The sequence below is a fragment of the Cygnus atratus genome, chromosome 34, assembly GCF_013377495.2.
Source record: "Cygnus atratus isolate AKBS03 ecotype Queensland, Australia chromosome 34, CAtr_DNAZoo_HiC_assembly, whole genome shotgun sequence".
Lineage (NCBI taxonomy): Eukaryota > Metazoa > Chordata > Aves > Anseriformes > Anatidae > Cygnus > Cygnus atratus.
In genome coordinates, this window is record NC_066395.1 from 493,860 (window position 1) to 561,283 (window position 67,424).

Below are 67,424 nucleotides of genomic sequence, written 5' to 3' on the forward strand. Positions count from 1 at the left end.
CTCATCAGCTGAGATCAGGTCTCAGACAAAGAAGAGGCTGTAGCTGCATTTACTTTGCTTAAATATGCTGAGAGCCTGGCGATAGCTTCTGCCGAGAGGCAAAAGCCCTCTCTCAGCAGAAGGGATGAGGAACACGGCCTTCATCCTGTTAGCCTGATCGCACAGTGATACCCAGGCACAAAGCTGCCAGGCTGTCACCATGACTGTGGCAGGGTGCCGCCCTGTCCAGCAACAAGCAGCATTTCAGGAGCATCCAGCCCTATTGCTTCTTGTGCAACTGAATGGCCGCCTTCCTGAGCCTGTCGGGCTTCTCGTGCATTCGACACCGCAAAGAAAAGGGAAGACAAGGCGGTGAGGCACAGGGAGCGAGCAAAGACAGGGGCGGGCAGGGGCGCCCCGGGCACACAGGCCAGGTCCCCCCCTCAGGCCCCGAGACGCCCCCAGCCCGCCCAGGACCCCTAAGATGGCGGCGCCCGCCCTGCCTGGTCAGGCGGCTGCACGGTTGCCATGGCAGCGAGCCCCAGCCAGCCGGCAGGGGGTGGGGCTCCCTTTGCCTGGCGGCTCTGGCAGCCAATCGGAGCCCAGGCTGAGGAGAGGCGAGCCCTGAGGGAGGAGCGGGAGGGAGGAGGGGAAGCCCTGAGGGGAGGCAGAGGCTGTGAGGGGTGGCTCCCAGAGCCTCCGCAGGGCAGAGGGCAGGCGCTGTCCGGTGCTGCGTCGTGCCGGGGCGTGTTGTGTACCTTGGGGCGGTTCCCCTGGCCTGGGGACAGGCCGTGGGCAGCCCCAGTCAGGGGGAGACTGGGCCTTTAGCCCCGGGTGGGGTCTCGGAGCTCTCCTCGAGGGGCTGTGCTCAGAGGACTGGTTCCTGGGAGAGCCTCGACGGTTCCTGGGATGGCGGAACCTCAGCCAGCACCGAGCGATTCTCGGAGAGGACCCCGATCCCCGGCCTGAAGAGCCCCTGAGCGAAGACCGCTGCTTTTTAAGTACAAAGGCAGTCTTTCAGAAATTGTTGGCCCCTGCCCGTAAGACACAGCGGAAGCTGCGCAGGGCTGTGGTGCCCTACAGGTACCTATCAGGTCCAGCAGTGGTACCCTCTTCCCTTACAAATAGTCTAGTGAAGGAAGAGCATAATGCTGTGCGCTGGGGCAACAGAACATTTGCTAAAGCATTTAAAGAAGTCATTTATACGCAGGACTATGGTGGAGACTATTAGGTCGGTCACAGAAAGGTGTGACATATGTTGGAGAGATAATCCAATAAACGTGCAAAAATGCACTGCTGAGGGGCAGGCGCCTGGAGAGTATTGGCAGATAGACTTTACCGGACTGCCTAGAAAAGGGGGGCTGAAGTATTTGTTAGTCCTCGTGGACACGTATGCAGGTTGGCCTGAGGCCTTTCCGTGTCATACCAGTAAGGCAAGAGAAGGAGTACAAGCTCTGTTAAATAATTCCGAGATTTGGGGTACCTCTGGGAACATCATCAGACAGAGGTCCACAATTTATAGCCAAGGTAGTTACTGAAATAAGCAGACTATTAGGTATTAGTTTTGGGGTACCTTTGGGAACTACACACACGTCGGTCAGCGCCAGCGACATGGAAGACGTAACCACAGTCTCCGCTTCAACTGGTAGTTAAGAGAGTAACTTGAACTTGAACCAAACTATTTAAACGAACAACTATTGGTCCTTATTTATGTTATTAGGATTACTGAGGGAAGAGCAATAGGATATTGCAATTATTCAGGTCCTTTGGGGGCGGAGTGAGTACGATGGGTAAATTGATTGTCATGGACTGGCTGAATCACTTTGCATTAAATGTTCATCTGCACTGCATTGTTTCTTGACACTCCCCTTGCCAAATGCATGTTGTAGTCCAGCTGCTTTTCAGCACATGGAAAGAAATGAGGTTTCAGGGCCCAGCCCTACACCCAGCGCTGCACTGGCTCACTCTTGTCTTTCCCTGCAGCCCATTTGTCATAGTCCAGCTGACACAAGACCACGTGCATCTGCTGTGCAGTATGCCACAGGTCTCCTGAAGTGAGAGACTTTAGATCCTAAATCATGACGGGTTCCTCCTTCGTTGTGCACACAAAGGCACAAGTGGTCTCCTGCAGGCAGATCTGGCAGCCCGGCTGCAAGGGGCAGGCTGCCCCTCCACCTCAGCCTCTTCCACGGGCTCCTCCTGCTCTGGAGGCCTTCACTCCCATCTTTTGAAAAAGGCCGGGCCCAGGACAGGTCTCAAACCCCACCTTCCTAGACGGGCTTCCAAGAGCAGAGGCATGTTGGGGCAGGTGGACAGCGGTGACTTCTCCAGCGCTCCACATCCTTTATTCCGTGGCCTTTGTCACCATTGGAGATGTTCCTGGCGGATTTGCCAGGAACTTCTGGTAAAGAACTGGGCAGAAGGGAGGTGACTGTTTCTCAGGACAAGAAGGGAAATCTCTCTTCACTCTCCCGAGCTGTGCCGTCTCCATGCTGCTGACCTCATAAGCCTTCAAATGACACGTGCTGATGTCACAGGGGGATGCACTGCATCACCAGGATATCTTCACTGGAGCAGCGGCAGTGCCGGCACTTCCCTGCAAGGCCTGGTCCCTGCTGGGTGCTGCTTGGGTGCTCCCCACCGCTGTCCTTCTGTGGCCAGGAGTGGGGTCAGCAGGCAGCAAGGTTGCACTGGGCGACCCTCGCTGACGGGCGGAGGAGCAGGGGCACCTTGCAGAGGAGCTGTGGTTGAGGAGCCAGGGCGCGCATCCCTTGTCCTGAGCTGAGGGCCAGCAGCAAGCGAGATGGAGGGCTGCTGGAGGGTGACCATCACCTCTGACCTGACTTCCGCGTTCCCAGTGCTCCTGCAGCTCTCCCCCAAAGGTGAGGGTGTCAGGAGCCCCTTCCCAAGGGGTGTCCCAGGGGCTGTCAGCTGTCCCAAGCTGCAGGTCCTGGGCTGGGGGGTGGTGGTGGTGCTGGACAGAGCTGGTGGCTGCTGCTAGAGCCCTGCCTGAGGGTGCCGCTGGGCTCAGGGGACAATGTGGCAGCCAAGACTCCCGGGTCCTGATGCCAGGGCTGTCCTGAGGCCTAGGGCTCCTCTGGGCATGGCTCAGACTTCTCCTGATGGGGGCAGTCCAGGACCAGGTTTCCCTGGGAGCTGGTGCCTCTTTGGGATCTGGCTCTGGGAGGAAAGACCTCTGGTGTCCCAGAGACTGGTGTGGCCTGCAGCTCCCCCAGGCCTCTCAGGAATGTCCCAGGAATGCGTGCACGGTGTTTTTCTGGGGTGCTTGTGTATGCCTGCATGTGTCATCGCCTGGGTGAGGTGCTTGCCAAGAGGTTGTGAGCTGGCTGGCCTGGAGCCTGACCTGTCTTTTCCTTGCTTTCCAGAGACTGAGGCTATCTGGGATGCTGTATCCGAGTACATTCTGGAAGAGCTGAAGCAGGATAAGGTGGGCTGGTGTCCTGGGCCCTGCAGAGCAATCCCTGCCCGAGCACCATGGCAGTGCACTGAGACTGCCCAGGGTGCCCGGAGCAGCTTCTTGGCCAGCTGGGAGAGAAGCCAAGGCCAGATGTGCTCTGCCTCTCAGGTGTTTGGCACCCCCTAGGGCTTCACTCTTCCCTGCGGTCTGAGTGGAGAGGGCGAGCAGAGAGATGGGGGAATATCCTGGGTCCGTGCCTAGGACAATTGCTGGGAATCAGTCCCAGGCCTAATCCGTGTGCTGGAAACCTCCGGGCGCTTCTCTAGCCAAGGGATGTTGGCAAATCCTGTGAGGGGGGTGACGAGAGAAACAGAGGATGCGGCTCTTTTGCAAAGCTTTCCAAAGTGCCCCACCTTGCCCCATTGTCCCTCAGGAGTGGGCAGGGCACAGAGCAGTGTCCCCCTGCTCTGACAGTCATCCCTTTTCCCGTCTCTCAAGAACTCCCTCGTCAGCCTTTCTGTCTTTTCTGTGTGCAGGGCGTTCAGGTTGCGGGACTCGGGACCTTTGCTGTTGTCCAAGAGCAATTCCATGGCAAACAAGAGCTGCTCTTGGTTCGAAGACCTTTCTTCCAGCTGGACATCGATGAGTTGTGGCTGGAGGAGATCTACTGTCCCACTGAGATCCTCCCTGGTGAGAAGGCAGCAGCCCCCCTCTTCCTGCCCCATGTCCGGAACGGTTTGTTCTCCCTGCTCTTTGGAAAGGCCTGGGGGAAGTAGAGGATTGTCTCCAACGGTCAGGGTACAGCTTGAGTTCCCCCAAAAGAAACCGTGCCCCAGGAGCTCTTTCTCTTAGCGACCCTTTCTCTGGGAACTTGTTCTGAATGTTGCAAGCAACTTGGGCTTGCTGTGGCAGTGAGGATGTTGCTTCTCCTTGCAGATGGTGTCAAGATTGAGCCGCTGAACTACGTGCAGCTATCGCGAGCAAGCCACCTCCTTCCTTCCCACTTCACGTGGTGAAGAGCACTGTGTGCAAGAGACCATCCTCTTGTACTGCTTCCTCCTGAGGAGCAAGGAGCACGTCCCCTTTGGCTTCAGGGACATTGGTGTTTTGACGTGCGAAGATGGTTTCCTCTGCATGAAGTTTTATCTGGACTGTGTCAAACGTCTGGAGAGCACTGCGGACCTGGTTGCACTGCTCCACAGTGTAAGTTGGTGAGGTTTTGGGGGCTACTTCAACTTCTTTGGGAATCCTAGCGAAGGGTGAGCAATCCGACCGCTGTTGGCCAGCCCGGACATGGCAGGCCAGTCAAATGCCTTTCCCCACGCTTGCCCCCTTAGCTGCTTTCTCCATGAGCAAAGAGAGTTTCTTCTGAGCCTCTGGACGCTTGCCCCTGCAAAAAGCCTGGCAGTGTTACTGTACAGCCTCCATATTCTGCCATGCAGCTCCTCCAGAGCAGAACAAAGGGTCATGGAAGAGGCTTTGGAGGAGGGCTTTGGAGAGAAGGCTTTCTTTTGGCTTGGGAGCCAGGTTTGCTTCCTGTCAATGAGAGCCGTGAGAAAACTGCCTCAGAAACCCTCCAGCAGGTCTGTGTCTCTTTGCAGAGAATGTGGCCGGCACATCTGACTGCCTTCAGTGGAGAGACCACCGCTCGTGGGATCCAGATGTTCCCAAGGTGAGTGCATTTCCTCCGCAGCCCTTGGCTGACCCAGCGGGAGGCTTCCCACCTCCTGCTTTGGAACGTGCGCGGTTGGGTCTCCACGCTCAGCACCCAGTCAGGGCTAAATCCCGAGGAGACTGGTTCCTGGTTAACTAATGCTGAGTTTTCGGCTACGAGTGTCTTCACCTGGAGAGGAGGGGCATTGTGGTTGTGTTTCTTGTGCCCGTGCTGCCGCGATTCCCGTCAAAGAGAGTTGCCTGCATGTGGAGGGGAATTTAGGCTACCTTTTCAGGTGCTGCGGGAAGACTGACAACAAACCCCATGCATGGACATGACGGAAAAGGGATGCCATGCCTTGTGCAACACCAGGAGGATTACTGCCAGCAAGCTGCACCGGGTAGGAGGCCAGCCTTCTTCAAGCCCGTGTCATCGTTTGTTTTCCAGGTTTCATCTGACTGTGAGGAGAAGGCCAGAGGCCAAAGTTTCCACCACCTCGCAGGAGGAAGCTGCAGGAGAGAGCAGGACCAGAAGAGGTAAGGGAACAGGTCCCTGCTGTCTGGGGGTGGTCCCTGTCCCATGCTGGCTGACTGGAACCAGCTTAAAAGGCAGTGCCCACGCAGCTGCTCTGAAGAGCTTCCTCCTTTCCTAGTTTCAGAGTGCCATCCTGGACAGCCTGCTGCAGAGGAGGAAGAAGCTTTCCCTCCCCATGCTGACAAGCTGGGAGCCGGGCACAAGGCAGCAAGATCTGGAGAAGAAGCCTTCTACCAGGTGAGCCCCCTGGGGGAAAGGAGGAAGGAGCCACTTGCAGCCACACAGGAGAGATGTCCCCTTTGGACCCACCAGCCGCAGGGTGGCTCCTGACACACGTCCCAGCGGAGGCCGCTGTCTCAACGGATGGCAAGCGTGCAGCACGTTTGCCTGAGACCGGCACACCAGCTTCATTTTCCACCAGGGCCCCGCTCCCTGGGGGAGCTGAATGCAGGGCCTTGTTGCAGAAGCTCTTCTCCCTTCAGGAGTCCCCCCACATTGCAGCAGAGTCCATCTTCTTGTCTGTGGGAGCAAACGTCCCCTGCCTTCATTCTAACGTGTCTCACCGTGTCTTAGGATTGCCGTGGCCCCATCTCCCCTGCTGTTTCTTCCAGCCTAAGGAGCTGTGATAGCAGATGGAAAAGTTTCTTTCAGGCATTTTTTTCAAACGATATCCCAAACGTTGTGGCAGGCACAAGAGAGTGCTGCGGTAGGGAGATGGCATGACTGCCCTCCTTACCTGATGGCTTTCTCCGATGCTACTGGCTCCCCAGCGATAATCTGTTTTCCACCCGTAAGCGCACCGTGTTTCAGGGCCACAGAGGAGAAGCTAAAGTAAAGCCCGGGTGGGCCATAATGGTGTCTCTGGATCCTGTCCTTGCACAAGACACTGCTCCTCTCCTTCTTCCACCACAAAGGGCCTGGATACGGGCATCCCGAGCCTTCCTGAAGGCAGGTGGTGCCACAGCTTCGCGTTTGGCTCTCTCTGCCTCTGCTGAAGTGAACACGGCCAGTCCAATATGCCCGCTCGCTGCGGAACTGCCGTCTGCTGCAGAGGCTGACGCAGCTTGCGAGCGCGGACTGGAGACCGAATTCCCCTGGGCTCATGCAGCCTCCTCCTGGTGTCTGTTTGCAGTGTGCTCCCCCCGTGTCCAGGCAGCTCCCCCGGGACGAAGAAGGCAGACAGGCAGGAAACAGCTCCTCGAGCCAAGTCCACCACCACTGCGCTCCCTGCTCCTGAAGCCTCCAGGAGAGCGCTGCAGGTACCTGCTCTGCCTTGCTGCAATGACCGTGCTGTTTGGGCCTGTGCAAAAGCCTCTTTGTGTGGAGCGATCCCGAGCAGGTCCCTTGGGATGCGTTCATTTTCACATTTGTTACCTCCTTCATCTCTTCCTCAGGAAACGGAAGGTGGCGTCCCGCACACCTTCCCTGCCTCTTACCGCCTCCCGTGTTGCCATGAGCCACTTCATTTTGACCAGGGACCATGGAAAAGGAACAAGGCCTTTCTGGGTCATTGATGGCAGAGGGCTTTGGTCACCGCGGGCTGTTCAGCTGTGTTTGTCACGAGTTGAGGAGCCTGGCCTAGCTTCAGGGCCCCTCATCCTTGAGGGTCGAAGCACTGCTGACAGACCGGCTGAGGCGAGGGGGCAGGAGTGCGGGTTAGGCCTGAGGGACAGCTGAGACCAATCCTGTCTGCTGTTGTGTTTGTTTTTTTTTTTTTTTCCTCCAGGAGGTCTGGAACCTGTCTTGGCAGTGGGACCAAACAGACGGCTCATGGCCCACGTACCAAAAGCTACAAGAGCAAGCCCGGGCAGAAATGGCTGCGTGGGAAGCCTGGTCTGAGGGGGAGGACCAACAGATACCCCAGGTACTGGCAGTGATCAACACCGCTGAGAACAGCAGCGATCCTCTCCGCCAGGGCTCCGAGGGCAGCAGGTCCCAGGGTGGTGGGAGCAGGACGGGCTCCAGGCTGCAGGGCAGGGCTTTGCCTGCTCCTCCCTGTGAGGGAGAGGTTGTCAGCAGAAAGTGAGGGATAAAAGCAGCAGCCAGACGTGGGCTGGCAGCGCCGAGTCGCCTGGTTCCCAGGTCCTGCTGCAGGGTCCTTTCAAGAGGTCCTCTGGGAAACAGCACCTGTGTGTCCAGTCCTGTTTGATGAGAGTGTCTTCTCCTTGCAGCGATTCAACAGCCAACATGCTTGGACTCCCCGTCCTCCAGCCCAGCCCAGGAGCAAGGAGGTCAGGAGGAGGTGGAGGAAGGCTGAGAACCCTGCCCCAGCAGAGGATTTGGGAGCAGCAGCCAAGCTGGAGAGACTGCAGCCTGAGTAAGTGTGTGCCGGCTCCGTTCCCGTCCTGGGGCACTGGAGTAGCTGTTGAGTGATGTCAGGACATGTCCAGGAGCCCGGTCCCTGAGTCCTGGGGTTGCCTATGACACCTTTGATTCCTCCTAAAGCGGGCATGACCTTGGTTACCGCCAAGGCCTAAAACTCATCACAGCTTGAAAGGGTGGGTGCACGTGGCACCGCATGGGTGCAGGGTCTGGGTGAGGGGAGAGGCAGAAGGGGTGTCTGACAGAGGCTGAGGGATCCCTTTCTCCTGTTGTTGCAGCCGCCTTTCCCCACGAGCACTCCAAGTTTTGGAAAGGTTGGAGCCGCATCGCCATCAACAAAGTATATTCAGAATTGTTGCGGAGGCAAACCGGCTGCGGCAAGAGCAGCAGCAGCAGCTCCCCTGGTAAGTATCTCCAAAAAGGGACGGTGCTTCCCGCTGCTGCAAGGCCCATCCTTCCCCTGGGGGCAGCACTGGGAGAAAGAGGGCACGTCTCCGACACCCCTCCCGAGACAGACGCAGGCTTTGGAGACTCTGGAGACTTTGGGACTGGAGCTCCCTGACACCTGACGGGGAGCGGCTGGGCACCCAGAACAGGCTTTCCCATGTGGGATGTGAAAGTCCTGTCTGAAAACAAAGGGGTCCCCTGGATGGCTGCCTCTCCCCTTTCCGAAGCCGAGAGTCTGTCCTTCCTTTGGAGAGCGCTGACACCAGGGCACCTTGCCCTGAGGGGGAAATACCTGTGCAGAATACCCAGGGTCCTCCGCTCCACCTGACTCAGCCCCAGGCTGATGAGCTGCACCCCCAGGGACCTTGTGGTGAGCTTGGGCACGAGGCATCTGTCTCGCTTCACGGCAGCCTTGAAGCTCCATGGGAAGCAGACCCCTACGTGCAGGGCCCGAGCTAAGCCTGCAGTATTTCTCTGTGTTCAGCCTGTACACAACCTGCTCATCCTCTTTTCCTTTTGACTCCCTAGCGCTAGATGCTGGTACCGCAGTGGAGGGGAAGGTGCTGGGAATGGTGACGGCAGCAGCGGAGCTCTGAGCAAAGGGGCTGGGAAGCTCTCCCGCTTTCCACCCCTGAATGGAAAATAAAGAGCACCGGGGCTCTTCCCAGCCAGACTGCTTGTGTCACTTCATCCACCCTAGACTTGAGTATGCATAAGCTGGATCTCTGCTTTGAAAGAGGAGCTTGGGTTGAAAGGAGAGCTCTTGCCAAGGCTCCCATTTCTATGCCTGCGCTGTCTTAAGTGTGGCTTCCCGTCATGATACTCATCGCTGCCAGTTGCGCGCGTTTCCAGTGCAGAAGTCTGTGTCTCAGCCCACGTCCCCATAGCTCCCTCCTAGCTAGGGGAGCTCCGTGGCAGACCTGGAGGGGAGGCCCATGGGGACGAGGAGCAGGCAGAGGCATGGGGAATCTGAGGGCATCTGAAAGAACTCTCAGGGCCAGGTCTGCGGGTGTGTATGTGCTTGTGAACCCCGAGAGTGCCGTGTGTGTGCCTGCAGCAGTGACCTGCTGTCTCTGCCAGCCCCAGGGCAGGAGGGGACTCGGCTGTCTGTGCCTGTGTGTTACGTGAGTCCTGTGCGTGGGTGCTGTTAAAAGCAGCGCCTTGTCTGTGGTAGTCTGTGTGACCGGCTGTATCAGTGTGCTCCCTGGGTGTCCCTGGCACAGGTGCTCAGCTTCGTTACTGGTTGAACCTGCAAAGGGGAAACTGGCAGCCGTGTCCCTCAGCCTGGGCGGAGAGCTGGGGACCCTGGGCACTGGGCTGGGTTCCAGCGGCCGGGCAGGACCATGCTGGGTGGTATCGGTCTGTACTGGGCTCCAGAGCATCTGGGGTAGTCAGCAGGATCTGGTCAAGTTGTGTGTCTTCCTGAGATTGTGTGTACATAATGCTTATAATATGCTGGGGGATCAATCCTTCGCTTCTGTTCCCTTAGGGTTATATTTACGAGGAAACTCTCAGAGCATTGTGTGGGCACCCAGATGGGACCTGTGCTAGTAAATTCTCGGGTTGATTGGAACAAGTGGATTGAAAAGATGTTTACAGAGCATGAGGAGACAAGTAAGAGGCACAGATGGCTCAAACTGCAGGCCTGGTGGCTGGTATTCACCGTTTAGGGGCTGAAAAGAAATGCTCACCAAAGCACGTACAAGACCTCCTGGATCCTGATCACTTCCAGCTGTGGAGATGAGAAATGATAGTAGAGAGCTGGAAGAAAACTGACAGAATCAGGCAAAGGCTGAGCCTTCTACAAACTGAACTTTCCAAATGCCTGAAGAACCAGGTAGAGAAGGGAAATGCACAGTTGCAAAGAAGTAGCCTTAACGTTCAGAGATTTAGACCTGGTGGAGCCGAGCAGCCCTATATCTAATCTAAATCTACTCCTGTTTAATTTAAAACCACTAGTCCTCGTCCTATCACTACAGCCCCTGAGAAAGAGTCCCTGCGCAGCTTTCTTGGAGGCCCCCTTTTGGTACTGGAAGGCTGCAATGAGGTCTGCCCAGAGCCTTCTCTTCTCTAGACTGAACAACTCTCCCAGCCTGTCTTCGTGGGACAACCCTCTGATCAGCCTCGTGGCCACACTTCTTTTGATGCAGCCCGGGATACGGCTGGCTTTCTTCTTTTTATGGCATGTGGACATTGCCAGCTCATGCGGAGTCTCTCACCCACCAATGCTCCCAGGCCCTTCTCAGGGCTGCTCTCAATCCATTCTCCACCCAGTCTGGATTTGTGCTTAGGATTGCCCTGATCCAGGTGCAGGACCTTCCACTTGGCCTTGTTGAACCTCACGAGGTTTGCATTGACCCACCTCTCAGGCCTATCCAGGTCCCCCTGGATGGCATCCCTTCCCTCCAGCGTGTCGACCATGCCACACAGCTTAGAGTCATCAGCAAACGTGCTGAGAGTGCACTCAATCTGCCGTCCATGTCACTGACAAATATGTTAAATAATGCCGGCCCCATACTGACTCCTGAGGGACATGACTCAACACTGATCTCCACTTGGGCATGAAGCCGTTGACCACAACTCTCTGAGTGCAACCATCCAGCCAGTTCCTTGCCCATGGAGTTGCTCACCCATCATATCCACGACTCTCCAATTTGGAGACAAGGATGTCATGCAGGACAGTGTGAAATGCTTTGCGTAAGTCCAGGTAGATAACGTCAGCTGCTCTTCCCCTATCCACCAGTGCTGTAACCCTGCTGTAGAAGGCCACCAGATTTTTCAGGCATGATCTGCCCTTACTGGAGCCACGCTGACTGTCACCAAGCACCTCTTTGTTTTCCATGTGCCTTGGAATAGTTCCCAGGAGGCTCTGCAGTACCTCATTCTCCCAGTCTGTTCCTTTGTATTCTGTGAATTGGCTAGTGTGGCTAGAGCACTTGACAGTGAAGACTGAAGCAAAAAAGTCGTTGACTACCCCAGCCTCCTCCGTGTACCAGGTAACCAGGTCTCCCATTTCCTTCAGCAGAGGGCCCACATTTTCCCTAGTCTTGCTTTTATCACCAATATACCTGTAGAAGCCCTTCCTGTTGCCCCTGATGCTCCTGACAAGAGTAAATTCTAGTGGGGCTTAGCTTTCTGAACTTGATCCCTGGCTGCCCGGTAAATGTTCCTGCATTCCTCCTAGGAGGCTCAAGGGAGACCTTATCGCCCCACTGCCCCACACGTGGTCCCTCAGCCATGCTGCCAAGGCACCGCACATGGCAGTGCACGTTCAGGGCTGAGTCAAGCTCTTACTGAGCGCACCAGGGACAATAGACATGGGACACAGAATGCAATGCACAGGAAAAATTACACAGAATAAGCAACCAAATAACGGTAGTTTTGTAGCCACGGGCACCCCCATGTCCAGTCTCCAAATGGGGTCCTGCTACCATTTGTCTTCAGTTGTTTGGTTAATTCTTGTAATTCCTGTATCTTCGTGTGTACCAAGTGGGAATGATCACTCAGGTTGGTATAAGACATACCTGCAAAGTCCTCGCAACCATGACCACGGACAAGTAACAAAAATCAATCCCAGCTCTATTTTGTAGCGTAGCATGCCTTATTAATATTTACGTCAAGCAGCAAGCCAGGTAGCGCAGCACTAGTGGCATTACTAAATTTACTTAGTCAGCACGCTAGGTGATTCAGGGTGGTTAGCGCTCGAGCACTAGCCAAACCAGGTTCCGTACTATTCACCCACCATGACGCTGAGTTGTTTTTCTCTGTGTAGGGAAGAATGTAGGGAAATGTTGGGAAAAATGAAAAATGTGCAATAGGTCGCTGACAACGAGCCCAGGAGGCTCAATTATTGGGACGGGAGGTTTGGTGTCTGCCCAGCTCTGGATAACCAACCATTCCAGGAGTCGCTCCAGGCCTCCCAGCGTGGCTCTCAGGCCGTGGATTGGTCACGTAAGTGGGCTAGCCGTTCCTGTCTCAGCAGCACGCCAACCCGACAGATGCAAAAGGGGTGCTGCGGTGTAGCAAGACTCAGGCACTTAATATCCTGGCCTGTGGCATTAGCCATGGTCACCCATACGTTCTGTTGAGGCTGTGGGATGATCCACGCTGACCTGGAAAACAGCTGGAGGGGAGTGGGGGTGGGGTGATGGGGGGGGAACCATGGGCACGGGCTGCAGGGAGGCTGCGGCAGCCTTAAGGAGCATGCTACATCTGTCCCAGACGGTTCTCCCCACTCTCCTCTTCATCTGCAGCGCATTCCCTACTCCTCTCCCTCACCATGACGTGCTGAGGGTATGTTTGCCATTCCCTCGTGTACCACCTCTGCCTCCCGCATGGCAGACGGGGATGGTGCTGAGGCCTCCTCAAAGCACAGAGCCCCGTGGGCTGTGCGGGGCTGCAATTCCCTCCGTATAACACACCCTACTTGGACAACAGCAAAGGCTGGCTGTTGTTCAGCCAAGTTCAGGCGCGGTGAGGGACTGCTGTATCCCTTATCTCCCATCTTCTTCTTGAAAAAGGCCCAGCCCCAGGACAGGCCTCAAACCCGCCCTCCCTGGAAGGGTTACAGCTGTGGCTGTACAAATATATATATCACTATACAGACAGAAAATGTGAATATTCCCACCAAGAAAGGCAGATAATACAGGTATGATTGGCACAAATTTAGCCATTCAAAGATGGAGCATTTCAGGGAGTCTTTTTAACTCAGTTCTTCTCTGCTCTAACAGGCAGGAGAGTTCGACAAGTCACAGATTTTTCTCTGTGCCAGGAGTGACGGGTGGCATGAACAGTCCTGGGCAGGGAGGGTTTTGTGGCATCAGGGCTCCATGCAGGACAGAAAATTGTCATTTTATTGCTGCAGGTCTGAGTATTACCTACTTGTTTTTAAAGCATTTCAAACATTTCACCTCAATCAGCACATTACAGTCAGCTGAAATGACTGAAGAATTCTAATACAATGTGAGAGGTGTCCCATAACATCAAAATTATCATATTTCAGGATGCATATTACAGCGAGAGAAAAATGTTGATCTTCCCCTGTACTGGCATTGCCAGAATTTCTCTTATGCACTGCACTTCATCTCCTCAGTCTTTGAGGTATTTCCACATGACCTTAGGAAACAGACCATGCTGGAAGTCACCTTTCCAGCAGAATGTGTGGACATGTGCAGTTTCCATTGTTCTGCAGAGTTCCCCTCCACTTGCTCTTGCTCTTTGGTCATTCAGATACTTCTCATATACCCTGTTGCTTCTAGGGATTTCGGGGAGGTTGAGCTTGCCTGTGTTTCATCGGTCCCTCTCATCATCCCTGTAGCCAACTCTGTAGCTGTATTCCTCTTTTACCATTTCCTATCACTCTGTGTCAAAAATTACTTGTACGGTCATCCCTTGTGGATGGTGCACCTCATTGGAGGCAACTTGGAGTTGGCTCACTCTTGTGGGCTCTGTTTTCCGTTTGTTTCTTTTCATTTTGTTGGTGTTTGTTTCTTTTTTATATATATTTTTTATAAATACTGAAAACAAAGACAGCCACACACCAAAATAACAACAAAAAATTGTGTGCAGACAGATGTCTGAGGAAAGGAGGCAGGAGTTAGTGCAAAAAAACTGTCACATCCAGCTGCAGACTTCAGTGGAGAAGCCTGGTGTAAGGAAAAGTGATGCAAGTCCCAGGTGGCTGATGAGACAAGTGGTGGGGATGGGGAGCTGAGCAGCAAGGTTGCCCATACAGTCTGGGACTGCAGGAGACTGCTTTTCCTACACATCCAGACCTCCTTAGGAGACACATTGGATCTGTGTCAACTAGAGAATGATTCTGTCACTTCTTATGAAAACTCAAGGTTAATGGAAACTAATCTTAAATAAAGAAAATGCTTTCTGTAAAGTGCTCATAGAAAACTTCCTCTTTAACTGCACTTTTCAAACCTCACTAATTAATTGTACAAGTCTGGAAGACTGGATGAAAATGGCTGAATTGTAATGAGCCCCATGGTGCATTTGGTGCTGAGTCCATGAACCTCAGGTAGTGAGAGGAGAATGATGTAACTGCAGGAGAAGTTAAAGTCAGAAGGAAACCTTGAATTGTCTGGGAGTATTAATGGGCCCCAGTGAGGGTCATTACTGACAAAGCCTCCCCATGGACTTGTTAGAGCAGACAATCGGAGGCCATGATTGCAGGCAGGCAAAGGCGCTGGGCAGGAGACTCTGATGCTGAGTAAAGGCCTTGGTTTGTTTGGTGAAGCAGAAGGGCCAAGCCCTGTCCACAGCCCCTGGGAAGGGGGGTCCTGACCCTCACCCATGGCTCAGGGCTCTTCCTGGGGCAGTGGGATGTGGGGTGTGTGATGCTGTGTGAAGGACAATGCTATGACACCTCCTGGCCTCCCCACTGGGTTGCAAGGAGGCAACAAGGCCCCAGTGTCATGAGCACAGCATGTCTCCTCATGAGCCTCAGTAGCAGAGACAACTGCCATAGCCAGGGGGACAAAGCCCTTGGTTCTGCTGGGGCCTTCCAGCCTTGCCAGTGCTCTCAGTCTTCTCCACCACCATAGGTCCTGCCCTGTCCTATCCCTTCCCCCTTTTCCCTACAGGCTGCAGGCACCCACCTCACTTCTCCACCTTGCTCTAATACTTGCATTTCCTTATTTTCACTGACGTCTGTGTAGTGGGTTTACATGGCGAGGTTTTTTGTAGCGGAGGACTGCAGGGATGGCTTCTGTGACAAGAATGCAGAAGCTGCCCCATGTTAGATAAGGGCCAATTTCAGCTGGCTCCAAAGGCACCCACCGCTGAGCAGATCAGAGCCAAAAAGCGATGTTGTTTGCACCTCTGTGAGAGCAGATTTAAGAAAAGGGGTAAAACAAAACAACAACAAAAACCACCTGCTGCACAACAGCAGTTTGGGAGGGAGAGGAGAGAGAACCAGCCCTGCAGACCCCAAGGTCAGACAAAGCATCAGGGACTGATCACAGCCCCCATTTCCCATTCCCCTGCACTGTTTGGGGGATAGACGTAGAAGAGTGTGGATTGTTGGAGGGTGTTTTTTTAGTTTTCTTTTAGCTTCTCACTGCCCTAGCCTGTTAGTAATAGGTAAGAAATTATATTGATCTCCCTATGCTGTCTGTTTTGCCCACGGCAGTAATTGCTGCGATATCCCTGTCCTTGTCTCAACCCTTGAGCCCTTTTCATCATATTTTCTCCCCCTTTCCCTTTGAGGAGGGGGAGTGAGAGAGCGGCTGTGGTGGAGTTCAGCTGCCCAGCTGGGTAAAACCACCACACCTGCTCTAGCTGACTCTGCTTGATCAGGGAGATCAGACAACACAATCTCCAAGGTTCCCCTTCCAACCTCAGCTATAGTAAGAATCTGTGAATATGTGATTACTCATTCAGCACGGATCCTCTCAGTCCTTTGGAGTATCACTTGGAAAACAACTTTAAAAACAAATAGAGAAACAAGAAAGAAAACCATACAAAACCAACCAGCCAAAAACACCCCCAAGCTCCCAAAAGAACTACAAAGGCCATTAGGTTATTGTGGGTTTGGAGAATGTCTCAAAAACTTGTCTATAAGATATGAAATCACTTAAGATTGCTTTAAGTTAGTCACAAATTACTTAAGATTGAACCATTCCTTTTATTTCATTATTATTATTTTTTTAATGTAATATCTTTACCACCTCGCTGAGCATTTCTAGTTCTGATTACTTCTGCAGTAATTTTGGTACTTGAAACCACTGTATCTTTGGAGTTGAGTCTTTTTATTTATTAATGGAGTTATTTTTCTCTTCTTGGCAGCTATGCTTTCAGAGCTCCTGTCTGTTTTTCATCTCAGGATTAGTTTGTGTAGCAAGGCAGGCTGTGTTAGTGATGTTGTTTTCACAGCTCAGAGTTCTTCCAGTAGGATATTCAGTTTCTCCAGCTCTTTTCCCTGTCTCTTTAACACTTTCTTCTTTTTCTCCATTTACTTCTTGAGAGTCCCCCATCTGCTCTGCATCAGGCACAACATTCACTCCAAAGGCTAAGCATCATATTGATGGAGGTGTTAGTATCCAGTAGAATAAAGTTGCCTTATTTTTTTTACCCACTCCAATCCTGCATTTAAGAAAGTAAAAGCAAGACATGCTCTCCAACAGTCTGTCAGAAAAAACGAAGAGACTTGAACAAAAATGTCCTGGGGAGATTTTTCCAGGAGTGACTTCCTGCTGGCCAGGTGAATACTCACGGTTTTCCCGCCTGCTTAGTCATCCCCAGGAGCTTGCACAAAGTATGTTTCAAGGCTTCCTTCATCTGCTCGTTCCTTAGACTGAATATGAAAGGGTTTAAAAGGGGTGTGACAATGCTGGAGAGAACGGAGAGGATTTTGTTAAGGTGCACAGAGTTCATCTGGGGTGGCCTGAGATAGATAAAGATGGAGATGCCAAAGCCCAGGGAAACCACAATGAAATGTGAAGCACAAGTGGCAGATGCTTTCTGTCTGCCCTGGTTAGATGGGATCCAGAGTATGGTTGAAATGATCCAGACATAGGATGCTGCAGTCAGTGCCAGGGAACCAAGGAGCAGGACCAAAGACACCACCAAATCATTCAGCTCAACAAACCAAACGTCTGTACAAGCGAGGTGCAGGAGAGGCGTGCTGTCACAGAAGTAGTGGTCAATGACATTGGGACCACAGTAGGGCAGCCTGGCTCTGAGGACCACTGATGGCAGGATCATGACCAAGCCACCCACCCACGCAGAGAGGACAAGCTGGTTGCACACCCTTCCTGTCATGATGGTGGGATACCTCAGGGGGTGGCATATTGCCACATACCGGTCATAGGACATGATGGCAAAGAGGATGAACTCTGCTGCAACAAGGAAGAAGTAAAAGTAGAGCTGGCTAAAGCAGCCCGCAAAGGAGATGGTTTTCTTCTCTGATAGAACATTTGCCAGCATTTTCGGCACCACAGTGGAGGTTGTGGAGATCTCAATGAAGGAGAAATTACTGAGGAAGTGGTACATGGGAGAATGGAGATTGCAATCTACATATACAAGTACAATGATAAGAGTATTTGCCAGGACAGTGACTAAATAAACAAACAGGAACACCACGAAGAAGACAATCTCTACCTCAAGGCTGTTAGGAAATCCAACCAGGATGAACTCTGTCACAGTTGTGGTATTCCCCATTGTTCCCCACATGTCCTCTGTCAGCTCTTTGAAAATTCAATTGAGTCATTTTAAATAAAGATCTTTTCTTAACAGTCACGTCTCCATTCCTCCCCATTTAGCAGTCACCGATACTTGTTACAGCTTTTCACTTAAAAAGGACTGAGCAGACAAGTCCTTGCTGCCAAGCTGCTTCAGTGTCTCTGTTACCGTCAGTCAAAATTACCATCAAACATCAGCATATGACTAGTTATTTTCACCCTACATTTTCTACAGCTGTATTTTCAGTTATGCATGCTCAAAGTGGCAAAACATTGCATTTGCAAGGGAAATGCCCTTGCTTAGACATTGGTTGCTTCATGATTGCCTTCATCACGAAGGAGATCCTATGTATTTAGTTTGGGTGCCTTCCTGAAAGCTGTTGTGCCTGAATTCCCAATGAGAGGTTCAGTTCTGGAAACCGAGAGGCAAAATACAGAGACAGACTGAGAGAGAGAGGAAAAGACGATCCCGCGTTCCTAGTTTATGTTGTAACAGCAGCAGAACTCACCCTTTAGCTGAGTTACTTATTGCACAGCACCCAGCATGAGAAACACGGAGGAGCAAATGCAGGTGCAGGGTGACAGGGCTTGGAGTATCAGAATAAAAAGGGGCTCACACTCTCATTGCCAATATAACCGTGGCTCTCCTTCAGGTCTGACAAGCTGTACTCCATCCCATGAGAATGGAGCAATGTTTTCTACGGTCTGCCTAAGTCCTGGCTGCAGATTCCTGTGGGAATTAGATTAGTCATGGCAAAAAAGCCTAAACAATTAATGCTTGAAACCTCTCAGGGAAGGAAGCCCCAAAAGTAATGTTCAGGAGTGGGGCAGAAGTGATTATATTATTTTTTTTCTCTGTTTCGTGAAGAGGACACATTTCACAATGGGACAAGAATACTTGATAGACTGTCTGAGAAATTCCAAAGGAAATGATAAAATAATTCCCCTCTTCACAAACATTTGCACCCATCCTTCAGAGATACAACAGCAATGGGCAGATTCCGATCACTTTGTCCAAGGGACTTTGCAGGGTGAATGTCTTGTTTTTTTAACTAGCACAAAAGTGCACACTCACGGGGAATTCCAGGGTCCAGTTCATCTTCCTGGTTTAGGACAGAGCTAGCTGAGGACTAGGAATGTTAATGCCTCTCTGGATAGACATTTTCATTGAAGAGGCAGTCCCCCCAGTTCAGATGGATCATATTAAATCACATTAACCCTGAAAAACTGTTCAGGCGGATGTCCTTCAGGGCTCATGGTGCTGTCTTGAGCAGTCCTAGTTCACTCATACCCAGTAACAAATGTGTGTGTGCATATTTGTGTGTTTTGTTTCATTTTGTTACCCTCAGAACACCTGAAATAAGGGCTCTAACTAAGTGATGCTGAGGCTGAGGCTGCGTGCCCTGGTTTGTTGCAGGACAGCCCGTAGGGCATTGGAGTGTATGGGTCTGGTAGGACAATCTTGCAGAATTACCCTGGGTGAACACTGCCAAGGGGACTGGAGGGGATAAACTGACGTGACAGAGGGGTGTACTGGTTTTGGCTGGGATAGAGTTAATTTTCATCTTCATAGTTCACAAGAAGCTATGTTTTCTATTTGTGTGTGGTGGTTTAACACTGGTAGGTAGCTAAGCACCACCATGCCATTCTCTTACTCGCCCTCCTCAGAAGGGGGAGAAAATACCAAAAAAATAAAATAAAAAATAAAGACTCATGGGTTGAGATAAAGACAGGGAGATCACTCGTACTCGTAGTACCATAACAGGCAAAACAGGCTCACCTTGTGTGAAATTAATGTAATTTATTGCCTATTGATAACAGACTGGAGCAGTGAGAACCAAAGGCAAATCAAAATCCTCCCATCTACCCTCTTCTATCTTCTCCTCCCAAGCAATGCAGAGGAATGGGGAATGCGGTCAGTCCATACTGCTTCGTTGATGATAATCCTTCATCCTCACTCTCTTCCCTTACTCCAGCATGGGGTCCCTCCCAGAGAAGTCCTTCCGGAACTGATCCAACATGAGCATCCCACAGACCGCGTGCAGTTCTTCCTATGGGGCACTGTTCTTTGGGAATGGGTGGCTCCAGTCCTCTTAGTTATGTTAGCACAGAAAAACTGTGTTGGAGCTATGGCCATGTCCTCAGACTGGTGAATGGCCATTACTGCTGTCCCTGTGCTGCCGCACTGAACAGGCTGGAACTCCAGTGTCAGCTTGAGGGACTGTGGCCTGTGCATGAATCTACATGGGAGCATGCACACCCCAAACGGTCTGCATCTGTGGATATGTCCACAGTGCAGAAGGTACATCCCTGAAGGGCTATGAGTCTCTGAGTCTCTGAGTCTGAGTCGATGAGTCTTTGAGTCTACTATGAGTCTACTACGAGTCTATGCATCTACTAACAATGAGTTAGTCTACAAATCTACAAGTCCACAAATCTACGAGTCTATGAGTCTTTGAGTCTATGAGTCTTTGAGTCTACGAGTCTACGAGTCTATGAGTCTATGAGTCTTTGAGTCTACGAGTCTATGAGTCTTTGAGTCTATGAGTCTTTGAGTCTATGAGTCTTTGAGTCTATGAGTCCGTGAATCTATGAATAAGGCCACAAAGGAGGAGGTGAGGTGACATGAAGTGACTGTGGCCATGGATAAGTGCACACTGCACCAAGTACACCGCTGAAGGAACTGTGCCTCATGGATAAGGCCACACCAGAGCAGGCACACCCCAAGGGGATGGAGGCCTCTTAATAAGCCAGCACCGGAGCAGGGGCAAAGGGAGGAGTTCATTGCAATGTTAAAACCTGTGGCCCTTTTGATTCTCTACCTCATCCAACTGCAGGGGAGTGAGTGTCTGTGTCGTGCTTTGCTTTCCACCAAGGTTAAACCACAACAGGTCTTTGTGGATGCATCAGGAGTGTTGCCAGCAGGGGAAGGAAATAAACTTTCCCCCTCAAGTCTAGTAAGACCTCGGTTGGAATGCTGTGTCCAGTGTTTGGCTCCCCGTTACAAAAGAGACATGGGACATACTGGAAAGAGTCCCAGGAAGCACCACAGAGATAATGACAGGACTGGAGCATCTCTCCTATGAGGAAAGGCTGAGAGAGCTGGAACTGCTTAGTGTAGAGAAGAAAAGGCTCAGGGAGATCTCATATAGAAATACCTGAAGGGAGGGTGCAAAGAGGATGGAGCCATGCTTTTTCCAGTGGTGCCCAGTGGCAGAACAAGATGCAGGAGGTTCCCTCTGAACATCAGAACATACTTTACTCTGTGGGTGACTGAGAACTGGCACGGGCTGTCCAGAGAGGTTGTGGAGTCTCCCTCCATGGAGATATTCAAAAGATGTCTGGACATGATCCTGGACAAGTGCATCTGGGTAGCCCTGCTTGCCCAGGGGGGTTGGACAAGATGACGCCCAGAGGCTCCTTTCAAGTTAAACCATTTTCTGACATATTTGCAGGGCCCCAGGGTGTCTCTCTTAAACCCAGCTCAAGAAAGTTATGGCTTTCCTGGATATCATATGTGGTATATCCCAGCTGTAGGCAATTGTGCTGGGCACCTGACAAAGCCCTAGACACCTTTCTTATGTGATTAAAATGAGACCCCATGGATTAAATAACGTTCATATGCGGGGATATGTACTTGTCTTAACTTAGTTTGCCCTAAGTATACACGTCTGGTCTAATTTTGGGTGGTCAAGGATATTCACTTTGGTCAAGGATACCCACTTTTTCACAAGGATATTTCACTTTTATTCACAGTGGTCAAAGAATTCCCTTTGAGAAACAGCCAAGAGCAGGTTGAGAGACTGTGGGTAAAAATTAAGGACCAGACCAACAAAGGACATCTTGTGGTTGGGGTCTACTACAGGCTGCCTGATCAAGAGGAGTCTGTCGATGAGGCATTCTTGTTCCAACTACAAGAAGCATCGCGCTCACAGGCTCCCATCCTCCTGGGGGATTTCAACCACCTGGATGTTTTCTGGGAAAGCCACATGTAAGCAATCCAGGAGACTCCTGGAGTGCACTGAGGACAAATTCCATGTCCAGGTATTAGGCAAACCAAGCAAAGGAGAAGCGTTAACGGACCAGGTGCTCACCAATGTGGAAGATCTCATTAAAGAGGTTAAGACTGGAGGAAGCCTGGGTTGCAGTGACCGTGCCGTGGTTGAGTTGGTGATCTCGAGGGATATGGGCCCTGCTAAGAGCAAAGTCAGGACCCTGAACTTGAGGAGAGCCAACTTCCAGCTGTTCAAAGAATTAGCGGGTGAGATCCCATGGGACATGGTCCTTAGGGACAGGATCTGATCAGAGCCGGCAACTCTTTGAGGGCATTTTCTTTGGAGCACAAGAGCTCTCTGTTCCCATATGCAATAAATCAAGCAGGGAAGGCAGGAAACGGGCACGGCTGAACAAGGACCTGCTGGTCAAACTTAGGCAAAAGGAGCAAATGCACAGACAGTGGAAACAGGGCCATGTACCCTGCAAGCAAAAAGCAAGTTTGGGACCTCCTGACACAACTTAGCAACTAGAAGTCTATGGGGCCTGAGAACATGCATCTCAGGGTCCTGAGGAAATTGGCTGATGTAGTCGCCAAGCCACTCTCCACCATATTTGAAAAGTCCTGGCAGTCAGATGAAGTCCCTGGTGACTGGAAAAAGGGAAACATCACTCCCGTTTTTAAAAAGGGAAGAAAGGAGGACCTAGGGAACTAGAAACCAGTGAGCCTCACCTCTGTGCCTGGCAAGATCATGAAACGAATCCTGAAGGCAATGTTAAGGCACACGCAGGACAAGGAGGTGATCCAGGACAGCCAGCATGGCTTCACCAAGGGTAAATCCTGCCTGACCAACCTGGTGGCCTTCTCTTATGGAGTGACTGCATCAGTTGACAAGGGAAGACTGACCAATGTCATCTACTTGGGCTTCAGTAAGGCCTTTGACACAGTCCCGCACAACATCCTAATCTCTAAATTGGAAAGATGTGGATTTGAAGGGTGGACCATCCGGTAGATAAGGAATTGGCTCAATGGCTGCACCCAGAGAGTAGTGGTCAATGGTTCTATGTCCAGGTGGAGGCCAGTGATGAGCGGTGTCCCTCAGGGGTCTGTCTTGGGACTGGTGTTTTCACTATTGACCTATTAAAGCAGGTCCAGAAGTGGGCCACAAAGATGATCAGAGGGCTGGAGCACCTCTCCTGTGAAGAGAAGCTGAGAGAGGTGGGGCTGTTTAGTCTAGAGAAGAGAAGGCTCCAGGTAGACCTTACTGCAGCCTTTCAATACTTAAAGGGGTCTTATAGAAAAGATGGAGAAAGACTCTTTACTCGAGTAGATAATGATAGGACAAGGGGGAAGGGTCATAAACTAAAAGATATAGATTAGACATTAGGAAGAAATTCTTACATCTAAGGGTAGTGAGGCACTGGAACAGGTTGCCCAGAGAAGCTGTGGATGCTCCATTCCTGGAGGTGTTCAAGGCCAGGTTAGATGGAGCCTTGGCCAACCTGATCCAGTGGGTGGCATCCCCACCTATGGCAGGGGGGTTGTAGATGATCTTCCAACCCAAGCCATTCTATGATTCTCTGATCTCTGGCCTACAGTCAATAATAAGGAAGGATGTAAGTATGCTCAGAGGGTTTCCATTACAGCTCACAAAAACTAGCAGTTATCCTAGAGTCACCTAGTGTTTGCATCTCCCCACGGAATAAAGACCGGGCTCAGAGCAGCAGCTCCCATGCAGGCACATGGGAGCTGCTGGACTGAACCAGGAGGAATCTCAGCTCCTGTGGGTGTCGGGGTGCACGGGGGGAGCTGAATCCTGCCTAGCCTGCAGGCCTCCAGCTCGAGAGGAGATGCCTGCATTGCATCAGCTAGTCACTGACCTGAACAAGGGCAACAAACAACCCCTCTCTGGCCTTTTTTTTTTTTTTCATGGGTGTCCAGAGGGAACGTGTACACTTTACAAAGCACGCTCTGGTAAGACAAACTATGCCACTGGAATCAGTCTCTGTTGTTTAGAGAAGGCCAAGTGGTGATTACTTCAGATGCTTCAAAGCATGGTCCCCAGAGGGACCCTGCTGTCGGCCCTGGAGCCCCAGGGACATGTGCAGGGAGCCCAGAGGGGCAGAACAAGGGAGGCCTTGGGCTGGTTCTGTGCTACTCCTGGGCAGGAGGGAGCTCCTGGCAAGTGTGGAGAGCCAGCTCTGCCCAGCAGCAGCTCCTCTGCACAGCGCAGCAGGGCTGGGGGCACTGCCTGCAGCTGGCACGGGGAGAGAAAGGAGGCAAGGAGAGCAGAGTAGCAGGATGGCCGAGCTCACGGCGTGGGAGGAATCTGCACGAGCCTGGACACGGTGAGTCTCCAGCAGCAGGGCAATGTGGATGAGGAGTCAGCCTGCCCAGGGAGCTGCGGGCAGAAGCTGTGGGGGGAAGGAGCCTGCCTTCATTTTTGTGTTCTTGTTGTAGGGCAGGCTATATGCTGAGGGTTGATGAGGACCTTTGTGTTGTCCGAGAGCCCTTGAGCAGCCCCTGTGGATCAGCATCCTTGTCATGGCCTCTTCATTACATTCTGCACAGCTAAAAGGGCGGCGATCGTACCTGCTCCTTGAGCTGCTCCCCTCTTCTCCCAGAACAGCCCAGTTCCTTTTTCAGCGTAACCTCTGAGTGCAGCATCTGAGGATGCTGCAAGCACCAAGCAGACGGGCACAAGGGTTAAAACTAAACTCTAAAACTCTTTGTAAATAGACAGATGTGCTGCACCTCTCCTCTGTGGAAGAAGGTGCTGTGAAGTAGACATGACCCATCAGGAGCCGATGGGCAGAGGTGCCCCCTCTGTACAGGACACTCAGCCAGCACAAACCAAGGAGATGCACAAAGATCCTCCTGGAAAGAAATGCAATGTGAGGGCTTAGGAATGAAGGGCGTTTTGCTCAGAGAAGCTTGTTGTAAATTTCTGTTGTTTTTCTACTTTGGCAGCGTCCACCAGCAGAGGATCAGATGTTCAACAGCAGCTCCATCACCGAGTTCCTCCTCCTGGCATTCGCAGACACGCGGGAGCTGCAGCTCCTGCACTTTGCGCTCTTCCTGGGCATCTACCTGGCTGCCCTCCTGGGCAATGGCCTCATCCTCACAGCCATAGCCTGTGACCACCGCCTCCACACCCCCATGTACTTCTTCCTCTTCAACCTCGCCCTCCTCGACATGGGCTGCATCTCCACCACTCTCCCCAAAGCCATGGCCAATGCCCTCTGGGACACCAGGGCCATCTCCTACTCAGGGTGTGCTGCCCAGGTCTTTTTGTTTGTCTTCTTTATTGGAACTGAATTTTCAGTTCTCACCATCATGGCCTATGACCGCTACGTTGCCATCTGCAAGCCCCTGCACTACGGGAGCCTCCTGGGCAGCAGAGCTTGTGCCCAGATGGCAGCAGCTGCCTGGAGCTGTGGTTTTCTCAATGCTGTCCTGCACACCGCTGATACACTTTCACTGCCCCTCTGCCGGGGCAATGCTGTGGACCAGTTCTTCTGCGAAATCCCCCAGATCCTCAAGCTCTCCTGCTCAGAGGCCTACCTCAGGGAAGTTGGGTTACTTACGGGTAGTATTTCTTTATTTTGGGGTTGTTTCACTTTCATCATGCTCTCCTACGTGCAAATCTTCAGGGCCGTGCTGAGGATGCCCTCTGAGCAGGGCCGGCACAAAGCCTTTTCCACGTGCCTCCCTCACCTGGGCGTGGTCTTCCTGTTTATCAGCACTGCCATCTTTGCCTACCTGAAGCCCCCTTCCAACTCCTCCCAATCCCTGGACCTGGTGCTGGCAGTTCTCTACTCGGTGGTGCCGCCAGCAGTGAACCCCCTCATCTACAGCATGAGGAACCAGGAGCTCAAGGATGCAGTGAGGAAACTGTTCGAGTACTTCCAGCATCAATAAGGTGCCCATCATTCTAACAGGCCACTCACCACAGACAGAAGAGACTCTAGAAACTTTGCATCCCTGATGCTGCCTTACTCACTAATTAGCTTTATTTGTAGGAATGTACGGGCTTGTATCACAGAATGAGGGTGAGATGACCGAGGCCTGAAGGATGTGTCGGAAGATCAGGTGAGGAACTCCTGCTGTGCGTGTGGCCTTGGGTGTGTAACCAACGACGGTGATAAAAAGAACGAGACCTGAGCACGTGCAAGAACTGGGTTCAACCAGCAAACACAGTGAGGAAGACTACCAGCGACCACCAGAAGACCCCGAAAGACCACCAGTAGAAATAAACAGGGACGTTTACATATTCTAAGGAGTTCCAGAAAGTAACAGTACCGATGCGTTAATTATTTTTTGGAAATCCAATGGATATGCATGCTCTGATTGCATATAACCTCTGTAGCTTGAACAACTCGGCGCGCACACCAGGTGGGGCAATCCCCTGTGGGCCCAGCAGCACAATTAATGAAATTTCTGCTTTCTTCTCCAAATTGAATCTTAGAGAGTTTCTTCGACCTGCTTTTACAATCTTACCAGCTGCTAAGTCCAGGCTGATCTTCCTGGGAGCAGCGTCGGTACTTTGATAACCCACCAACCGATGTGACCGGGAGCTTTGCTCCTTGCCATTGCCTCCATGTTCGTTTTGCCAGCTCTGTGCCTCGGTTTTGCTGATTGTTCCCCTTTCCTTTCTTATTTTTAGGCCAATCTTTTCTTCTTAACCCAAACGTTTGTTTTTTAACCCAATCTTTTCTTTTTAACCCAATCTTTTCTTATTTTTAACCCAATCAACACTCCCACATTCTGTCTCTTTCCTTATCAATCCGTACACGTGACCACCTCAGCCCTGAGAGGCTTTGTACTTACAAAGATGAGCTGCTCAGGAATTTAAAAGCCATGGGGGAGAAGGTAGAAATGAGAATCCTGAAAGAGGGAGACAAGGCACAGAAGAGGACTTGAGGTGAATAGGATCGGGTGCACGGGTGGTGGTTTCCTCCTTCCTTCCAGTGGCGGGGATCAATATTGAAAGGAACGGGCAGATCAATACGTGGCGCCGAGGCTGGTGCCACTGACAGAGTTTTGGGTTTCTTGGTCATGGGGAGGTCTACGTGACACTGAGCCTACTGACTCCTGATGGGGAGCACCTTTCTTTGAGAGATCTTTGCCCAGGAGTCAGCAGGGCTGATGGACAGGGCTTTAAACTAGATCTGAAGGGGGACAGGGACAAAACCAGGCCCAGCGGTGACAAGCTGTGGGACTGCATGACAATTTTTGAGGAACTGCATGATAATGAGGCCCTTCAGTCTTGGCTGCAGTGACAGTGAGATGGTGGAGTTCAGGATCTTAGAACCATAAAATCATAGAATATCCCGAGTTGGAAGGGACCCGTAAGGATTATCGAGTCCAACTCCTGTCACCACACGGGTCTACCCCAAAATTCAGACCATGTGACTAAGTGCACAGTCCAAACGCTTCTTAAACTCTGACAGGCTTGGTGCTGTGACTCCTTCCCTGGGGAGCCTGTTCCAGTGTGCGACCACTCTCTTGGTGAAGAACCTCTTCCTGATGTCCAGCCTGAACCTCCCCTGCCACAGCTTGACACCGTTCCCTCGGGTCATATCTCTGAAGAGAACAGATCGGTGCCTTCCCCTTCGCTCCCCCGCGTGAGGAAGCTGTAGGCCGCGATGAGGTCTCCCCTCAGCCTCCTCTTCTCCAGGCTGAACAGGCCCAGTGACCTCAGCCACTCCTCATACGTCTTCCCCTCTAGGCCCTTCCCTACCTTCGTTGCCCTCCTCTGGACACTCTCCAACAGTCTCACGTCCTTTTCATACTGTGGTGCACAGAACTGCCCCAGGTGGTGTTCTGGAGCCCCAGGGAGATGCTTGGGTTCTCCGCTCAGCTGTAGGAGTGCGGTGGGGACATTCTTGGGTTCTCCAGTGAGAGGCTTGGGTGCTCCAGGGAGGTGCTTCTGTGCTGCAGAGAGATGCTGGGGCGACTCATGGGAGAACTTTGGGTGCCTTCGTTGCCCAGAGAGGTGCTTGGGTCTTCCGAGGAGTTGATTGGGTTTTCTATTTAGGGGGCTGGGTTCTTCAAAGTAACGCTCGTGTGCCACTGGGCGATGTTTTAGTGCCTCAGGAGGCGATGGGTTCGTAGAGGAAATTTTCAGTGCTCCAATCACGCGCTTGAGGGCCGTGGGGAGGTGCACGTGTCCTCCGAAAAGAACCTTGGGCTCCCTGGGGAGAAAGAGCTGAAACGTGGTTGCTCCAGGCAAGTGCTTTTATGTCCTGGGGAGATGCAATTCTCCACGGAGAGATGCTCCGGCCCCCTTGGGAGATACTTCGTGGCTCGAGAGAGACGCTCAGAGATGTCGCCGCAGGGTACTGCGCCCTCGCGTCCTGCCCCAGAGTCACAGCGGGTTTTGCAGTGGTTTTTCCTTGCCGGGCAGCTGAACTCCGCCACAACCGCTCTCACTGCCCCTCCTCAGAGGAGGAGGGGAAGAAGAAAAGGAAAGAAACAGCTCACGGGTACGCGTAAGGATAATTTAGTGAAAGGAATACATAATTATTAAGGGAAAATTATTATTAATTATATAATTTTTAAAAAGGGAAAGGGGGAAAAGGGAAAAAAAAACAACGAGTAGAGGCTGTGTGGAAGCGCAGAGGAAAGAATTTACGCTCTACATCCCAAAAACGAGCGATGCTCGTTCGGGCATTCTGCAGGTCCGGGAGCCCTCCGGTGCCAAGATCCTGAACCGCAGCACCCTAAAATCGGGTGGAGGATTTGGAGATCGAGTCCCACCGTCACCGTGACCTCCCAAGGAGGGCGAGGTCTTCTGCACGACGAAGTCCCGATGGGTGAAGTCTTCTGCACGAGATCCCCACGGCAACTCGAGGAACGGAGGCTCTTGAACCACAGGGGGAGTGCTGGGAGAGGTGGAGCCCCGCCAAGAACGCAAGGTGGAGGAGCTCCAACGCCCAAGTCTTGGTCCCTCAAGGGTCCTCTTGCAGGATGGAGAGGAGGTCCTCTGGGTGCGGGGAGTCCTCTGCAGCATGGGGTGGAGGTTGTGTTGAGGCACCACGAAGGACCTGTCCCATGGCTCTGGTCATCTTGGTGGCTTGCGGTCACTTGGTGGCACGTGGTCACCTTGGTAGTTTGAGGGTCACCTTGGTGGCTCAGGATCACCTTGGTGGCTTGGAGCTCTCTCTTCAACTTGCGGTCACCTTGGTGGCTTGGAGCCATCTCATTACCTTGTGGTCACTTTGGTGGCACATGGTCACCTCAGTAGTTTGAGGGTCACCTTGGTGGCTCATGGTCAGCTTCACCTCTTGTGGTCACCTTGGTGGCTCAGAGTCATCTAGGTGACTTTGGGTAACCTTAATATCTTGAGGTCACCCTGGTGACTTGGGGTCACCTTGACATCTTGTGGTCACCTTGGTAGTTTGGGGGTCACCTTGGGGGCCTGGGTTCATCTCAGCATCGTGTGGTCACCTCGGTGGCTTGGGGCTAGCTCAGTATCTTGCGGTTGGGCCCAACTTGATGGCTTGGGGACACCTTGGTGGCTCACCATCATCTGGGTGGCTTGGGGTAACCTTGGTGGCTTGGGGGTCATCTCCTTGGCTGGAGTCATCTTGGTGGCTTGGGGGTAACCTTGGTGGCTCGGGGGTTACCTCCTTGACTTGGGGACACCTTGGTGGCTTGGGGTCAACTCCTTGGCTTGGGGTCACATCCTTTGTGTTACTTTGGAACCTTGGGGTCACCTCCTTTGCTTGAGGACACCTTGGTGGCACAGGGGTCACCTCCTTGGCTTGGGGTCACCTTGGTTCTTTGGGGTCACCTTCTTGGCTTTGGGTTTTGGTGACTCAGGGTCACCTGCTTTACTTGGGGACACCTCGGTGGCTCATGGGTCACCTTGTTGGCTTGGGGACACCTTGGTTGCTTGGGGTCATCTTGATGGCTCGGGGTCACCTCCTTTGTGTTACCTTGGAACCTTGGGGTCAACCCCTCGGCTTGGGGACACCTTGGTGGCTTGGGGCCACCTCCTTGTCTCAGGGGTCACCTTAGTGGCTTGGAGGTCACCTCCTTGGCTTGGGGACACCTTGGTTGCTCAGGGTCACCTCCTTGGTTTGGGGACACCTTAGTGGCCACCTTGGTGGCTTGGGATCACCTCCTTTGTATCACCTTGGAACCTTGGGGTCACCGCCTCAGTCTGGGGACACCTTGGTGGCTCGGGGTCACCTCCTTTGTGTTACCTTGGAACCTTGGGGTCACCCCCTCGGCTTGGGGACACCTTGGTGGCTTGGGGTCACCTCCTTGTCTCAGGGGTCACCTTGGTGGCCACCTTGGTGGCTTGGGGTCACCTCCTTGTCTCAGGAGTCACCTTGGTGGCTTGGGGTCATGTTAGTGCTTGTGGTCACCTCCTTGGCTCGGGGACATCTTGGTTGCTCGGGGTCACCTCCTTTGTATCACCTTGGAACCTTGGGGTCACCTCCTTGGCTTGGGGACACTTGGTGGCTTGGGGTCATCTTGGTGCTTGGGGACACCTTGGTGGCTCAGGGGTCACCTTAGTGGATTGGGGACACCTTGGTGGCTCAGGGTCACCTCCTTGGCTTGGGGACATCTTGGTTGCTCGGGGTCACCTCCTTGTCTCAGGGGTCACCTTGGTGGCCACCTTGGTGGCTTGGGGTCATCTTGGTGCTTGGGGTCACCTCCTTTGTATCACCTTGGAACCTTGAGGTCACCTCCTTGGCTTGGGGACACCTTGGTGGCTGGGGGTCATCTTGGTGCTTGGGGTCATCTTCGTGCTTGGGGTCACCTCCTTGGCTTGGGGGACACTGTGGTGGCACAGGGGTCACCGTGGTGGCTTGGGAACACCTTGGTGGCTCAGGGTCATCTCCTCAACTTGGGGATACCTTGGTGGCTCAGGGACATCTTGGTGACTCGGGGGTCACCTCCTTGTCTCAGGGACACCTTTGTGGCTCAGGGACACCTTGGTGGCTTGAAGTCACCTCGGTGGCTTGGAGTCACCTCCTTGGCCTGAGGACACCTTCATGGCTCAGGGGTCACCTCCTTTGTGTTACCTTGGAACCTTGGGGTCACCCCCTGGGCTTGGGGACACCTTGGTGGCTTGGGGCCACCTCCTTGTCTCAGGGGTCACCTTAGTGGTTTGGGGACACCTTGGTGGCTTGGGGCCACCTCCTTGGCAGCTCAGGGGTCACCTCCTCGGCTTGGGGACACCTTGGTGGCTCAAGGGTCACCTGAGTGGACTGGGGACACCTTGGTGGCTCAGGGTCACCTCCTTGGCTTGGGGACACCTTAGTGGCCACCTTGGTGGCTCAGGGTCACCTCCTTTGTGTCACCTTGGAACCTTGGGGTCACCTCCTCAGCTTGGGGGACACCTTGGTGGCTGAGGGGCCACCTCCTGAGCTTGGGGACACCTTGCTCTTGGGTGGGTGGCACGAGGTCACCTTGAGAAGGAGGACACCCGGAAGCCCCGCCCCCCACTCCCACCTGGCCAATCGCCTTGTCTCGCCTCCAGGAGCCCCTCCCCCCGCCGTGGCACCCCCGCGTGGCCGCTGTCCCCCAGGTGTCCCCCAGCCCCTGTGTCCCCGCTCACCTGCGCCACCGAGAAGCCGGGCACCGCCGCCAGGTCCTCCGCCTGCGGGGACAGGGGCACCCGTGGGGACAGGGGCACCCGTGGGTGGCCCTGGGGACAGCACGGGGTGGGGGGTGGCAGGGACACTGGGTGCCCCGGTGGGTTGGCACAGGGTGACGTGGGGCGTGCCAGGGGACACCCAGGGGTGACACGGTGACATGGGACACGCCAGGGGGCACCCAGGGGGGGCGTGGGACACACGTGGGGACACTGGGAGGTGACACAGTGACATGGGTCATACCGGGGACACCTGGGGGTGGCACAGGGTGACAAGGGACATGCCCAGGGACACCCAGGGGTGGCGTGGGACACACATGGGGACACTGGGAGGTGACACAGTGACGTGGGACACGCCAGGGGACACCCAGGGGTGGCACAGGGTGACACCAGTTGACACGGGACACACCGGGGGTGACACAAGGCGACCCGGGGAGGTGACAAGAAGACACAGGGGGTGACAACAGGGAGGGGGGGAGGTGACACCGGGGAGGTGACAGGCACTGACCGTGCGGAAGGGGCCGTGCTCCTGGCGCCAGGCGTGGATGCGCCCCCCCCGGCGGGGCCCCAGCCCCCGCAGCTGCGCCGGGTCCCTCCCGTTGAGCGCCCGCAGGACATGGGCCCGGACCCCCGCCTCCAGCCGGGGGGCGGCCACCGCCTCCCACTGGCGACAGCCCTGGGGACAGCAGGGGACACTTAGGGGGGGGGGGGGGGGCACAAATGGACCCCCCCCTGTGTGTGTCACCCCCCCCCCAGGGACCCACCTTCTGCCGCCGCCGCAGCACCACCAGGGAGGCCGGGGAGGGGGCGCCTGTGGGACAAAGTGTCATGGGGGGGGGACATTTGGGGATGGGGGGGGAGGGGACACTTTTGGGGGGGACCTTACCTGGAGGAGGAGGAGGCGGAGGAGGAGGGGAGGGGGGTGGGCGTCACTTCTTCAGCCTCTGGGGGGGGTGGGGGGGGGGGAGCACCCATGGGTGCCCCCCCCACCGGTGGGGTGCTGGTGTTGTCACCCCCCCGTGTCCCCATCCCCTCCCCGTGTCACCTGCAGTGTGTTCTCAGCGTCCTCCAGCCAGCGCTGCAGGGCCTGGTCCTCCGGGGGGGGCGACCTGGGGGGGGGGACGGGGACAGGGAAGAGAGTGTCACAGGGGGACCGTGCCACCCCCCATGTCCACTCCCCCCCCCCCCCATGTCCCCAAATCCCTACCTGGGCTCTGGGGTGTTGCTGGCAACGGTGGCATCTGAGGAGGCGGGGGGTGTCAGGGGGTCCCAAATAGCCCCCAAATAGGGATATGGAAGATTTGGGGGGGTATGGGGGGATATGGGGGGCTTGGAGGAGGTATATGGGGTTTTTCGGGGGGGATATGGGGGTTGGGGGGGTTGGGGAGGGATATAGGGCAGATTTTGGGGGGTTTTGGGGGAGGAATATGGGGATTTGGGGGTTTTGGGGGGGATATGGGGGCCTTGGGGGGTATAGGGGGATTTGGAGGGTATGTGTGGGGTTTGGGGAGGTTGGGGGGATATAGGAGGGATTTGGGGGGGATATGCGGGGACTTGGGGGGGGTATACCGGGATTTGGGGGGGGGCATTGGGGGGGATATAGGTGGTTTGGTGGGGCATATGGGGGGATTTGAGGGGGCTATGAGAGGTTTGGGGGCAGATATGGGGCCGTATGGGGGGGATATGGGAGTTTTGGGGGGGGTAATGGGGGGAGATATGGAGGGATGTGGAGGTTTGGGAGGGAATATGGGGGATATGGGTGGGATATAGGAGGATTTGGGTGGGGATGTGGGGGGGAAATGGGGATTTGGGGGCAGATATGGAGCATTATGGGGGGGAATATGGGGAGTTCGGGGTGCATGGGGGGATTTGTGGAGGATATGGGGGTTTTGGGGGGAATATGGGGGGGATGTGGGGAGGAAATGGGGATTTGGGGGCTGATATGGGGCATTATGGGGGGGGTATGGGGATTTTGGCAGGGATATGGGGGGAAATGGGGCCGTATGGGGGGGCATGGGGATTTGGGAGGAGGATATGGGGATTTTGGGGGGGGTTACATGGGATAAATTGGCATTGGGGGGGGATATGGCGGCATATGGGGGATTTTGGGGGGGGATAAGGGGTCTTGGGGGGGATATGGGAGGTTGGGGGTGTCTAGGGGGGACTTTGGGGGGGGTATGGGGGGTTACAGGGGGGAATGGGCATTTGGGGATTTTGGGGGGGGGTATGGGGGTTTTGGGGGATTCTGGGGGGGGATATAGGGGCGTATGGGGGGGCTCCAGGGGGGAAATGGGGATTTTGGGGGGGATATGGGGATTTGGGGGGGTATATGGGGATTTGGGGTAGGATAAGGGGGGATTTAGGGTAGGATAAGGGGGGATTTGGGGTTTTCAGGGGTTTTGGGGGGGATATGGAGGGGTTACAGGAAGAAAATGGGCATTGGGGGGGGATATGGGGATTTGGGGAGGGGAATGGGGTGGGAAGAGGGGTTTGGGGGCAGATATGGTGGGGTATGGGGGATCTGGGGGGGATATGGGGGAAGTAAGGTGGATTTGTGGGGATTATGGGGGGATTTGGAGAGAGTTGAGGGGGATATGTTTTTTTTTGGGGGGGTATGGGGGGTTACAGGGGGGAAATGTGCATTGTGGAGGCATATGGGGGTTTGGGGGAAGTCTGAGGGGTTTCGGGGGTTATCGGGGATTTCGGGGTTTGGGGGCATTGTGGGGCATTCTGGGGTGTTTGGAGAGGATATGGGGGGATTTGAAGGACTATATGGGGGTTGGAGGGGTAAGAGGGGGGTTTCGGGGGGATTTGGGGGATGTATGGGGGGAGTATAGGGGGATTTGGGGGTCTGGAGGGCATATAGGGGGAAATCGGGATTTTGGGGAGGGATATGGGGGCTGTATGGGGGGCATATGGGGATTTGTGGGGGGGATGTGGGGGTTTGGAGCAGGGATGTGGGGGCTATACGGGGGATTTGGGGGGGTATAGGGGGGATTTGGGAGTTTTGGGGGAGGATATGGGGGTCTTGGGGGGAATATGGGTATTTGGTGTTTTGGGGGGGGAATATGGGGGAGTTTGGGGGAGGTTGGGGGGATATAGGCGGGATTTGGGAGGATATGGGGGGGGATATGGGGGATTGGGGGGGTATAGGGGGGATATGGGAAGATTTAGGGGGGTATGTGGGGATACAGGGGGCTTGGAGGGGCTATACGGGGTTTTTCGGAGGGGATATGGGGGTTGGGGGGAATATAGTGTAGATTTGGGGGGCATAGGGGGGGATATGGGGGTATTTGGGGGGTTGGGGAGGGATATAGAGCGGATTTGGGGGGGTATGGGGGGCTTTTGGGAAAGGAATATGGGGATTTGGGGGTTTTGGGGGAGGATATGGGGGCCTTGGGGGGATTTGGGGGGTATGGGGGGGATATGTGGGGTTTGGGGAGGTTGGGGGGATATCGGGGGGATGTGGAGGGGGGGATATCGGGGATTTGGGGGCAGATATGGGGCTGTATGGGGGGCAGATATGGGGCTGTATGGGGGGCAGATATGGGGATTTGGAGGGAATATGGTGGGGAATTTGGGGAAGTATGGGGGGGAAATGGGGATTTGGGGGCAAATATGGGGCATTGGGGGGGGTATGGAGATTTTGGGGGTGATATGGGGGGGAAATGGGGATTTGGGGGCAGATATGGGGCCGTATGGGGGAGTATGGGGATTTTGGGGGGAGAAATGGGGATGGATATGGGCATTGGGGGCAGATATGGGGATTTTGAGGATGTGTTTTTTTGGGGGGGATACGGGGATTAAGTGGGAGTATGGGGATTTGTTCGGGGGTATGCGGATTTGGGGGGGGTGCGTAAGTGGGGGATATGGGGGTCTGGGGCGGGATCTGTCTATGGGGGAGGGCAGATCTGGAGACCTGGGGGGGGACCTGGGGGGACAGGTTGATAAATGTGGGGACACCAGTGTGTGTGTGGCGGGGACGTGAACAAAGGGAGGGGACACGGGGTGATTTGGGGGGGGGGGGGGGAAGCAGGGCCCAACGCACCTCCTCACAGTACACCTCCATGCAGGCCACGGTGACGCGGCGGCTGTCCCCGACGGCCTCCAGCACGTTCTCGAGAGCGCGCTGCACCAAGCCGGGCTCCCCCTCGCTGCCCAGCATGGTGTGCGTCTTTCCTGCGGGGGTGGTGGGCACCAGCACCGTGTCACCCCCCCAGGAGGGTCACCACGGTGTCAGGGACACTTGGCGGGGGGGGTGACAATGCTCACCGGAGCCGCTGGGCCCATAGGCGAGGACGGTGACATCGCGGCCAGCCAGGAGGTGGGACAGCAGCGGGCGGACGGAGCCCTCGTAGACGGTGGCGGTGGAGCTGGCGGCACCGTAGATGGCATCGAAGCTGAGGAAGAAGGCGTTAGGAAGGGGGTAGGGGGCACCCATGGGTGCCGCCCGCCTTCCCCCGGGGCTCACCGGTAGCGGGAGGGGGTGCTGGGGGGCTCCTCACGCAGCTCCAGGGTGTGCGAGTCAAGGGGGAGCAGGCAGGGCTCCTCGCCGGGGGGGCCAGGGCGCAGGCAGACGCAGACCTGCACCCGGCGGGGGGGCGCTGGGGGGGCACCGGCACCCGTTGGGGTGGTCCCGGCTGGACAACGAGTCCTCACATCCCCCTGTCACCTCAGGAAATGTCACCCCACAGCCCCCCTTTCCCCTCACAGCCCCTCATCCACCTACAAAATGTCCCCCCCACACACCATTCCCCTCAGGATTTGTCCCCTCACAGCCCCTTGACACCCCCAAAATGTCCCCTCACAGCCCCCGTCCCCTCACAGCCCCTCGCCCCCTCATGAGGTGTCCCCTCAGCACTTTTGTCTCCTCATGAAGTGTCTCCTGACGGCTGCTGTCCCCTCATGAAGTGTCCCCTCAGCCCTTTTCTCCCCTCACAGTTCCTCATCCCCTCACAAAACGTCCCCCCACAGCCCCTCTCCCCTGACAGCCCCTTGTCCCCTCACAAAATGCCCCCCTAACAGCCTCCGGTCCCCTGACAGCCCCTCGTCCCCTCACAAAACGTCCCCTCACAGCCCCTCTCCCTTCACCGAACGACCCCTCAGCCATTTCCCCCCTCACAATCCCTCATCCTCTCACCGCCAGAATCCCCTACAGCCTCGCACCCCCTCCCCAGAACCTCCCTGAACTCCCCCGGCCGCCCAGATCCCCCCCAATTCCCCCCCCCCGGCGCCCTCAGCCTCCCCGTACCGGCCGCAACCTCTGCCGCCATCGCTCCCGCCCGACCGTTTGAAACCGCGCGGCGGCAGCCAATGGGAGGCGAGGAGGTGCGCATGCGCAGTGCGGGCAGCCCGGCGGGGCAGGGCGAAATGGCGGCGGTTGCTTGGCAACGCGGGGAGGGGAGGGGACAAAATGGCGGCGGTTGCCTGACAACGGTGGATGGGAGGGGACAAAATGGCGGCGGTTGCCTGGCAACGGAGGGAAAAGAGGCAGGAACGGCGGTGGCGGCGGCGGTTGCCTGGCAACGGGGGCGGGGCGAAGCCAAACGCGCCCAGTTCGTACTGGGAGTGGGCCCGGTTTCTTCTGGGACAGTTCCCAGTTTGTGCTAGGGTGGGGCTGGGGATCCCAGTTTGTACTGGGATGGGGCTGGGAGTCCCAGTTTGTACTGGGGCTGAGTCCAGTCTGAGCTTGGATGAGGCTGGGGATCCCAGTTTGTAGTGAGAATGGGCCCAGTTTGTACTGGGACGGGGCTGGGGGGCCCAGTTCGTACTGGGAATGGACCCAGTTTGTACTGGGAAGGGCCCAATTCATACTGGAAAGGGGCGGAGGGTCCCAATTCATACTGGGAAGGGGCTGGGGGTCCCAGTTTGTACTGGGGCTGAGCCCAGTTTGAGCTGGGATGAGGCTGAGGGTTCCAGTTTGTACTGGGACATTGCCCAGTTTATACTGGGATGGGTCTGGTGGTCCCAGTTTGTGCTGGGAATGGGGATGGGGATCCTCTTTCATACTTGGTCTGGGCCCAGTTCATACTGGGAAAGGGCTGGGGGTCCCAGTTTGTACTGGGAGTGGGTCTGGAGATCCCAGTTTGTACTGGGAATGGGCACAGTTTGAGCTGAGATGGGGCTGGGGATCCAAGTTTGTGCTGGGATGGGGCTGAGGGTCCCAGTTTGTACTGGGAATGGGCCCAGTTCATACTGGGATGGAGCTGGGGGTCCCAGTTCGTACTGGGAAGGATCCCAGTTCATTCTGGGAAAGGGCTGGGGGTCCCAGTTTGTACTGGGAAGTGTCCCAGTTTGTACTGGGATGGGGCTGGGGGTCCCAGTTCATACTGGGAATGGCCCCAGTTCGTACTGGGACGGGGCCCAATTCCCGACCTCCCGGCGGGTAGTGACCTCAGAGGTGTGACATCACCAGTGGGGTGGTGATGTCATCATCAGGGCAGTGACATCAACAGGGCGGTGACATCATCGGGTGTTGACGTCATGATCCCCCCCCACCCTGTGTCCCCAAGGAGGAGCCGGGCCATCCCCAAAGTCCTTTAATGCAGCGACCGGGACAGCGCGGGGGCACCCTGTGGGCACCCATGGGTGGGGGGGACCCCCCTGAGACCCCCAGAGGGACTTCAGGGTGCCCCTGAGGACCCCAGGACCCCCTTGGGACCCCCCAAAGGACCTCAAGGTGCTCCTTGAAGTCCCCAGATTCCCTTGGGACCCTCACAAGGACCCCAAGGACCCCCTGAAGACCCCAGAACTCCCTTTGGGACCCCCATAAGGACCTCAGGGTGCCTCCTAAAGACCCCGGGACCCCCATATGGACATCAGGGTGCCCTATAAGGACCCCAGGTGCCCCCTGAAGACCCCAGGACCCCCTTGGGACCCCCATAAGGACCTCAGGGTGCGCCCTGAAGACACCAGGATCCCATTGGGACCCCAAAAGGACCTCAAGATGCTCCTTGAAGACCCCAGGATATCCCATATGGACCTTAGGGTGCCCCCTGGAGACCCCAAGACCCCCTTGAGACCCCATTAAGGACCTCAGGGTGCCTCCTGAAGACCCCAGAACCCCCCATAAGGACCTCAAGGTGCTCCCTAAAGACCCGAGAATCCCCTTGGGGCCCCCATAAGGACCTAAGGGTGCTCCCTGAAGACCCCGGGACCCCCTTGGGACCCCAGTATGGACCTTAGGGTGCCCCCTGGAGACCCCAGGACTCCCCATATGGACCTCAGGGTGCTCCATAAGGACCTCTGGAGACCCCAGGACCTCCTTGGGACCCCCACAAGGACCTCGGGGTGCTCCCTGAAGACCCCAGGACCCCCCCTAAGGATATCAGGGTGCCCTATAAGGACCCCAGGTGCCCCCTGAAAACCCCAGGATCCCCTTGGCACCCCCATAAGGTCCCAAGGTGCCTCCTAAAGACCCCAGGACTCCCCATAAGGACCTAAGGGTGCCCCTAAGGACCCTAGGAGCCCCTTAGGACCCCATAAAGACCTCAGGGTGCCCCCTGAAGACCCCAGGACCCTCTTGGGACCCTGTTAAGGACCTCAAGGTGCCCCCTAAAAACCCCAGGATCCCATTGGGACCCCAAAAGGACCTCAAGGTGCCTCCTAAAGACCCCACGACTCCCCATAAGGACCTAAGGGTGCCCCTAAGGACCCTAGGACCCCCTTAGGACCCCATAAAGACCTCAGGGTGTCCCCTGAAGACCCCAGGACCCTCTTGGGACCCCCATATGGACCTTAGGGTGCTCCATAAGGACCCCAGGACCCCCTTGGGACCCCCTTAAGGACCTCGGGGTGTGCCCTGAAGACCCCAGAACCCCCTTTATGGACCTCAGTGTGCACCCAGAAGTCCCCCCACCCCCACAACCACCCCAAGCCGCCCCCTAACCCCCCCCCCCAACCCCCCCTTGAAGGACCTCAGGGTGCCCCCCCCACCCCACCCCACCCCATGGGATGCCCACCCTGCAGCGGCGGCAGGGCTCAGGGCAGGTGCCGGGGTGGGGGCCGGAAGAGGCGCCAGGCCCTCCGGCAGATGAGGCCGAACCAGTAGAGCTGGGGGGCCAGGAGGGCGGCGGCAGCGGCGTTGTAGGCGGGGGGCAGCGCCCCCGGCACCCGCAGCAGGGGCACCCCGAGGTGGCGCCCGTAGGCCCAGTACAGGTAGGGGAAGAGCAGCACGCGGCAGCCCAGGAAGGTCACCAGCATGGCCACCCCATTGAGCTTGTGCAGGGCTGTGTGCTGCCGCTTGTATTGCGGGGCCCGGGGGAAAGGGGTGAGGGACACGTGGGGTGGGGGGACACCACCGTCCCAAGTCATGCTGGAGACCCACGTGGTGAGGGACGCGTGGGTTGGGGGCCCACCACCATCCCAAGTCATCCTGGGGACTCAAGGGTTGGGGACCCAAATGTTGAGGCACAAAAGGTGTTGGGGGCCCACCACCACCCCATGTTCTCCTGGGGACCCACGTGGTGAGGGACACGAGGCGTTGGGGGCCCACCACCACCCCATGTTTTCCTGGGGATGCAGGGGTTGGGGACCCCGGGGCTGGAGACCCCTGGCCACCCCATTGTCCCCCCGGAGACGCGTTTTGGGGCTCACCAGGATGAGGACCTTGCCCAGGCAGACGAAGGGGGTGCTGAGCTCTGCCATCAGCAGGCAACCCAGGAAGAAGTCGCCCTTCCCCTGGCGCCACAGCTGAGGGCGGGGACACGGGGACATCTGGGGACACGGGGACATGGGGACATGGGGACATGGCCATGGAGAAGCCAACAAGCACCATGACTCTGTGGTGGACCTCCATGAGTAGCTCCATACCAAGGAGGTGTTCTTCCATCACAAGTGTCCCCAAGTGTCCTCAAATGTCCCCAAACGTCCCCAGGTGTCCCCATGACCATGGAGAAGCCCACAACAGCGTGGTGGACCTCCATGAGCACGTCTGTCCTCATGGCCATGGAGAAGCCAACAAGGACCACAGCGTGGTGACCTCCATGAGTAGCTCCATCCCCAGGTGACGTTCTTCCATCCCATGTCCCCAAGTGTCCCCAAGCTATCTCCATGACCACGGAGAAGCCAACAAGCCCCACAAAGGTGTGGTGGACCTCCATGAGCACGTCCACACCAAGCCACCATCCCTCCACCTCTACATCCTCATGACACCCCCGTGTCCCCACACTGTTCCTGTGTCCCCAAGGTGTCCTCCCGGTCCCCGTACCCACTCACGGTGGCCACGGGGAAGCAGACAAGCACCATGGCGGTGTGGGGGACCTCCATGAGCACGTCTGTCCCTGTGGCCACGGAGAAGCCAGCAAGGATCACAGTGTGGTGACTTCCATGAGCAGTTCCATACCCAGGTGACCTTCTTCCACCCCATGTCACCAAGTGTTCCCAAGCTATCTCCATGACCACGGAGAAGCCCACGACACCGTGGTGGACCTCCATGAGCACGTCTGTCCCCATGGCCATGGAGAAGTCAACAAGGACCATAGGATGGTGACCTCCATGAGTAGCTCCATCCCCAGGTGACCTTCTTCTACCCCGTGTCCCCAAGTGTCCCCAGGTGTCCCCATGAACACGGAGAAGCCCACAACAGCGTGGTGGACCTCCATGAGCACGTCTGTCCCCATGGCCACAGAGAAGCCAGCAAGGACCACAGCGTGGTGACCTCCACGAGTAGCTCCATACCCAAGTGACATTCTTCCACCCCATGTTCCCAAGTGTCCCCAAGTGTCCCCATGACCACGGAGAAGCCCACGACAGCATGGTGGACCTCCATGACCATGTCCACACCCAGCCACCATCCCTCCACCTCCACATCCCCACGACACCCCCGTGTCCCCACGACACCCCCGTGTCCCCACACCATTCCTGTGTCCCCAAGGTGTCCCCCCGGTCCCTGCCCCCACTCACGGTGGCCACCGGGAAGCAGACAAGCACTGTGGCAGCATGGTGGAGCACCATCAGGAGGTCCTTGTGCAGGTAGGCGCCGGCAGCCACTTGCAGGGATGGCAGTGGCCCGGCCTCGTGTCCCTTGACGTGCCCGCAGTGCCAGTGGCACAGGAACATGGCGTAGACATTGTACACAAAGTAGGGGATGGCGAACTGGGGGTACGCCCCCGCCAGCCAGTGCCTGTGGGGGGGCGCGGCGGGGACACCGGTGTCCTTGGAGGGCACGGGGGAGGGTCTCGGGGGGACAGGTGGGGGGAGGGGGGCTTGGGGGTGGCATGATTTGGGGACATGGACACCCAGGGATTTGGGAAGACCCCGATTTGGGGGACCTAGACACCCAGAGATTTGGGGACACAATGATTTTGGGGACGCACGTGTCCAGGTGGCTTTGGGACACCTCAATTTGGGTACCCAGACACCCAGGAAATTGGGGACACCCTGATTTGGGGCACCCAAACACCCAGAGATTTGGGGACACCCCAATTTTGGGGACACAGGTCTCCAGGGTGGCTTTGGGACACCCCAATTTGGGGCACCCAGACACCCAGGTGTGGGAAAGGAATTCGCAGGTGGCTTTGCGCTGTTTCACACATCCCTGAATTAGAGATAATGAGGAAATAAGCGGTAGAAACAAAAACTTGAGCAAGGTGGAGATAAAGTAAATTGGCTACAGTGTTAAAGATGAGCTTTGGGCAGTGGCCAATTGCTGGCTGGCTCGAGGCGCGTGTCTGAGGGTCTCTAAACAATTGTATGACAGATTCGGGCGCGTGGACAGCGCGTGGGGCTACGGGGAAAGTATATGTAGTAGTGAAAAAGGGCAATAAACGTCTCCTATTCAAGAGCCATCAGGAGTCCGTGTCTTTCATCCCTTCAAATGGTGACCCCGACGTGATCAGGGAGGAGCAGCGCTGCACGAGCGTCCGAAGGGAACCCAGCCGAATGAGTCAAGCTCGCAGCTGGACTGCAGCTTCAACCCTGGGACATCACCTGAAGGACAGGTGAGCGGCTGGGCATTGATCATGGGAGCTAGCCTTTCGGCAGAGGAAGAGGCTATAGTGAAACTGCTAACGCAACTCCTAATAGACAGGGGAGTAAAAAATGATCCATTTAAGATAAAGCTATTATTGAAATTTTTGCAAAAACAAGGGCTCCCCTCACTGGCTTCCACAGTATTTAATGTAAAAACTTGGGACCAAGAGGAGGAAAAAATATGGGAAGCAGCGTCCAGTGGGGATACTAATGCTGCTGAGGTAACGGCTACGTGGCGGCTGGTGACTGAGACTTTAAGATTGTGGCAGGCAGAAAAGGAAGTACAGAATGCCGCTGCCCAGGCAATAACAGCAGCCGAACCGAGATCAGAGCCTGCAAGGTCACCAGAGCGGTGCAATTTGATAGACCTGGGGGATGACAAGGAAGAGAGTCGCGGACCTGCCGCTGCAGAGCTCCTCCCCGCTGACCCCCTCGGCTCCCACCTTGCCTACCCCCGATAACTGCCTCCCTGCGGGCCCGAGCTTTCAACCCGCGGGAACGATGGGAGCTAGTGCGCCGGGAAGCACTAAAGGATGGGGACCCGGTAGGAATGCCTTTCTCGGTGCAGATGCGACCTAATGGTCCAAATGAATATAATGCCTTCCAATGGAACCTAATTAAAGAATTAAGAAAGACTGTGACTACATATGGATTACACACACCATTTACTCAGTCATTGTTAGAAAATGTTATGACTGGTCAATTGTTGGTGCCGTATGATTGCCGTCAGATAGCTGCGCTGATTTTAACGCCAACACAAAAATTACTCTGGGAGCAAAAATGGAAAGAAGGGTGCGAATTAGCCGCCCTAGGTAACATAGAACGGCAGCCTGGTGACCCCCTCCGGGGAGTCGGGATCCCACAGTTGATGGGGACCAAGCCGTTACTTGATCTGAGATTGCAGGCTAGGCTCAACGATGCCGTCCTGTGGCAGTCCGTGTCTCTGGCCCTCCAGGCTATGCTGAAGTTGCCTGAAGTTGGAAAAGTCCAGCCATCATTTACCAGCATTAGGCAACAAGTTACCGAGCCTTATATGCAATTCATTGATAGATTGAGAGACGCTTTGGACAAACAAATTGACAACCACGAGGCCAAAGAGGCCCTTATACTAAAACTGGCAGTGGAAAATGCAAACACAGACTGTAAGAAAATACTCCAAGCCCTGCCTGCTAATACTACATTAGTACAAATGATAGAGGCATGCAGTCGAGTTGGATCCATAGAACATCACACTGCCGCTTCGGCCGGAGCTTTTGCTGCTGCGCTTCAAATCGGAGGTAAACGGTGTTTCCGCTGCCAAGCCACGGGACATTTTGCAGCTGAATGCCCACAGCGAGGAGCGGGAGGGGGGACGTGGTAACCCTGCTCCTCCCGCTGCTTGCCCACGGTGCGGCAAGGGATGGCACTGGGCTAGCCAGTGCCATTCGAAGCGTCATGCGGAGGGACAACCTTTACGACTGCGGCAGGGAAACAGGGAAGCGGAGCGCGAGAAGGCAATAGGTGTAATTGTTAATAGTTTCCGAGATATGGTTTCCAAAGTATAGAGTCGAAATGCAATGCTAACGCAGGGTCCAGCGCCACCTGCATCCCCGCTGTCACCCCTGAGCACCCGCACACCCGCCCCGCCGCCAGGCTGCTGCGTTTCTCAGGTTTGAGCACATGCCCGCGTGCACCGGGCGCTGCCGTGTTCCGCCTGCTGCTGCGCGCGGGCCCGCCGCCCTTGCGGGACCCCACTTGCTGCCACCCTCCGCCGCCGCCGCTGGTGCCCCCCCGCCATCCCCCCCCCCCCCCTACGGGCCGGCCCCCCCTCAGCCCGCCGGCCCCTCTGCTGGCGCTGCGGGCCGCCGCCTGCAGCTCGGCCAAGGATGTGGGTGGATCCCCTGAAAAGGCAGCCACAGATCTCAGCAGTGAACGCAAACTCAGTGAATCCCAGCAGCTGAAAAAAGTTTTCAAAGAATGTGGTGCTGTAGGGGTTTCATTCCACGTTGGAATTTCATTAGTATCTCTAGGAATCTTCTACCTGGCTGCGTCAAGTGGTGTGGATATGACTGCAGTTCTCTTCAAACTTGGTTTCAGTGAATCATCGCTGCAATCTAAAGGGCTGCTGGTACAGGCACATTTCTGTTGGCATATGCTATTCACAAACTGTTTGCTCCAGTACGAATAATTTGTGTGCCAGTGATACAGATGGCAATGTTTAACAACAGGAAAACATCACATTGTTCCTTATCCAGCTAAATGAGACGGCTAATTAGACGGCTAGCTTTGGGCAGTGGCCAATTGCTGGCTGGCTCGAGGTGCGTGTCTGAGGGTCTCTAAACAATTGTATGACAGATTCGGGCGACATGGACAGCGCGTGGGGCTACAGGGAAAGTATATGTAGTAGTGAAAAAGGGCAATAAACGTCTCCTATTCAAGAGCCATCAGGAGTCCGTGTCTTTCATCCCTTCATTAAGACACTGCTACAGCAGCACCAGCATAACCTGAACCCTCTTACCTCTACAAAATCCTTAATTTCTGCTGGGCAAGACCCTATTCCCTCCCCAAATCTCACGTCTCTCCTGACCAGGGTTTCTCCTGACCTCCCCATATTCAGTCATCTCATTGGGATCAGCTTTCTGATGGCTTTCATGATCTCAGTGCATCCATCACACCTCTTGTTGGCTACTCTATTTCTGAGAAAAGCAGCACTTAAGACACGATGGAAAAGGACAAAAAAGTCCATCAGAGCACCCTCCACAATGTGCCCAGCAGCTCTGCACCTCCAGAAAACTGTGGTTCCTGCATACAAGTTTTCTTTCCAGAATGGCTCCTATGGATCGAGGGTAACTTCTCCCAGTCACTCACTTTCTCAAGCCACACCACTCTTGCCCGCAGGCCCCATGTGTCTCTCCAACCCTCCCCTCTTCCCCTGCAGTAGTGGCACCTCACCGCAGCAGGTTGGTGCGTCTTCAGGCTCAGGGGTGTTTCCTTAGGGCCTGCCCCGTGTGGAGAGTGGCGGGGAGGAAGAGAGCAACGTCAGCTCCTGGGGCATGGCTGAGCACAGCCCAGCCATCCCGCACCACGGGCAGGCCCCTTCTCCCAGGCTGAGGCACACATGCAAGGTGGACACTTCTCCATCAGCCCAGCTTCACTGCAGGGACCTTCAGCCCTACCCCAGATCTGGGACTCATCACTTCCTCCTTGTCCACCCACAGACATACATTGCTTTCCATTTGGGGACTCAGGCAGGACTTTAAGGATCTGCTAAAGCCCTGGATTTCCTTGTTTCTCACAGCCTTCTCACAAGTCTTTGCTCCTGGCCCTCCCCACTGCCCAGCACTGCCTCTCAGGTGGCACTCAGTGACCCTTCCCTTCAGAAGGGCCTCTGGACTTCCTCAATTGTACTGGTGCTTATTAGCACCTTCCTGGCTCCTTCCAGAGCTCAGAGCGAGCCTTCTTGTCCAGCATGGGGCCCTGCACTGGCTCTGGCTGGGACGGAGTTACTCTCTGCAGAGCAGCCCCTGTCGTGCTGTGTTTTTGATGTGACCGGGGCAGTGTTGGTCATCCACTGGCTGTGGTCGCTGTTCCTGAGCAGTGCGTGCACAGCATCAAGGCCTTCTCTGCTTCTCACTCTGCCCTACCAGCGAGTTGGTTGTGGGTGGGCAAAAGGCTGGGAGGGGAACCCGCTGTGACAGCTGACCCAGCCTGACCAAATGGATGATCCATGGCACATAACATAGTGCTCAGCAATACGTATTGGGATCATCTTTCCAAGACAAGGTGGCAGTTTCTCAGAGACTGCCTGCACAATGGTCTGCTAGTGGAAAATGATGAGTTACAAAATGTTCATCATGTTTGGCGTTTGATTTTCATTTCTTTCTTTTTTCTTTTCCTTTCCTATCCTTATGTGTCTTTCTCTCAATCTGTGAGTTTTACTTATTTATGCTGTTCCCTCCCCTCTGCCCTCTAGAGGAGGAGGAAGGAGGCAGCTCGTGCATGTTGCTGTCTGGGGTGAGCAAGGAGGAGGCTGGCCATGGTGCGAGGAAATGGAGGTCTGTGAAGCTGCAGGAGCCCTGGTCTCTTGCCTGGGAGATCCCCAGCACAGAGTGCCTGTGCCACGCAGGGCCAGCCCTGCTCCCCAGGCCAGCACAAGAGGCCTGGCCCAGCCACAGAGCAGCCTGCCCAGACCAGGTGCCTGCACGAAGAGCTTACTCTTCCTCCTTTACCCATCTGTGCAGGCCCAGAAATGCTGCCCTGCTCTTTCCCAGGGCCATCCCTGCTCCCAGAGAGCCTTGCCCAGGGCAGTGTGTCCATGCTGGCCTGGCCAGGCCAGTTGCTGCTTCCCTGCCTGTGCTCCCCGCCGGGCCCCGAGCTGGCGGTGCTGCTGTGCAGAGCCAGGGGCTGTTGTGCCCTGAGACCCTGTGGGGACTCTCCCCTGCCCGTGCTGCTCAGGGTGCTGGACAAGAGCTGCACCAGACCTGGCCCACGAGGCTTCAAAGAAGGTCTCCTCAATTACAATGCAGTTTTATGGGCCTTCACTTGCTGGCTCTTCACCACCTCCCCTGGCATTGCAGAGCCCTCCTTAGCCACAGAGTTCTCTGATTCGCCTTTTCCTTTGCCAAAATCTTCTTTGGATGGTCACTAATTTTATGAGGTTTTAATCACTACCCAATGAGCACATTGTCCCAGGGTTCCCCTGATCTCTCCTGGCACCTCCAGATTCCTCTCCAGGCTGCCATCATCAATCCACCCCACTGCAGGGTGCCTAGTCCCATGAAGAGGAGTCCGAGACCAGTTTGTCTGATTAGACAAGGTGAGGCCATAAAGGGAGTTCTTGGTCCAGTCCTTTGCTACTCACACACCGCCCTGGGACTTTCAGCCTGTGTCCTACACTCCATGAAGAACCCCAGAAAACAGAAGAGCATGGAGCAAATCCCTTGGCTCTGTTCCTAACAGTGGCATTGGAAGAGGCATCCAGGCTTCTGGGTTTGCCCTGCAGAGCCCCATTTGTTACTGCCATGGTATCAGGGAGGGCAGCTGTGACACAGGGCTGCACATTGCCTGCTGCTGCCTGCTGGGACAGGGATGCCAGTGCAGAGACAACAGGACTGTCACCAAGGTACACAAGATCTGAGGGCTAACCCACGTACAAGAGCACAAGAGAACAATGTGGAAGCCAAAAGAAAGCAGCAGTGAAAAGGCCACGTCCTGCTGCTGGCCATGGCCATGGCTCCAGGGAAGCAGCAGCCCCGACCCAAAGGCAGCAGAGAGGCAGAACTCAGTGGGCAGTGAGGGGCAGCCCCGAGGGCCACCGGGGACTGCTCCTCCATGTGGCAGCCCGGCTCTAGGCCCTGAGCCCCTCCTGTGTGCTGGGGCTGCTCCCCCAGCTCCAGAGGAGAAGGGACGAGATGGCAGCTGAGACCAATGAAGTTCTGATGACTTCGTTATTGGGTTTATCTAAAAAAAAAGGGTTTATCAGAAAATAATTAACCTGTAGGAGGCTAAGAATAATATTTTATAAATCAGAAAAAAAAGTTAGAGAAAATAATAGTACAGATAGATAATAATAAAAAAGTATGTAATTTTTTTTTTCTGAGAAAAGCTGGGATTTCTGATTATAGGCATATTATTATAGGCGAATATGCTGAAAATTTGTGTATTCAAGCAGTGTCCTCAAGGCATCCCTTAGTTCCTGGTTCCTCGTGCTGTAAATGAGGTGGTTCACTGCTGGAGGCAACACGGAATACAGAAATGACACCACCAGGTCCAGGGATGGGGAAGAGATGGAGGGGGGCTTCAGGTAGGAAAACGTGTCAGCGCTGACCATCACGGAGAACCATGGCCAGGTGAGGGAGGCACATGGAAAAGGCTTTGTGCCGGCCCTGCTCAGAGGGCATCCTCAGCACAGTTCTGAAGATCTGAATATAGGAACTAACAATAAAAATAGAACAACCAAATAACACAGAAACACTGAACACAACACTCCAGCTTCCCTGAGGTAGGCATCTGAGCAAGAGAGCTTGAGGATCTGGGGGATTTCACAGAAGAACTGGTCCAAGCATTGCCTTGGCAGAGGGGCAGGGAAAATGTACTGGCCGTGTGTAGGACAGCATTGAGAAAGCCACTGCCCCAGGCAGCTGCTGCCATCTGGGCACAAGCTCTGCTGCCCAGGAGGCTCCCGTAGTGCAGGGGCTTGCAGATGGCAACGTAGCAGTCATAGGCCATGATGGTGAGAACTGAATACTCTGCTGATGCAATGAAAAAGAGAAAAAAGACCTGTGCAGCACATCCTGTGTAGGAGATGGCCCTGGTGTCCCAGAGGGAATTGGCCATGGCTTTGGGGAGAGTGGTGGAGATGCAGCCCAGGTCGAGGAGGGCGAGGTTGAAGAGGAAGAAGTACATGGGTGTGTGGAGGCGGTGGTGGCAGGCTACGGCGGTGAGGATGAGGCCGTTGCCCAGGAGGGCAGCCAGGTAGATGCCCAGGAAGAGCGCGAAGTGCAGGAGCTGCAGCTTCCGCGTGTCTGCGAATGGCAGGAGGAGGAACTCGGTGATGGAGCTGCTGTTGGGCATTTTCTGACATTGGACACAGTTGTCTGTTGAAGAGGAGAAGGCAGAAAAAAGTAACAGACTTCAGTGAGGAAAACCTATCACAAAACTTAGAGCAACCCACGCCTGAGCCTCTCTCTTTGCAAGAGAACATTTCTGCAGCTCTATCACTTGAGTCCCAGCTGATGGCCAAAGCTCATCTGGAGCTCAACCTGGCTACTGCCGTTAAAGACAACAAAAAATCCTTTTACAAATATATCAATGCGAAACGGAGGACTAAGGAGAATCTCCATCCTTTACTGGATGCGAGGGGAAACCTAGTTACTAAGGATGAGGAAAAGGCTGAGGTGCTTAATGCCGCCTTTGCCTCAGTCTTTAGTGGCAATACCGGTTGTTCTCTGGATACCCAGTGCCCTGAGCTGGTGGAAGGGGATGGGGAGCAGGATGTGGCCTTCGCTATTCATGAGGAAATGGTTGGCGACCTGCTAAGGAGCTTGGATGTGCGCAAGTCGATGGGGCTGGATGGGATGCACCCGAGGGTACTGAAAGAACTGGCGGAGGAGCTGGCCGAGCCGCTTTCCATCATTTATCGGCAGTCCTGGCTATCGGGGGAGGTCCCAGTTGACTGGCGGCTAGCCAATGTGACGCCCATCTATAAGAAGGGCCGGAGGGCAGACCCGGGGAACTATAGGCCTGTCAGTTTGACCTCAGTGCCAGGAAAGCTCATGGAGCAGATTATCTTGAGGGTCATCACGCGGCACTTGCAGGGCAAGCAGGCGATCAGGCCCAGTCAGCATGGGTTTATGAAAGGCAGGTCCTGCTTGACGAACCTGATCTCCTTCTATGACAAAGTGACGCGCTTGGTGGATGAGGGAAGGGCTGTGGATGTGGTTTACCTTGACCTCAGTAAGACTTTTGACACCGTTCCCCACAACATTCTCCTCAAGAAACTGGCTGCTCGGGGCTTGGACTGGCGTACGCTTCGCTGGGTTAGAAACTGGCTGGATAGCCGGGCCCAGAGAGTTGTGGTGAATGGAGTCAAATCTGGTTGGAGGCTGGTCACAAGTGGTGTCCCCCAGGGCTCGGTACTGGGGCCGGTCCTCTTTAATATCTTTACCGATGATCTGGATGAGGGCGTCCAGTGCACCCTCAGTAAGTTTGCAGATGACACCAAGCTAAGTGCGTGTGTCAATCTGCTCGAGGGCAGGAAGGCTCTGCAGGAGGATCTGGATAGGCTGGAGCGATGGGCTGAGGTCAACTGTATGAAGTTCAACAAGGCCAAGTGCCGGGTCCTGCACCTGGGGCGCAACAACCCCAAGCAGAGCTACAGGCTGGGAGATGAGTGGTTGGAAAGCTGCCTGGCAGAGAAGGACCTGGGAGTATTGGTTGATAGTCGGCTGAATATGAGCCAGCAGTGTGCTCAGGTGGCCAAGAAGGCCAACAGCATCCTGGCCTGTATAAGAAGCAGTGTGGCCAGCAGGTCTAGGGAAGTGATTGTGCCCCTGTACTCGGCTCTGGTGAGGCCACACCTTGAGTACTGTGTTCAGTTTTGGGCCCCTCGCTACAGGAAGGACATGGACATGCTCGAGCGAGTCCAGAGAAGGGCGACCAAGCTGGTGAGGGGTCTGGAGAACAAGTCTTACGAGGAGCGGCTGAGGGAGCTGGGCTTGTTCAGCCTGGAGAAGAGGAGGCTCAGGGGCGACCTTATCGCTCTCTACAGTTACCTTAAAGGAGGCTGTAGAGAGGTGGGGGTTGGTCTGTTCTCCCACATGCCTGGTGACAGGACGAGGGGGAATGGGCGAAAGTTGCGACAGGGGAGTTTTAGGTTGGATGTTAGGAAGTACTTCTTTACCGAAAGGGTTATTAAGCATTGGAACGGGCTGCCCAGGGAGGTGGTGGAGTCACCATCCCTGGAGGTCTTTAAAAGACGTTTAGATGTAGAGCTTAGCGATATGGTTTAGTGGAGTACTTAGTGTTAGGTCGGAGGTTGGACTCGATGATCTTGAGGTCTCTTCCAACCTAGAAATCTGTGTCTGTGTCTGTGTGTCTGATGCTGTCTGAGAGTGGCACTGGGAATAGGGATTGCTGTGGGCTCCAGAGGAGTCCCTCCTGCCGTGAAGCAGGTGGGAAGCAGGAACATGGGGGAAACTCAAATTCAGTCCACTTATCAGATCCATGAACTTTGCGGTGTTGTTGGAAAGTACACCTCCAACCACAGTGTAGAGCAAGGCAGATTTTCTTTTGCTTAGGACAATGATCACACTCTTGTGTTTCCAGAGAAGTGGAGACAGCTTAAAGCAGAGAAGCCCCAGTCCCAGTGCAGCTGGACAACATCCTCACCTTGTCTCTGTAAGCCTGAGCAGGATCTCAACTCTTCCCTCCTAGCCAGGGGTGCAGAGGCCTCTCTCCAGATACCCACAGACAGCCATCCAGCAGCAAGGACATGGCCTTAGCATGGAGGTGTCTTCTTCTTGGGGCACCTGGATAACACAAGGATGCCACGAGAGAGCTGCATCCTGCTGGAGAGCAGCCTGCAGCCCAGGAGGGTGCCCCACAGACAGAGCTGGCTATTCGCAAGCTGGGGTATCCCAATATCCAATCTGCATCCCCTGCAGTGTCTGGAGGAGGCTCGGCCACTCTGCTCTTGGCTGACCAGGGGCAGCTGGGTTATGACACTCCAAGGGGCTTCTGCCAGACTTCCTCACCTCGCAGTGCCATCCAGCAGGACTCTCAAAGCCTACTGCATTGCCCACTACCCTCCCAGAAACAAGACCCAGGAGGAGACCCTTCCAGGACGTGCAGCTGCATGGCCCTGCAGCCAGAGACTTCCCTTGTCAAGGGCTGTGCAGATTTCTCCTGCAATCAGCTCTCAGCATCCTCCCACTCCCAACTGCCTCCAAGCCCTCTCTCCTTCTCTCCTCTCTGTGTCTCTGCTGTGGTCAGAGCCCCCAGCCCTGCTGCGCTGTGCAGAGGAGCTGCTCCTGGGCAGAGCTGTCTCTCTGCACCAGGGCCCTCTTGCCAGGAGCTCCCACTGGGTCCAGGAGCCCGGCCCAGCTCAGCAGCAGAGGCCCAGCCCAAGGCATTGGAATCACCCCTCTGGGGGCTTTGGTGATGAGCCCATGAACCTCAGACACTGAGAGCAAACTGAAGAAATCTCTCAAGAAGTCCAAGTCAGATACAAGTTTCCTGCAGTGTCCCCCTCAGTGTCCCCCTGAGGGCCAGCACTGTTGGTCTCGTCCAACACGAGCCATTCTATGATTCTATGGTCTCACAAACTATACCTCAAGCACAACTCCCATCCCATTAGCCTTCCTGTGGTCTATCACCTGACCAGAAGAGAAGGTGCCTCACCATCATCTTCAATGCCATGTGCATGCTTCTTGCCTTTACAGTCCCTATCTGTGCCACATTCCTCCTGATGGTCCATCAGCTCCAGGGACAGAAGTGACCTCCCAGCCTCCTTCACAGCCACATGCCTCCTGCAGGCCCAGCAGATCCTGAGGCACACCTGACCTCATCACAGCGTTCCCAGCCAGCTCCTCCTTGTGGCCTCTGATCTGATCACATACCTGTCACCTCACACGCCTCTTCCAAAGCCATGGGACTGCTGCAGGACCTCACAGTCCCTGCCCTGCCCAAAGGGGACAAACAGCATAAATTAGGGGTAGGAGTGGGGTTGAAGATGAGATGTGCTGTGTACATGTTGGAGGGCTTTGGGGGATTACGTGTTCAGAACAAAGTTTAGGAATTAGAGGTCACCCTCCAGGGTTAAGGGAATGGCAAGTGCATCAAGGGAGGGATTGGTGTTCTGCTCAAGGTGCCTGCTCAAGATTTGGGATAAGGACAAGTTTTGAGGCTTTTAGTTTAGATTTGGTTAGAGGGCTAGGTTTAAGGCTGGCATTTTAATCTTTAGTTAGGCTTAATCATCCTTGTGTTTACCCTTCTTGTAGAAGATGCCTTTTACATCTGCCTTTTCAAAATCCTGAGCAACGTCTCTCGTTTATCTGGCCTTTCCAAGGTCTTTGAGAGAGGTCTTATGGTTACATCTGCAGCTCCACCAGCACCTCTCTCATCCTTCCCACACCACCTCTAAGCAACCTGAGGGCTGACCGGGAGAATGATGTTGGTTTGGGAAAGGGCTTGGTTAAAATCTCTGAGGAGGAAGACCAAATGTTCTTCTCTCTACAAGAGAAACTTTTATGCATGCCTATGAGTATGTCCTGTTCCTGTGTGGAAAGACTAATGTTATGACTGCTGTAAAAACAATGCTGTAACAAATGCTTGAAGGGAATAAGATACTGATTTCTTTTTTTTTTTTTTTTTGACTTGGTGATTGTATTAGTAGCTTCTGTTACGCACTGTTATGTGCTTCACACACAGTGATTATGGTGCCATAGAAAACAGTGACACTCATGAGGACAGAAGAGCAGGTCGATAAGGCCTTGGGTCTGCAAACACAGGACGCACACGTGAAAACTGCATGATTTGGAAGAGGAAGATTGGATACAAATGCAGATTATGAAAGCAAAACCAGGAGTATCAATGGGGCCCTGCAGGAGAGCTCCAGCAATGGGGCAAAACCACAGAAGAGGTTCATAACACTGGGGCCACAGCACTGTAGCTGGGAGGAGGAGAAATAATTACTGTACATGAGAGAAATTCCCCTGGTTCAGGTACAGCTGCCTTCTGGAGTCAGACCTTCCACTTCATGAGCCTTGCAGAGAACGGGGATGGCACACAGCCCAAGACTAGGGGAAATGGTTTTAAACTAAAAGAGGGGAGATTTAGATTAGAGGTTAGGAGGAAATTCTTCACTCAGAGGGTGGTAAGGTACTGGAACAGTTTGCCTAGAGAGTTTGTGGATGTTTCTTCCTTGGGGATGTTCAAGACCATGTCAGATGAGGCCCTGAGCAACCTGAGATCTAGTGGGTGGCGTCCCTGCCTATGGCAGGGGGATTGGAACTAGATGATCTTCGAGGTCCGTTCCAACTCAAGCCATTCTATGATTTTATGATTGTACTTCAGAGGAAAAAACAAAACAAAACAAAACAAAACAGAAAAACACAAAGCATGGTAATTGGCTTCAGAATACTCGGTGATCCAGTTCGTCCATGAGATAAAAAAATCTAAGCAGCAGGAAGGACACTGAAATGTTGCCTAACAAGAAGGAGGCTCCAGATCGCTGGTGTAGAAACAGCATTTTTGTGCCATGACCAATGCGATATATGCTGCAGGAAAAGGCCTGCACCTGAAATAAAAGGCCTAGGCCAGCACCAGTGCAGCACAAGCTTGAGATCTGGGTGCATGTGAACCTAATGGAACCACAGGATCTTTAAGGTCCCTTCCAACCCAAGCCGTTCTATGATTCTGTGCTTAGCAGCCCTGTACAGCCCCTGCGGGGCCCAGCCTCAGTTCATGCCCCCCAGCTTGTGCTCCAAAAGTACTCCCCTAGGTCCTGCATCACTTGTCCCACCTGCGTGCCTCGGCTACCCCAGGGCATCCTGGAGGCAGTGGCCACCTCTGAATAGAGAATTGAAACCAGCCATAAAAGTAGACCTAGGAAACAATGGAAACCTGTGCATAAAAGGACTCTGAGTAATAGCTGAAAGAGTCTTTTTCGGCAGCACCACCAGCTTTTTTTCTATGAATTTTCTTGATTTATTCTCTTTTTTTTTTTTTTTTTTTTTAAATTGACGGCACTGTGAACAAGTACAATCAACCAAATTATGCATTTTCTGTGAATAGTCTTATGCAAACATTTACCAAAATATATTTCCCAACTTTTTTTTTTTCTTCTTCCTCTGCCTCCTCTGTCTTCAAGCAGAACTCCAAGGGAAGAAGTCATTGAATTAAAGAATAACTCACGTTTAAGAGATCAAGACTGAGAAACGTGTTCAATGCCATCATAAAGGAAGATAAAAAAGAGGGTCAACAGTGTTAGCCCAAGTGCCCATGACTGAAGCGTGCTGCTGGTAACTGGCTGACAGAAAGACTTTCATAGAATCATAGAATTATAGAATATCCCAAGTTGGAAGGGACCCATAAGGATCATCAAGTTCAACTCTTGGCACCGCACAGGTCTGCCCAAAAGTTTAGACCACGTGACTAAGTGCACAGTCCAATCTCTTCTTAAATTCAGACAGGCTTGGTGCAGTGACTACTTCCCTGGGGAGCCTGTTCCAGTGTGCAACCACCCTTTCGGTGAAGAACCTCTTCCTGATGTCTAGGCTAAAAGTCTAGCCAAAGTCTAGCCCCTTTTTGAGGGACACCTTGAGGGACTTTGTTCCACTAATGTCCAGCCACCTTCCTTCCCCCAGCATCATCCCCTTCTTCAGTCCAAATATCACCAGTCTGGCTAAAGGGAGACTCCAGGAGACCATGGCAAAGGCCTTGCTAAAGTCCAGGTTCATCACATTGCCTTCTTTCCCCTCCCCTTCTGTTTCAGCAGTTCCTTTGTTTCCTCCATGTCCCTGAAGATGGCTGTGGCAGGACTTTCCCCACCATGTTCCCAGGGGTAGAGGTGACAATTGCAATTCTGCCAATCCTTTTTCTTGCCCTTCCTGAAGATGTGTTTGATGCCTGCCTTTTCCAAGTCCCCAGAAATCTTGCTGATCCAAATGCTTGATGGCCTGGTCCAGAAAGGCAGGGTAGCGTGACATAGTAGAGAGGGGCATCTGCAGTGAACCTGTGCAAGGGGGGTGACAGAAATCTCACAGGGACACTGGGGGTTGTTTCTGGAGTCACACAGGGCAATGGCAGGGCTCTGTGAGGTGTCCACATCTGAGCTTGCCTCATACACACAGGGCTGTTGAGAGATACGAGTCTCTGCCTTGCACACCCATGCACAGTGCAGTGCACTATTTGCAGTGTCCCTCTAGCTCCTGCAGCCACTGCCAGAGGCTGGGAGGCACCTCAGCCCTGCAGTAACTCACCCTGCTCTTCCCTCGTCTGAGATACCCCAGGACATGAGGAATGGGCACAGGGACCTCGGTTCAAGGAAGCACATCCCAGAGCTGCCTTCAGGTGGCTTCCCAGGGGACGTTACTTGGTCTTGTGACACTATCTGCCCAGCTGGCCTTCGTGACACTTGTAGAAATAGCTGATGGACTTTGTGCTCCATCGTGTTCATCTCTCCACATGCATATGATGTGCCTGCTGGCACCAGCATTGGGTTTCTCTTTCCACATCTCCCATGCACATACAGCAGGCCCTGATCTTCTGGGAAATCCTATCTCCCAGGGAGCATTTCCCAAGTGAGCAATGAGCAATGGCCTGGCCAGCTATTGCTGAACCTCCTACCCATACACCCCACAGCTCTGAGCTTCTGATGACGCTCTCCAGAGTATGAAAAATGACTAAAAAGATAACCTTGTACCTGCAATGCATTATGAGTCATATGCAGAAGAAAATGGGCTTTTTTTTTTTTTTGAAAGATATCAGGTCATCAGTTTCCTCAAGGCATCCTTGAGCTCCTGGTTTCTCATGCTGTAGATGAGAGGGTTCACTGCTGGAGGCAACATGGAATACAGAAATAACACCACCAGGTCCAGGGATGGGGAAGAGATGGAGGGGGGCTTCAGGTGGGCAAACATGTCTGTACTGACAAACAGGGAGACCACAGCCAGGTGAGGGAGGCACATGGAAAAGGCTTTATGGCGGCCCTGCTCAGAGGGCATCCTCAGCACAGTCCTGAAGATGTGCACATAGGATAACACAATGAAAACAAAACAACCAAATACTAAAGAAAAACTGAAAACAAGTAGCTCAAATTCCCTGAGGTAGGCATCTGAGCAAGAGAGCTTGAGGATCTGGGGGATTTCACAGAAGAACTGGTCCACAGCATTGCCTTGGCAGAGGGGCAGGGAAAATGTACTGGCCGTGTGCAGGACAGCATTGAGAAAGCCACTGCCCCAGGCAGCTGCTGCCATATGGGCACAAGCTCTGCTGCCCAGGAGGTTCCCGTAGTGCAGGGGCTTGCAGATGGCAATGTAGCGGTCATAGGCCATGATGGTGAGAACTGAATACTCTGAACCAAAGAAGATGAAAAACAGGACTTGTGCAGCACATCCTGCATAGGAAATGGCCCTGGTGTCCCAGAGGGAATTGGCCATGGCTTTGGGGAGAGTGGTGGAGATGCAGCCCAGGTCGAGGAGGGCGAGGTTGAGGAGGAAGAAGTACATGGGGGTGTGGAGGCGGTGGTCGCAGGCTACGGCGGTGAGGATGAGGCCGTTGCCCAGGAGGGCAGCCAGGTAGATGCCCAGGAAGAGCGCGAAGTGCAGGAGCTGCAGCTCCCGCGTGTCTGCAAATGCCAGGAGGAGGAACTCGGTGATGGAGCTGCTGTTGGGCATTTTCTGACATTGGACACAGTTGTCTGTTGAAGAGGAGAAGGCAGAAAAAAGTTAGAACAGACTTCAGTGAGGAAAACCTATCACAAAACTTAGTGCAACCCACGCCTGAGCCTCTCTCTTTGCAAGAGAACATTTCTGCATCTCTGTCACTTGAGTCCCAGCTGATGCTGTCTGAGAGTGGCACTGGGAATAGGGATTGCTGTGGGCTCCAGAGGAGTCCCTCCTGCCGTGAAGCAGGTGGGAAGCAGGAACATGGGGGAAACTCAAATTCAGTCCACTTATCAGATCCATGAACTTTGCGGTGTTGTTGGAAAGTACACCTCCAACCACAGTGTAGGGCAAGGCAGATTTTCTTTTGCTTAGGACAATGATCACACTCTTGTGTTTCCAAAGAAGTGGAGACAGCTTAAAGCAGAGAAGCCCCAGTCCCAGTGCAGCTGGACAACATCCTCACCTTGTCTCTGTAAGCCTGAGCAGGATCTCAACTCTTCCCTCCTAGCCAGGGGTGCAGAGGCCTCTCTCCAGATACCCACAGACAGCCATCCAGCAGCAAGGACATGGCCTTAGCATGGAGGTGTCTTCTTCTTGGGGCACCTGGATAACACAAGGATGCCACGAGAGAGCTGCATCCTGCTGGAGAGCAGCCTGCAGCCCAGGAGGGTGCCCCACAGACAGAGCTGGCTATTCGCAAGCTGGGGTATCCCAATATCCAATCTGCATCCCCTGCAGTGTCTGGAGGAGGCTCGGCCACTCTGCTCTTGGCTGACCAGGGGCAGCTGGGTTATGACACTCCAAGGGGCTTCTGCCAGACTTCCTCACCTCGCAGTGCCATCCAGCAGGACTCTCAAAGCCTACTGCATTGCCCACTACCCTCCCAGAAACAAGACCCAGGAGGAGACCCTTCCAGGACATGCAGCTACATGGCCCTGCAGCCAGAGACTTCCCTTGTCAAGGGCTGTGCAGATTTCTCCTGCAATCAGCTCTCAGCATCCTCCCACTCCCAACTGCCTCCAAGCCCTCTCTCCTTCTCTCCTCTCTGTGTCTCTGCTGCGGTCAGAGCCCCCAGCCCTGCTGCGCTGTGCAGAGGAGCTGCTCCTGGGCAGAGCTGTCTCTCTGCACCAGGGCCCTCTTGCCAGGAGCTCCCACTGGGTCCAGAAGCCCGGCCCAGCTCAGCAGCAGAGGCCCAGCCCAAGGCATTGGAATCACCCCTCTGGGGGCTTTGGTGATGAGCCCACGAACCTCAGACACTGAGAGCAAACTGAAGAAATCTCTCAAGAAGTCCAAGTCAGATGCAAGTTTCCTGCAGTGTCCCCCTGAGGGCCAGAACTGATACAGCCTCCCTTGGAGCTCGTTAGAGCAGAACATTGGAGGCAGTGAGGACAAGGAGACAAAGGCAATGTGAAGGTGACACTGATGTGTAGGAAAACTGGATGTGTTTCACCAAAGCAAAGCGCTATGCCTTGTCCCCTGGCCCCAGGGAAGGGAGATCCTTTCTCTTCACACCTTGTTCAGGGTTCTTCCTGGGGCAGTAGGAGATGGGGATGTGCATTGCCAAGTGCTGGAGAATGGTACGACCCCTGCCTGGTTCATGGGTGGTGGTGAGGAGGCAATGAGGCCCTGGTGCTTTAACAATAAGCTGTCTCCTCATAGGCCTCAGTGGCAGAGAAAACAGCCATAGCCATGGACAGAAAGACCTTGGTCCTGTTGGGACTTTCAGCCTTGCCTACGTCCTTGCTCCTCTAAAGGCCAGAGTATCCTAGTGTCTCCCAGGCCTACACCTCTTTCCCAGCTGGCTGAAGACACTTGTCCATGTTGTGTCACACTGGGTCTTAGCTGAGTAGCTTGTATGAGATCCCTCATGGTGTCCAGGCCCTCCTCCTCCTGGGCACTGCTCACTCAGCAGGGTCCCAATCTGTCCTGATGTGTGGGGTTCCTCTTTCTCTGGTGTAGGACTAAGCTATTCTCCTTGTAAATGTCAAGATGTTTCTGTAGGCAGAATCCTGCAGTTTCTCAAGATTCCCCCACACTGATGCTCTATTTTGTCAGCGTTTAATGTCTGCAGGCAGACAGTTCAACCTTTATGTGATTGTGCTCTCTGACAAGACAGCAGCATCAGGAGTTGCAGGAAAGTTTGGATAATACAGGAGTAACCAGTTGAATGGAATTGCAGCATAGAGTCACAGAAGGGTAGGGGATGGAAGGCTGCCAGGTTCCACCTTTTCTGTTCTTCATTCTCATGCATACTGTCAGTTTGTCTGGAGCTGTGTCCTAAATGTTATGGGGCTGTGCAGGTCAAGATTAGAAGGGCCAAAGCCCAGCTGGAGGTCAATCTGTCTATTATTGTCAAAGAAAACAAAAACTGTTTATATAAACACTTTAAATAAAGGAGGATTAAGGAGAATCATCTTCCTTTATTGGATGTGGGAGGAAACCTGGTGACAAGAGATGAGCTAAAGGCTGAGGCACTTAATGCCTTCTTTGCCTCAGTCTCTAGAGCAAGAGCAGTTGATCCTCTGGGCATTTCTTCCTCCTCATGGCCAGTGCCAACCTTCCAATGTGCACTTTGTGGCAGTTTTTTCTCTCCTGCTCTTTCCTACTTCCACAGAAAGCTCCATCAGGGTGGAAAGCCCTCCTAAAGTAGGCATCCCAACCCATCAGCCTTCTTGTGGTCTGTCAGCCAACCAGACAGAAGTCACCTCACCAGCATCTTCCAAGCCATGGGCCTGCTGCTGGCCTTGCACTTCTTGGCTAGACACACCCAAGCCTTGTGCCTCCTGCTGTTCAGTCATGGACTCAAGCAGAAGGGACAGCACAACCCATATGCGGGCCTTCTTTCTGCCTGGGTCCTCCTGGGTATGTAGGCAGAGGGGATCCCACAGTCAGCATGCCAACCGGGTGCCTTCTGCTGGCCTACCCGGGCCACTGGCAGATGTCAGCCAAAAAGTACAGATCCCAGGGAGAAGTCAAGTGTGACCTGTCAGCTACAGACAGAAGTGACCTCACAGTCCCTTTCTGTGACACATTCCTGCTGCTGCCCTATCAGCTGCAGAGACAGAAGTGACCTCACAGTCACTGCCCCAGTCACATTCCTCCTGCTGGGGCAGGAGATCATGAGGCAGAGCTGACCTCTCTCTAGTCCCCTAGGAATCCCCTAGGGCTCACCTTTCTGGGTTAGAGAGTAAACAGACTTTTACTGGGAAGTTTTGGTGTGCTTCTGTGTTTAGCGTATGGACAAGCTCTGTGGTTTAGGGTTTTGTTTAGGTCTGCCAAGAAGTCTAGGGATAAATAGAGCATTTTAATGCTAGTGTCAAGGGAAGACATTTGGGTGAGTAAGAGAATAAAGGTAAGGGAAGGGGGTTATGGCCTGAGTTTTGCTTCAAGGGATACTTTGAGTTCAAGCATCAGAGTAGGGGATTCCCGTCGGAGTGCTGGAGTAGCATTTAGGTTTAGGGATTAAAACTACTGGTTAAAATAAGGTGAGGGCCATACATGACTGTTTTAAGTCAGTGTTACCACAATATTTACATTACATGACCCCTCTTACCTCTACAAAATCATTATTTTCTGCTGGCCATGCTCCTTTTCCCACCCCAAAATCTCACATCTTTCTTGTCCAGGCTGCTCTTAACCTTCCCATATTTTATTGGGATCAGCTTTCTGATGACATTCATGATCATAGAGTATCTGTCTCACCGCTGTTGGCTTACTCTATTCCTGAGAAGGAAGTGGCATCGTAGTCAGGAGGGAAAAGGACATACATGTCTTTAGGAGCATCCTCCACAATGTGCCCATCAGCTCTGCACCTCCACAAAACTGCGCTTCCTACCTGCAAGTTTTGTTTCCCAAATGGCTTCTATGGATCCAGGGTTCCTTTTCCCAGGCCCTCACGCATGCTTCAGTTTTGGATGAGCAGGGATGGGATAAGGAAAGCCAAGGCACGGATGGAACTGAGCTTGGCAAGGGATGCAAAGAATAACAGGAAGGGATTCTATAGATACATTGCTCAGAAAAGAAAGGCCAAGTAGAGTGTACCCCCCGTGACGGATGAGAGGGGAATGACAGACACAGAGAAGGCTGAGGTACTCAACAACTTCTTTGCCTCAGTCTTCACTGCCAGTCAGGCTTCCCAAGTCTTTTATTTCCCTGAACCCATAGATGGAAGCTGGGGGGGCAAAGTCCCACCTGCTGTAAGTGAAGAGCAGGTTCAGGACCGCCTGATGAACATAAACACATACAAGTCTATGGGGCCTGATGACTTGCATCCCAGGGTCCGGAGGGAACTGGCTGATGTAGTTGCCAAGCCTCTCTCCATCGTATTTGAAAAGTCCTGGTAGTTGGGTGAAGTCCCTGGTGACTGGAAAAGGGAAAATATCACTCCCCTTTTTATAAAGGGTAGAAAGGAGGACCCAGGGAACTACAGAATGGTGAGCCTCACCTCTGTGCCTGGCAAGATCATGGAAAAGATCCTCCTGGAATCAATGTCAAGGCATATGCAAGAGAAAGAGGTGATCTCAGACAGCCAGCATGGCTTCACCAAAGGGTAAATCATGCCTGACCGATCTGGTGGCTTTCTACAATGGATTGACTGCATCAGACGACAAGGGAAGACTGACCAATGTCATCTACTCAGAATTCTGTAAGACCTTTGACACGGTCCCACATGACATCCTGGTCTCCAAATTGGAGAGATATGGATTTGATGGGTGCACCATTGAGTGGATAAGGAGTTGGTTTGAAGGTCACACCCAGAGAGCAGTGGTCAATGGCTCTATGTCCAAGTGGAGGCTGGTGATGAGTGGTGTACCTCAGGGGTCTGTCCTCGGACCAGTACTTTTTAATATCTTTATCAATGACATAGACAGTGGGGTCGAGTGCACCCTCAGCAAATTTGCGGATGACACCAAGCTGAGAGGTGTAGTTGATGCAACAGAGGAAGGGATGCCATCCAAATGTTCCTGGACAAGCTTGAGAAGTGGGCCCATGTGAACCTAATGAGGTTCAACAAGTCCAGGTGTAAGGTGCTGCACCTGGGCTGGGGAAATCCCAGACAGGAGGATAGGCTGGGAGAAGAACTCACTGAGAGCAGCCCTGCAGAGAAGGACTTGGGGGTTCTGATGGAGAAAAAGCTTGACATGAGTGCGCACTTGTAGCCCAGAAGGCCAACTACATCCCTGGCTGCATCAAGAAAGAGCTGGCCAGCAGGTGGAGGCAAGTGATTGTCCCCCTCTGCTCTGCCCTCCTGAGGCCTCACTTGGAGTACTGTGTCCAGGTCTGGAGCCCCCAGCACAAGAAGGATGTGGATCTGTTAGAACAGGTCCAGAGGAGGGCCATGAAGATGATCAAGGGGCTGGAGCACCTCTCCTATGAAGAAGGGCTGAGAGAGCTGGGGCTGTTCAGCCTACAGTAGAGAAGGCTCCTGGGTGACGTCTTTGTGGTGGCCTTTCAGTACTTAAAGGTGGCTTATAAAAAAGATGGGGAGTGACTCTTTGCTCAATCAGATAATGACAGGACAAGGCGGAATGCTTTTAAGCTAAAAGAGGGGAGATTTAGATTAGAGGTTAGGAGGAAATTCTTCACTCAGAGGGAGGTGAGGCACTGGAACAAGTTGCCGAGAGACCTTAGAGATGCCCCATCCCTGGAGCTGTTCAAGAGCAGGTTGAATGAGACCCTGAGCAACTTGATTTCATGGGTGGCATCCCTGCTTATGGCTGGGGGGTTGGAACTAGATGATCTTTAAGGTCCCTTCCAACACGAGCCATTCTGTGATTCTATGGTCTCACAAACTATACCTCAAGCACAACTCCCATCCCATTAGCCTTCCAGTGGTCTATCACCTGACCAGAACAGAAGTTGACTCGCCATCATCTTCAATGCCATGTGCATGCTTCTGGCCTTTATGGTCCCTATCTGTGCCGCATTCCTCCTGATGGTCTGTCAGCTCCAGGGACAGAAGTGACCTCCCAGCCTCCTTCACAGCCACATGCCTCCTGCAGGGCCAGCAGATCCTGAGGCACACCTGACCTCATCACAGCATTCCCAGCCAGCTCCTCCTTGTGGCCTCTGATCTGATCACATGCCTGTCACCTCACACGCCTCTTCCAAAGCCATGGGACTGCTGCAGGACCTCACAGTCCCTGCCCTGCCCAAAGGGGACAAACAGCATAAATTAGGGGTAGGAGTGGGGTTGAAGATGAGATGTGCTGTGTACATGTTGGAGGGCTTTGGGGGATTACATGTTCAGAACAAAGTTTAGGAATTAGAGGTCACCCTCCAGGGTTAAGGGAATGGCAAGTGCATCAAGGGAGGGATTGGTGTTCTGCTCAAGGTTTAGAATGAGGGCAAGGTTTGAGGCTTATAGTTTAGGTCTGGGTTGATGGCTAGGGTTAAGGCTGGCATTTTAATCATTGGTTAGGCTTAATTATCCTTCTGCTTGCCCTTCTAGTAGAAGATGCCTTTTACATCTGCCTTTTCCAAGTCCCGAGGAATGTCTTTGATCAATCTGTCCTTTCCAAGGTTTTTGAGATAGGTCTTATGACTGACATCTGCAGCTCCACCAGCACCTCTCTCATCCTTCTCACACCACCTCTAAGCAACCTGAGGGCTGACCAGGAGGATGATGTTGGTTTGGGAAATGGCTTGGTTAATATCTCTTAGGAGGGCTGTTCTGCGCTTCACACAGAGAGTTATGATGGTGTCATAGAAAACGGTGACACTCGTGAGGACAGAAGAGCAGGTGGGTAAGGCCTTGGGCCTACCAACACAGGACACACACACATGAACACTGCATGAGCGGGAAGAGGATGATTGGATCCAAAATACAGATTATGAAAGCAAAGACCATGAGTATCAACAGGGCCCTGCAGGAGAGCTCCAGCAATGGGGCAGAATCACAGAAGGGGTCCACGACACTGGGGCCGCAGAACTGTAGCTGGGAGGAGGAGAAATAATTACTGTACATGAGAGAAATTCCCCTGATTTAGTTACAGCTGCCTTCTGGAGCCAGACCTTCCACTTCATGACTCTTGCAGAGAACAGGGATGGCATACAGCACAGGACTGACCGTAGGACATGGCGCCCCAGCAGGAAGCACTCAATTCATTGCAGAAGGTGCAGCTGATAGCAGCTACCACTTCTGTGAGTAAAAGAGGTACTGTCTCCAGCCAGGAAGCTGTCCTGCATCTGGCACAGGGTGGTGGAGCTGTACAAGGTCTGCAAGGATGACAAATCTTCCCCAGGAAGAAGGCCACGGGCATCTGCAGATGTTTGCCTTGTAGGCACCAGCACGCTGATGAGTGTGTTCCACATCCCATTCACCGTGCTGGTCATGCGAGAGAGGAAGAAGAGATTTGTGTATGGGTAGAGGATCTTCCAGATGGACAGCTGGGAAAACTCAACCAATGATGTCTTTGTGTCCCATTCCATTCATAGAAACCATTTTAGAGCATTCTGGTCCCCCCGTCTTGTTAGGACACCAACGAGCAAGATGTTTCTTTCTCAGTTTCTAAAAGAAATGGTGAAGGGTGTTCAGAGGGGTGAAATGATCCCTGGCTGTCATGGCTGAGGTGTCCTGCCACACAGTGAGAACACAACAGGGGTTAAATGAGGGAATCATTCGTGCTCATATTTGACAACCACACTTTAATAGCACAAATCTCACTTCTAAAATGCATCTCTCCCATGTTCAGAGAGGAGCAGCCGGTGATGACTTCAGTCTGCTTCAAACACCACACCCCAGGAGAGACCCCGATGACTTCAGGAGCTGTCAGCCCTGAGGCCTTGGGGACACCTCGAAGGAGCCCAGTGGCACAGAGCAAGCGATGTCATGGTTGGGTGCTGTGCTGCTGAGCTGGGCCAGGCTCCTGGGCCCAATGGGAACTCCTGGCAAGCAGGGCAGCACTGCAGAGAGCCAGCTCTGCCCAGGAGCAGCTCCTCTGCCCAGCACAGCAGGGCTGGGGGCACTGCCTGCAGCTGGCACTGGGAGAGGAGAGAAGGGAGATAGAGGTTACGGGATGAGTGGAGTGAGGGTATACTGAGAGATCATTGGAGATTCAATGCCTAAAGCACATAATATGGTAAGTTTCTAGCAGAAGGAAAATGCACAGAGGCCAGGCCCCGAGGGTTCCCTTGTCACGGGCTGGCTGCAGGCTGTGAAGCTGGGGGTGCAGGCAGGGGTGCTCAGGGCTGTGGTGTAGAGCAGGGTCCCTGCTGTGCCCCAGGGGCTGTGTGCCGGGGCAGGGCCTCTGCCGCCTGCCAGGCTCAGCACTCAGCCTGCCCGGGGAGCTGCCCAGGGCGCTGCGGGGAGAAGCTGCGGGTGGAAGGAGCTCCCCCCCAGCAGGGCAGGGTCCTGCTGCTGGTGGGAGGCTGCTGCCTGGGGTAGCCTGCTCACAGCTCCACAAGCACAACCAGGGTGTATTCAAGCCACATTGCAAGAGAGGAGAGAAGGCAGGGGTTAGCTCCTTGAATCTCTGCTTTCCTGAGCCTTTTCTTTCAGTCATCTCTTCTTTGGCTCGTTGGGAATGGAAATAGATACTGTTATTTCCTAGAGAAGGCTGACATTTCTAAGCCATCACAAGGAGCATTACAAGGACCCACAGCAAGTCCCTTTCCTGCCTCTCAGCCCCTAGAAAGCTCAACCATCACACGTGCAGTACCAGCAGGGTCTGTGTGACCTGGTCTCTAGGACGTGCCCCCAGCGAGCTGCCCCTGGGCAGAGCCCTGCTGCCAGGAGGTGTCTGCAGGTCAGAGCTGAGCACCTGGCGGGTGGGATGGGGGCTGTGACCTGCAGGCAGGAGGCATGGGGACAGAGACCCAGCTGCAGGCAGGGACAGCTGCAGGCAGCAGAGCCATGGGCAGGGAGTGAGATGGAACTGCTCCAAGAATCACCATGACAGGGGAGATTTGGACATCTCTCTGACATCTGTGTACTGCAGACACCTTCCCTGGAGCAACCCCCTTCTCATCCATTATAGTACTTCAGACATAATGTCTCGGGAACTTGGTCAGAGTTTCCTTTGGATTTCCTGGGGTGGTGGTGTGAGAATTCACACATACCTGAAATAGGTTAGTCAAGTGAAAGTTCAAGGTATGGTCTACCTCCAGGGTAAGCACTCAATCCACTATTTGATGCCCTACAGGCAAGCCAGGCTGTTGGTAATGGAGGAACAGTGTTTTTATTACAGATTGAGGCTCCTAGACCATTGCTCTGGAAAAGGTCTGTATGTCTTTAAAGAATCTCACCAAGTTCTTTCATAGACCTCAGCCTAAAGCCAGTGCCAGCATCAATTTTATTGTTTCTTGAGGGATTATTTGACCTGCTCCTCTGGATCTGCAAAGAGGGAGATGCCCCTGGCCAGAAGGCATCTGAGGTTGCACCCAGTTTCTATGCCTTTAGCTGCAGAGCAGAATTGACTCTCCCAGTGCCAAAGGGCAGTTTCTCCTGCTCACAGAAGGAGCATCACCAACAGAACCCAGCCAGAACTCTGGCCAGGATGTTGCACAGAGGTCTTCCAGAAAGGAGTAAGGCAGTGCATGTCTGTTGTGTGTTGGTGAGAGAGCAGTAGCTTAAACGACCTATGCAATAGGTTTTGTAGATGTTTGACTATTCACTTGTTATTCCCTCCTTGGACAGAACCCCATGTCCAGAGGCAGAAAATGTCCAACAGCAGCTCCATCACCGAGTTCCTCCTCCTGGCATTCGCAGACACGTGGGAGCTGCAGCTCCTGCACTTCACGCTCTTCCTGGGCATCTACCTGGCTGCCCTCCTGGGCAATGGCCTCATCCTCACCGCTGTAGCCTGCCACCACCGCCTCCACACACCCATGTACTTCTTCCTCCTCAACCTCGCCCTCCTCGACCTGGGCTGCATCTCCACCACTCTCCCCAAAGCCATGGCCAATTCCCTCTGGGACACCACGGCCATCTCCTACACAGGATGTGCTGCACAGGTCTTTTTCTTTTTCTTTTTATTGTCAGCAGAGTATTATTTTCTCACCATCATGTCCTACGATCGCTATGTTGCCATCTGCGGGGCAGTGGCTTTCTCTATGCTGTCCTGCACACTGCCAATACATTGCCACATTGCCACTCTGCGGAGGAAATACCCTGGACCAGTTCTTCTGTGAAATCCCCCAGATCCTCAAGCTCTCTTGCTCTGACTCCTACCTCAGGGAAATTGGGCTTCTCACATTTAGTGTTTTTGTGTTTTGGGCGTGTTTTGTATTCATTGTTCTCTCCTATGTACAGATCTTCAGGGCCGTGCTGAGGATGCCCTCTGAGCAGGGCCGGCACAAAGCCTTTTCCACGTGCCTCCCTCACCTGGCCGTGGTCTTCCTGTTTATCAGCACTGCCATCTTTGCCTACCTGAAGCCCCCCTCCCTCTCCTCTCCATCCCTGGATCTGGTGGTGGCAGTTCTGTACTCGGTGGTTCC

At 54.1% G+C, this 67,424-nt stretch overlaps 5 protein-coding genes across 5 annotated transcripts; 1 reads left to right on the forward strand and 4 right to left on the reverse strand.

The window, feature by feature from the left end:
• Positions 1–16,571: 16,571 nt before the first annotated feature.
• On the reverse strand, positions 16,572–17,522 carry LOC118260990 (olfactory receptor 6M1-like). The gene has a single exon (XM_035571599.1). The coding sequence runs from the start codon at positions 17,520–17,522 to the stop codon at positions 16,572–16,574; it is 951 nt and encodes a 316-aa protein (XP_035427492.1).
• Positions 17,523–24,412: 6,890 nt separating this feature from the next.
• On the forward strand, positions 24,413–25,502 carry LOC118260980 (olfactory receptor 14C36-like). The gene has a single exon (XM_050716109.1). It carries the CDS (start codon positions 24,528–24,530, stop codon positions 25,455–25,457), a length of 930 nt encoding a protein of 309 aa, XP_050572066.1. The 5' UTR covers positions 24,413–24,527; the 3' UTR covers positions 25,458–25,502.
• A 33-nt stretch (positions 25,503–25,535) lies between these two features.
• Positions 25,536–36,422, reverse strand: LOC118260991 (kinesin-like protein KIF22-B). Its single transcript, XM_035571600.2, has 10 exons — positions 36,401–36,422; positions 35,621–35,753; positions 35,422–35,549; positions 35,198–35,328; positions 32,357–32,390; positions 32,195–32,258; positions 31,914–31,960; positions 31,658–31,825; positions 31,114–31,155; positions 25,536–30,331 (listed from the first exon to the last, which is right to left on the reverse strand). Exons 1-10 carry the CDS (start codon positions 36,420–36,422, stop codon positions 30,309–30,311), a joined length of 792 nt encoding a protein of 263 aa, XP_035427493.1. The 3' UTR covers positions 25,536–30,308.
• Positions 36,423–39,129: 2,707 nt separating this feature from the next.
• On the reverse strand, positions 39,130–46,332 carry TLCD3B (TLC domain containing 3B). Its single transcript, XM_035571601.1, has 4 exons — positions 46,284–46,332; positions 41,053–41,276; positions 39,748–39,840; positions 39,130–39,399 (listed from the first exon to the last, which is right to left on the reverse strand). Exons 1-4 carry the CDS (start codon positions 46,330–46,332, stop codon positions 39,130–39,132), a joined length of 636 nt encoding a protein of 211 aa, XP_035427494.1.
• A 9,752-nt stretch (positions 46,333–56,084) lies between these two features.
• On the reverse strand, positions 56,085–56,996 carry LOC118260977 (olfactory receptor 14C36-like). The gene has a single exon (XM_035571586.1). The coding sequence runs from the start codon at positions 56,994–56,996 to the stop codon at positions 56,085–56,087; it is 912 nt and encodes a 303-aa protein (XP_035427479.1).
• Positions 56,997–67,424: the final 10,428 nt, after the last annotated feature.

What these genes read in the sequence shown, in the direction of transcription:
- LOC118260991 (XM_035571600.2), bottom strand. Translation starts at nt 36,422, where the DNA reads ATGGCGGCAGAGGTTGCGGCCG. An exon ending in AGCACCCCCTCCCGCTACCG is followed by an intron (nt 35,550 to 35,620) that starts GTGAGCCCCGGG and finishes CTTCTTCCTCAG; the next exon opens with CTTCGATGCCATCTACGGTG. An exon ending in AGCACGGCCCCTTCCGCACG is followed by an intron (nt 31,156 to 31,657) that starts GTCAGTGCCTGT and finishes CTGTCCCCGCAG; the next exon opens with GCGGAGGACCTGGCGGCGGT.
- LOC118260990 (XM_035571599.1), bottom strand. Translation starts at nt 17,522, where the DNA reads ATGGGGAATACCACAACTGTGACAGAGTTCATCCTGGTTGGATTTCCT.
- TLCD3B (XM_035571601.1), bottom strand. Translation starts at nt 46,332, where the DNA reads ATGGGTAAAGGAGGAAGAGTAAGCTCTTCGTGCAGGCACCTGGTCTGG. An exon ending in TCTGCTTCCCGGTGGCCACC is followed by an intron (nt 39,841 to 41,052) that starts GTGAGTGGGGGC and finishes CCCCGCCCTCAG; the next exon opens with CTGTGGCGCCAGGGGAAGGG. An exon ending in GCCTGGGCAAGGTCCTCATC is followed by an intron (nt 39,400 to 39,747) that starts CTGGTGAGCCCC and finishes CCCCGGGCCCCG; the next exon opens with CAATACAAGCGGCAGCACAC.
- LOC118260977 (XM_035571586.1), bottom strand. Translation starts at nt 56,996, where the DNA reads ATGCCCAACAGCAGCTCCATCACCGAGTTCCTCCTCCTGGCATTTGCA.
- LOC118260980 (XM_050716109.1), top strand. Translation starts at nt 24,528, where the DNA reads ATGTTCAACAGCAGCTCCATCACCGAGTTCCTCCTCCTGGCATTCGCA.